Here is a 70,261-nt window from a genome sequence, read left to right as displayed (position 1 = left end):
AGATGGATGAACTGATCCAGGGAGAGAAAAGAGCAGAGGGCTGAGAAGAAATGGTCAGAAAGATACATGGAGAACTTATGGGTCAAATGGATGAAGAAGAGAATACCCAGGACCAAGCACAGTTGCCTAGACTCAGGCTACCTGTGCTCATGTGAATGGATGTAGTTTTTTGTCCACATGCTGTGAAGTCATTCCCTCTCAAGGGCGACTCTGGGTTATGCTGACCTGGCCTTGTAGCCTCACCCCATAGAGTAGGGATGTGTGGACTCCAGATGTGATCATCTGTGAAGATCCATAAAAGAGAGTTAAGCCTGCAGAATCCTGAGTGCTATTCTTCTGGGACTTGAACCTGAGGGGATATGGCTGCAGCAGAATTGGGAAGTGACATTTTCAGTACCCTGGATTCCAAAGAAGACATGAATGGGATTTGTCTAATTCAGCTAGTTTATTAGAATTTCCATTTCTTGTCTCCACATCCCCACCATCTCCCTGGTTTGGCTTCAGGTCTTGGCATACCAAGTGCCAGTATTACCAGCCTTTTCACTACTGACTAGATTTGGTGGGTAGGGGTCGATGGTTACCCAGGCATTTGGCTAACACCTTTTGGAAACCCCTGGTAAGGGAAGCCTTGAGGGTAGGGGAGGAGAGATGCTTCTCCATGTGGGCCCAAGGACAGTGCTTACAGTGGTGAGGGGTCAGGATGTCACTTGCTGTCAGACCTGCCTCTGGCTGATCCTGGGGACCCAAAGCTTTGGGGAGAAGCAGCTGGGGAAGAGCAGTGTGTTGAGAGCTCTGGCCCCTGTGTTGATACCTTTGAGGAAATGTGCTTACAGGGGCCTCTACTAGGCTTCTGGCCTGGGCGGGATGGTTCTTCCCTGTGACTGTGGATAACCCCAACCTTGCAGTCCCTCCTCTATGGTCTCCTGCTTTGGGTTTTCTAGGGTGCTCTCCTTTTTTGGCTGAGGATGAGGCTGAAGCCTTGTCCTTTCTCTTGTCTGAGACCAGAACCTTAGAGTTTGAGGGTTCTCCTGGGCCTGGAGATGGATAGTTCACACCAGCCTCCATGTGTACAAATGACCCTTGGAATGGGACCTGGCTCACCATCTTCCCCTTCATTTTCTCCCCTCTTTGAGATCCTTGTTCTGCCCTGCCAGACTCCTGTGACTGAATCTGGGAAGAGGATTGGGAGTGATGACAGTGGGAGGACTGGACAGGCTGAGGTACTGTGCCCTGAACTTTTTGAGGATGACAACTTGAAGAGTGGGGGCATGGATTAGGGGGATAAATCTGCTGTGGTGGGCAGGAAGGGAGTCCCCAGGAGTCTGGAATTGTGGAGCTCAGAATAGGGGAGCTGCAAAATGATTGACTTGGTCCAGGGGCTCTGGAGGCAGAGCTCTGCTGCAGTTTCTTCAGCCTGAGTTTCAACTCTCTACTCCACTGCCAGGCATGGATCCTAGGATGGGTGAGCACCTCTGGGACAGTCCCTCTCTGGGAGTGTGGGACCTCTGCCTTAACCCCTGGGCACGTCTGTCCCTTGGGTAGACCAGGATGAGTGCACTCAATCTTCACAGCTTCAGCTAGGGTGGGAGGCCAGGGCACTGGGTGTAGGGGATCCACTGCCGGAGGGCTGGGGCCTTGGGGAACTTCTCTTTGTCGCACATTTCTCCACACAAATTCAAGGTCAATGTGTGGCTCTGGTAGAGGAGTACAGAGTGACCTGGGGGCTGGGAGCTCAGTGGCCCAGTGGTTCTTTCTTTGCTCCACTGCTTCCCCATCAGGCTTACAGTTGCTTTGGTCTGCGATAGGCTCACTTATGTGGGACTTTGAAACAGAGTTTGAGGATGGATTGGAGCCCCCACCTGGGAACACAGGAACACAGTTTTCTTTTTGCTCCATTTCCCCTACAGTAGACTGAGAATCAGACAAGACTCCCAGAGGGCTGACTCCATGCAGGTCTTGGGGTGAGTTACAAACTGGGTGCTTAGAGGCCCAGGAGTTCTTTCTCTTTCGTATGTTTCCATATCTAGCTTCAGAATCAGACAGGACCCCCATGGATCTAACTCTGAGTGGCTCCAGTGCAAGAGCTGGGAGTGGGCTGAGGGCCAGAGATGGAGACCTGGAAACCCAGGAATTCCTGGAATGCTCAGTGTCTTTCCACGTAGCTTCTGATGTAGTGAGGCCTTCCCCAGGATTGACTCTGTGTGGCTCCATAAGGGAAGTTGGAGATGCGCTATGAACAGGGTCTCGGGAATCAGATGCCCAGAGGTTCTCTTTCTGCCCCATGGTCTCCCACGAAGTTTTGGATTCAGACAAGACTCCCTGGAGGCCCATTACTAGAGACTCCAGGAGAGGGACTGAGCGAAGGCCGGGAGGTGAAACTGGGTCTGCAGGGACCCAGGTATTTTCTCTACTCTGCATGCCCTTCCATGGTGTCTCAGATCTTGGTGGGACACATTCAGGGCTGGTTCCAGAGAGCCCTGGATTGAGGTCCAAGGCTGGAGACTCAAAAGCCCAGAGGTTTCCTGAGTTTTCTGTGCATTCCCACTGGGGCTTATATCTGGATGGATTTTCCAGGGAACTCTCTCCCTGGAGTTCTGGCAGGGAGTCCAGGGGAGGGCAAGGGACTGGCATTGAAGACTCAGAGACCTGAGGTTTCTCTTTGTATCCCATGGTTCCCAAGAAGTCCTTAGATGTAGTAAGTCCTCCGTCAGGGCTAACTTTTTTGGGTTCTGACAGAGAAGCTGGGAATTGGCAGGGGGGTGGCATCGGAGGCTCAAAAGCTTGGGGCATCTTTTTGTGTCTTGTGGTTTCCAACTGAGTCTCATATCCAGGGAGAACTTCCAGGGGGCTGGTTCCAGGGGACTGTGTGGGTGCCTCAGCGCCAGATAAAACTCCCTTGTGGTCCACAGGGAAGGACCTCAGATGGAGGGGTAGTGATGAGACAGAAGGAGAAGATGGAGGTGGAAGCAGCTGAGGATCGGGGGCCATCCCTTCTAGATCTTCCATAGTATGGGCCTCATGGGTAGAAAACTGGGCTGAGGAGTGATACTGGGGAAGCAACAGGTTGGACCTAGGTAGGAAGGCAAGCTTGTTGAAGAAGACAGAAGAACAAACAGACAACTTCAGAGGAGAGGGGCCACCTGAGCTCAGGAAGATGGCCTCCAAGGACTCGCTATGCAGAGAGGGGAGACCCCAGAAGAGCTGGCTTTTTCTCTGCTGCCGGTGGTTGCCTGATGCTATCTTGTGCCTCACAGGAAAGCTGGTCAGAATCTGGAAGATGGGGAAGGATCTTGAAGGGCTCACGGGCTGCATGACTGTTTGCTCTGGTATCCCTGTGGCCTTGAGGAGGCCCTCAGAACCACAGGATGGCTGGGCTGGGGCTGGAGTGGCTTGCTCTCCAGTGGGAGCTTCTTTGGTAGGAGAACATGGCTTCAGTGGATCCAGAGATGCCTCGTCTTCCACCTCTTCCTCTTCCTCTTCCCCTTCTTCCTCCACTTGTGATTTCTGCTTGCACAGGCGATCAAGGAAGGCCACGTGGTGCAGAAGTGGTAGGTCCTGGGAAGTAGAGAAAGATACTCTCAGGCATGAAGCCTATTTGGATACACAGGGTTTGTTACGAGGCACTCAGTCTACTCCATATCCAGAGTGGACAGTTACTCACCAATCCCACATGTGTGGTCAGTCACCTACACAGCTGCTCATCTAGTATTAATGGTCATTACCCAGTCCTCATTTGGATCAGTATTCCCTCACATAGCTGTACATCTAGAGTCCATGGTCACTCACCTGGCTTCAAATCTAATGTCAGTGATTATTCACCCAGCCTCACATCTAGGGCTTATAGTCACTCACCTGGGCCCACATTCATACCAATGACCTCACATGTGGTGTCAGCAGTCATTCATCCAGCTGTACAGTCACAGGTCACCCACCTTGCCTTGCACCATATTCCCAGAGCACCAGGGATGAAGCTGTCGCAACCTCCCAAGCTGCCACCATCTCCGAATCTGCCAAACCATGAATAAGAATAGTGTCACCAGATTTCCTGGACTCTGGAAGCAGCTGCTGCCGCAGTGTCTGCAAGCTAGGGTATGGGTCAGTTGGCCCCAGAGAAGCCCCATATCCCCCTTAGCCCCGAGCAGGTCCTCCAGCAGCCATTCCATTTCCCTTAGCCTTGTGGCAGTTTACCCTGAGGTCATCACTGCATCACAGAACAAAGAACTCCCATCCCCCACAGAGGCCTGGGCTTAACAGCCTTCTTCCTGAATTTAGAACGAAAAAAAATTTCCTCCATCAGGCAATTCCTGCTTCACTCGGTGAAATGTGGGTGATCCCCTTTTGATTGCCCAGTTCAGAATTATGCTTCAGGCATTGTGGTTAAGTACATGGATTCTAGCACCTAACTGCCTTATTCAAATCATAGCTCTGTCATTTCCTACCTGTGAAAACTCAAAACTACTTAATCTTTTACAGATATCTGTATTAGATAAGAAAAATGAGGCACTGAAAAGATTAAGTAGTTTGATAAGATATCATTATCTTTATTTTATAGATATTTATTATTACCGTTATTTTGAGACAGCATCTCACTGTGTCACCCAGACTGGAGTACAGTGGTGTGATCACAACTCACTGCAGCCTCAACCTCCTGGGCTCAAGTGCTCCTCCTGCCTCAGCCTCCTGAGTAGCTGGGACCACAGGCATGTGCCACCATGCCCAGCTAATTTTTATATTTTTTATTTTTGTAGAGACAGGATCTCTCCATATTGCCCAGGCTGGTCTCTACTCCTGAGCTCTAGGGATCCTCCTGCCTTGGCCTCCCAAAGTGGTGGGATTATAGGCGTGAGCCATCTCGCCTGGCATGTTATTTTTAGAGGCAGGGTCTCACTGTATTGCCCCAGCTGGTCTTGACCTCCTGAGTTCAAGAGAGCCTCCTATCTCAGCCTCCGAGTAGCTGGGATTACACGCATGGGCCACTGTACCCAGCACAATATTATTATTACTTACTACATAGGGTTGTTTTGAGGATGTAAAAAGTAAAGTAATGGTTCCTCTTCAAAGACTTTCCTCTCCGTCTAATTAGGAATAAATAGTAACTTCTCTTAGAAGCAAAATTGATTCAAATACCTGTGCTAACATTCTTAAATATCTGCTGGCCATAATAAAGAAATCAATGTAGTTGCCACAATTTAGCCTAAATATTTGCCCTGGCATGCTTATATTGGTCCAAGCAAGCATTAGGTCATAGCCTGTTCCTCTTCTGTATTTGAAGGTGTTTTTACCTTTCTCAGCATTCCACAAGTTAACTTCTTCCTTCCTTTGTTCTCCTCTGCCTTTGCCTCTTTTTAAAAAGTTATAAGTTGCTAGCCAGTCAGGACAAATACAGAATGTGAGGTCCCGTTCTAGCCAATGGAAACCGGACACAGCAGTAGGGTGGATGCGTCAGGCTGTAAATGACCCTGCCTCCTTTGTTCGGTATACTCTTCGTGGCAAAACAGCTGGCGAGTGTACCCTTTCTGCAGAAAGTAACAATGACCTTGCTGAGGAAATTTAATTTATATTCAAGTGCTATTTCTTTATGGCACTGGGGAACAAACATTTCTAACAAGGATTAAATGAATAAATGTGAATGCTTAGAATAATGCCTGGTACATAATGTATGCTGTATTAAATTTCTGTTTAAAGTTTCTGATTATAAGCTTCATTCTGTCTTTAATGGTTGGAATCTATCCCCTCTTTTTTATGCTTGTGTCAGCTGTGAACTGTGAAGCATTCGTGTTAAGGATGACAAATAAATGTGCTTTGCCTTTCTTATTTCCTCCATTTTCCCCTAAAACCACCACTTTGTTCCATATCGACCCTTCCTTTCAGGGCCACACTTCAATCCCTGTCCTCATTAAAAGCTGATTTGTTCTGGTGGAAAGTGTGCTGAGCTGAAAGTGACGAGACTTGGGTTCTCTAGCTCCGTCACTGATCCACCACATGATCTTGAGAAACCAAGAGAGGTTTCTCCTTTGGTACCATGAGTTCGACTAGACTGATTGATTCATTCATGCAACATTTGTTGAATGCCTATTATGAACCAGGTATTGTGCTCAGACTTGAAACTGCAGAAGTAAGATAGAGTCTCTGCACTAAACTAGGTCCCATTTCATTGGGGGATCAGTGAAGTAATAGATAATGAAAATAGAGATATGCACAGAGTATTATGGGGCCAGAGAACAGATACCCACCAGTCCGAAAAAGGAGGTTGATGGTGAGGGTGCTTCCCAGAGGAGATGATTAATGCTTGATTTGAGGAACCAAGAAAGTGAGGATGTAGTGTAGGGAGTGAGAGGACAATCAGGCAGTAGGAACAGCCTATGTAAATGTGCTAGGGCAGAGAAACTATGACCCCTTATGGAAATTGAAGGTATTGCAGTGTGGCTGTAGTTTTGTTTGGGGGTTGGGGAAATGGTAGGAGATGAACCTAGAAAGACAAAATCACAAAGCCCCTGAACACCAGGCTAAGAAGTTAGAACTCTGTCACTTTTCAATGTGAAACCACTGAAAAGTTTTAAACAGGGAAGTGAGAAGATGAAGTTTGTGTCTTGGAAATAACATTCTAGTGAGGGTAAAGACACGAAAGGCAAGAGGTTAGGTGAGTTTTGCTTTAGTTAAAGAAAAACTAAAGTGAGGCTGGAACCATTGCAGTGATGGTGGGCATGGGGAATATGGATTCAAGTAGAATTCCAGAGAGAAAATTGATTAGACTTGTTTACCAATAGGATGGGTTGGGGGAGAGAGTAAATTGAGGGTGACTCCAAGATTTCTGACTTGGGAAACCGGATGTTTGTTGGTGCAATTTCACTGAGATAAGAAACAAAGACCTGGGAACCAAGTTAGGGTGGTTGGGGGGTGGTGATGGGTTCCATTTTAGATATTTGAATTTGAGGTTCTGATGTCACCTCAAGGTAAAGCTAGGCAAGGGACAGATACATGGATCTGAAGCTTGGGAGAACAGTCTATGGGGAGGGGTGGCTGTAGATTTGACATCTAGCAGCATATATGTAGCAGCTGAAACCATTGAAGGGCATCAAGATGAGCTATTTACGTGTAACATTTGGCCCAGACAGTGCTTTTTAACTGTGACCAACGGTGTTTTTTTAAGAAAAACCTGAATGAGTAGCCACTATTGTAAATCAGTAGATTGTATATAATATTATTTCCAACTTAAAATCTGGCAACACTGGACTTATGTTCCCACAAAGTAAAGGCTATTTGGAGCTAAGTAGCAATTGCTCCCTTTGGAATGAACTTGTGCTCTCCAGTTCACTGCAGTTCTCACCCTGTTCTTAGAGTAAATGCCAAGACTGGGTATGGTGACTACTCACACCTGTAATCCCAGCACTTTGGAAGACCAAGGCAAGAGGATTGCTTGAGACCAGGAGTTCAAGGCTACAGTGAGCTATGATCATGCCACTGCACTCCAGTCAGGGCAACAGAGTGAGATCATGTCTCAAAAAAAAAAAAAAAGTTTAATGCCAAGACTAAGGGCTAGTTACTGTTGATTATTGTGCCTATGATTTTGTTTTCTTCCACTTGTCTATTTTTACTAATTTATATTATCTGTGTGGTATTTGAATTTGCAACCACTAGATGAAGAAGGTAAATTGAGTCCTGATGGAAGACAGAGAAGGTAATACTCAACACTTATTCTGTGCTTGTTAATTTACATTATGGCAAGATAATTTACCAGTTTCTGTCTCCTGCTCCTTGCCAGATGGGATGACTAGTAGGATAAAAAGATAACTTTGCTCAGTTTTCTTCCAGGAATACTGGATTTCTTGTCTCATATGATTGTTTTTTTGGGACGGGGTCTCACTGTCACCCAGGCTGGAATGCGGTGGCATGATCTCAGCTCACTGCACCCTTGATCTTCCAGGCTCAAGGGATCCTCCCATCTCAGCCTCTCGAGTAGCTAGGACTACAGGCACACACACCACCACACCTGGCTAATGTTTGTATTTTTTTGTAGGTAGTGTTTTGCATTGTTGCCCAGGCTGGTCTCGAACTCCTGGGCTTAAGTGATCCACCTGCCTGGGCCTCCCAGTGTTGGGATTACAAGCATGAGCCACCACACCTGTCCTGTCTCATGGGATTGTTGGTGGATTTTGTGTTTCCAAACCAAAAAAAAAAAACCACCTAGCTAAACTAAATTCCCCTTCACACAGAATCTGGATAAAGTTGTATAACAGTGGAGCAATCTCAGCTCACTGCAAACTTCGCCTACCGGGTTCAAGTGATTCTTCTGCTTCAGCCTCCCAAGTATCTGGGATTACAGGTGCCTGCCAACATGCTTGGCTAATTTTTGTATATTTATTAGAGATAGCATTTCACCATGTTGTCCAAGCTGGTCTTGAACTCCTGACCTCAGGTGATCTGCCCACCTCAGCCTCCCAAAGTGCTGGGATTACAGGCGTGAGGACACCACGCCTGGCCATGACTTCTGATAGGGAGTGCAGATTTAATGGCTTTGGGACTAAGCATCTAGCACTTTGTCTTGGGAACTACAGAGATCTAGTGTGCATACTTGGCAGAGATGCTATGAATCTGCCTGCCTTTGAATGGACCAGCATATGGATTTAGACAATGGTCATCCCAGGAACGACCATGACAGACTGAAGACCAGAAAGCTCTTTTTTTTTTTTTTTCCTTCCCTCCCTCCCTCCCTCCTTCCTTCTCTCTCTTTCTTTTCTTTTCTTTTCTTCTTTTTTTTTTTTTTTTAAGATGCAGTCTTTCTGTGTTGCCCAGGCTGGTCTCCAACTCCTGGGCTCAAGTGATCCTCCCGCCTCAGCCTCCCAAAGTTCAGGGATTACAGGCCTGAGCCACTACACCTGGCCCAGAGGCTGTTTTCTAAGTGTTTTTTTTTTTTTTTGTCATTGTACAACATGCTAAAGAGGGAAATGGGGCCCAATAAGTGGTTGATATTGGTTGTCTTTCCACCCTAGTAAATGGGGTTGTGAGCCAGATCTAACTTAATTTAGAAAAAATAAATAATGCATTTTTTTTTGCTTCTCCGTGATGTGGAACACATTTATACTCTAACATTTATTATCTGATTTAACCTTTTTTTCTTTTCTTTTTTTTTTTGGCTTAAACAACAAGCATTTATTTCTCATAATTCTGGAGGCTGGGAAGTCCAAGATCAAGGCCCCCTCAACTTCTTTTCCCCTCCACCCCCAGCAGCCAGCAGGTCTCAGAGGAACCAGAAGACGTCAGATGGTAACTTCTCATCATCAAAAACCATCGCATCCGTTCTACTTCTGTCCTGCTACTGTGGCTGGTGCCCCTCTGGAGACCTCCCTTGACTCTCCCAAGCCGCAATGAGTGCGCTTATCACTGCTTCCCCAACCCCCACACACAGCGCTTTCCACAGTAGGTTGTAACTTGTGGCTTAAATACGTCTTTTCAGACGGAAGGAACCTGGTACCCAGTTCACTGCCCCAACGTCAGTAACTTGCGCTTAGTTTCTGGTTAGGACTCAGCACCCTCTGGGTGAATGAACAAACTATGAGCGTGGTTTCTGGGAGAGGCCCCGCCCAGTCTGCCCAGGCACGGAGCCTATCTTGGGACAGGGCCGCCAGTGGGCGCTCTCAGGCTTCCTAACAGCGGCCTCCCCTGGTATCTCCTCAGGAGGCTGAAGGTGCCTTCGCTTCCTTGATATGAGAGCTGGGCATTTAAGCTCACAACTGAGATTCGGGCGGAGCGCCCAAGAGGCCTTTCCGCTGCAGGACCCGCCCCCACCTCCCAGGCCCTCGGGCTTCTGGTACCCGCGCCGGATCTCCAGCGTCCTGGTCGAGCATCGACGCGCAGCCACAGCCTCCATCGGAACTCGCGGTTTCTTCCTCTCCACCCCCCCGCCCCCCACCCCCTCTGCCTTTCCCTTCTGCTACTCCTCTCTCCTGTTCCGCCCTCTCCGTAGGGATGCAGTGTTAAGGGCCCGGCCAACAACCCAGCTCCAGTTGCCACCTGGGCTTGGACCGGTCTCATAGAGTGTCTGAGAGGCCCAGGGTCCTGGCGGTGGCAGGACTGGTCAGGACAGTGAGATCACACGGAGCCGTCCCTCAGTGAGGGGTCAGTTTCTTAAACTCTGCTTGTGGGGCCGACGTCCACTGGAGGGATAATGCCCACGGTCCTGGGGGAATTGTTTCCCAGGGGATGAGGGAGTTGTGAGGCCGCAGTGCCCCTGGTGGTCCGGTGGGAATGGGGAGTAGGAGCCCCAAAAAGGCCCATGGGGGCAGAGTGTCAGCGGCCAGAGGTGAAATGGAGTCCCAAGGGGCAGAAGCTGAACCTGCCCTGCCGGCCCAGGATGGCATCTCGGAGGCCGAGCCATGGTGAGGCCTCTGGCAGACAGGAGAGACTTCAGGCTTCTAGAAGGGAGGAGCCTCTACAGCAGCTGCCTTCACATCTAGGTATTGGCACATGACTGCGTTTTGTGAGGGGCTCCTGTGTGTCAGGTCCTGTGTTTGATAGGAGCTCTAGCTATGTCCCGCTAGAGGTGGTAGGAAATGTTGTTTCTTTTAAAATTTTCTCCATTATGATAACATTATATAGTGAATTTGGAAGATGTGAGAAGGTAGAAGGAAGAATTTCATCAATCTCAAGTTTCTGTATTTGTCGTTTGTCGTTTCTATAGCAATTTGATGTATTTATTTCCAGACTTTGTTACTCTCTTTTTTTTTTTTTTAAAGATGGAGTCTCCCTCTATTGCCCAGGATGGAGAACAATGGCGCAGTCTCGACTCACTGCAACCTCCGCCTCCCGGGTTCAAGTGATTCTCCTGCTGCAGCCTCCCTAATAGCTGGGCACGCCACCATGCCCAGCTAGTTTTTTTGTATTTTTAGTAGAGATGGGGTTTCACCATATTGGCCAGGCTGGTCTCAAACTCCTGACCTTATGATCTGCCAGCCTCAGCCTCCCAAAGTGTTGGAATTACAGACGTGAGCCTCTGCGCCCGGACTTTGTTACTCTTATTTTTATATTGTTTAAATCCTATGTAGTGTTTATTTTATTTTATTTTATTTTATTTTTGAGACAGAGTCTTGCTCTATCGCCCAGGCTGGAGTGCAGTGACTCGATCTTGACTCACTGCAACCTCCATCTCCAGGGTTCAAGCAATTCTCCTGCATCAGCCTCCCAAGTAGCTGGGATTACAGGCGTCCCCAACCACGCCTGGCTACATTTTTTTTTTTTTGAGATGGAGTCTTGCTCTGTTACCCAGGCTGGAGTGCAGTAGCACGATCTTGGCTCACTGCAACCTCTGCCTCCCTGGTTCAAGCGATTCTCCTGCCTCAGCCTCCTGAGTAGCTGGGATTACAGGTGCACATCACCACGCCAGGCTAATTTTTGTAGTTTTAGTAGAGACGTGGTTTCATCATGTTGGCCAGTCTGGTCTTGAACTCCTGACCTCGTGATCTGCCCGCCTTGGCCTCCCAAAGTGCTGGGATTACAGGCATGAGCCACCGCGCCCAGCAATGCCTGGCTAATTTTTGTATTTTTAGTAGAGACGAGGTTTCACCATCTTGGCCAGGCTGGTCTCAAACTCCTGACCTCGTGATCCACCTGCCTTGGCCTCCCAAAGTGTTGGGATTACAGGCGTGAGCCACTGCGCCCAGCCCGTAGTGTTTTTTAAAGGTAGGAAAGCAGTTAACATTTTATTATAAACCTTTTCTACACTCTGTAAACTTCCTAAACTTTTTTTTTTTTTTTTTTTTTTTTTTTGAGACAAAGTCTTGCTCTGTTGCCCAGGCTGGAGTGCAATGGTGCAATCTTGGCTCACTGCAACCTTCGCCTCCCAGGTTCAAGCAATTCTCCTGCCTCAGGCTCCTGAGTAGCTGGGATTACAGGCATGCACCACCAAACCTGGCTAATTTTTGTTTGTTTGTTTTTTTAGACAGAGTTTTGCTCTTGTCGCCCAGGCTGGAGTGCAGTGGGACGATCTCAGCTCACTGCAACCTCTGCCTCCTGGGTTCAAGCAACTTTCCTGCCTCTGCCTCCCAAGTAGCTGGAATTACAGGTGTCCACCACCATACCCAGCTAATTTTTGTGTTTTTAGTAGAGACAGGGTTTTGCCATATGTGCAGGCTGGTCTCAAACTCCTGATCTCAGGTGATCCACCTGCTTCGGCCTTCCAAGGTGCTAGGATTACAGGCTTGAGCCACCATACCTGGCCTAATTTTTATATTTTTAGTAGAGATGGGGTTTTCCATGTTGGCCAGGCTGGTCTCAAACTCCTGGGCTCAAGCTATCAGCACGCCTCGGCCTCCCAAAGTGCTGGGATTACAGGTGTGAGCCACTGGTGCCTGGCCTAAACATCATTTTTAATGACTACAATATTTTTCCAAAGGGATATACTGTAATAATTAACCATTCTATTTTATTTTATTTTTTTTTACTTTTAGATGGTTTCCAACTTTTGATACTGTAAGACTTGCTTAATATCTATACATAATTTATATTTTGCTTATGAGCATTTTTTAAAAACTTATAAAATTTGTCATGAACTTCAGATTATTTCCTAATCTTGAATTCCACACTTGGATCACTGTGCTTCCGTCTCTCCTTAGGTGAATTAGCCACTTTTGTAGTTAATTATTTCAGCATTGACTTCTCATATGAGCTTCAATCTCATAAATCCAGTTGCTTAATAAACATCTCCAAGCTTGATTCCCCATAAGTACTCAGACCTAACATCTTCATTATTTAGGGCATTATCATCTGTCCCAACCTGCTCTTCCTGTTGTATTCCCCAGATCAATTAATATCACCTAGTCACCCAAGCAAGAAACACAGGAACCATTCTATGCTGCTTCCCCTTCATCCTTCCCAAAAGTAGTCACCAGATTTTGCTAATTTTAGCTGCAGTTTCTCAAATCTGCCTCTCCTCCCACCCTTACAGTCACTCTGGTAGTTCAGACCCTCATCATTTCTCCTGTAACCTGTGCAGCAGTTGATCTGTAGCTAATCCTAGCTGATCTCTGTTCCTCCAGCTTTGCCCATCACTACTAGCAAATCCTTTTCCCTCACTACTAACAAAGCAGTCTACCAAAAACAAAACTGACCATGTTATTCCTCTCCTTAAAATCCTTCAGTGAGGCCATACTTCCTACGTATGTTATACAAAACCATCTACCTCCTGATATCCTACTTCTTCAGCTTCTCTTGCTCTTTCCTGCTCTGCATTTATTACTCTAGTAACAGAGGATGCTTGAAGTTTTCCCTGAGTCCCCCATGCTGTTCAGTGTGTCCATGTCTTTGCTTATGATTTTGATTTCTTGGTATGGAATGCCCCACCACTTTTTTCCACCTAATTCTTTTTTTTTTTTTTTTTTTTAATATCCTGATCGCATTATATCTTGACTAATTCTTTTTTTTTTTTTTTTTTTTTTTGAGACGGAGTCTCGCTCTGTCACCCAGGCTGGAGGGCAGTGGCCGGATCTTGGCTCACTGCAAGCTCTGCCTCCTGGGTTTACGCCATTCTCCTGCCTCAGCCTCCTGAGTAGCTGGGACTACAGGCGCCCACCACCTCGCCTGGCTAGTTTTTTGTATTTTTTAGTAGAGACGGGGTTTCACTGTGTTAGTCAGGATGGTCTCGATCTCCTGACCTCGTGATCTGCCCGTCTCGGCCTCCCAAAGTGCTGGGATTACAGGTGTGAGCCACGGCGCCCGGCCTATCTTGACTAATTCTTAATTGTCCTTCTAGCTTAACTCAAGCATCATATCCTCAGGGAACTTACCCTGAAGGTCCAGGTTGACCTAAATGTCCCTTCTTTCTGCTTTACATTCTGCTTATCTCTGCCTTTCAGTTAAAACACTTTAAACATATTTACTTCGTATACTATTTTTTATCATTTTAATATCTGCAGTCTGCGTATGTCTTACTTTTCACTTTGTAGTCTCTCTTGACTACTCGTGGTTGTCTGTTTCCTTGTATGTTTGATATTTTATTAGGAATTGATGTTTGGTTAAACTTTAATTTTGGGAATCCTGAGAGGTCTGGGTTGAGATGATTTGTCTTGGTTTCTTCTGTGCGCTAGGGAACACTATCTTTTATTTATTTATTTTTATTTTTATTTTTATTTTTTGAAACAGAGTCTTGCTCTGCCACCCAGGTTACAGTGCGGTGGCGCTATCTCGGCTCACTGCAGCCTCTGCCTCCTGAGTTCAAGCAGTTCTCCTGCCTCAGCCTCCTGAGTTGCTGGGATTACAGGCATCTGCCACCACATCCAGCTAATTTTTGTATTTTTAGTAAAGACGGGATTTCACTCTGTCGTCCAGGCTGGTCTCGAATTCCTGACCTCAAGTGATCTTCCTACCTCGGCCTCCCAAAGTATAGAGATTACCATGCCCAGCTGGGAGCACTATCAACCTAGGACTATATTTCTACTTATTTCTTGAATTGGGGTTTATCAGACTCTGAGTATGGTGTACATTGAAATACTGGAACTGCGTGAGACTAGGGCTATGATTATAAATGGTTAGGGAAAATGATTAATGTTATTAGTCCTTTCCACCCAGTTTTGCCATTTTTGTCTATTTCTCAAATGTGTCTCTCCTCCCCACTCTTACTATTACCAGAGACAGACTGGTTTTCTTGTTGGTTCGTTGCCAGTATACAAATTTTTCTCTTCACCTCATCAACAGATGATAAAGCCCATTTGGGTGCCTGGCTTTCTGTACAGTTCTTAGATTCAGCTCCTCTACTTTATTAAGTCTAAATGCTATTCCTCAGTGATGCTGATACCCAGCAAAGTTTTAGTTTCTATGTTGGGCATGTTTTTAGGGCAGCCCTGTAAGGATGTGCTCCATGGTACAATGACTTCATGAGTGCAAATCTTAAGTGGATCCTAAGATAGGATCTTGGATCCTGAAGATAGTTCAGAATATTTGCAGGAAAGCAGAGTCCCTCAACACCCATTCCTCAGTCACCTTCCCTTCTGAGGTGTCTGTGGGTCAAATGTTTCCTTTGTAGTTGAGCTAATCTGGAGAGCAATGCTAAAATGTTAGAGTTTAAGTAAGCTCTGTACCCAGGGGATAAAATCTTACTGGACAGAGCATACATGTATCTGTTGGAGTGAGATTCTTTGCTCTTTTCAGTAAAGGACTACTGACTGAAAATCAATTGAAGATCACATACTGGAAAACTTTGAGGTTTTTTTTCTTTTTTCTTCCTCAAATCATGGGAGAGATTTTCAAAGAAGAAAAAATATAAAATATTTCAATGCACTTTAAAAATAAATTTCAGGTTTGTCTGCACCATCTATCAGGTTAAAAAAATGAATTTTGAGGAAAGAGCACAGATGTTTATTAATTCAATGTAGAAGTTATATTACCAGCTGGGCTGGGTGCAGTGGCTCACGTCTGTAATCCCAGCACTTTGGGAGGTCGAGGCAGATGGATCACAAGGTCATGAGTTCAAGACCAGCCTGGCTAGGATGGTGAAACCCCATCTCTACTAAAAATACAAAAATTAGCCAGGTGCAGTGGCGGCATCTGTAATCCCAGCTACTCTGGAGGCTGAGGCAGAAGAATCGCTTGAACCTGGGAAGTGAAGGTTGCAGTGAGCCAAGACCACACCATTGCACTCCAGCCTGAGTGAGAGAGTGAGACTCCATCTCAAAAAAAAAAAAAAAAAAAAGAAAGAAATTATATTACTGGCTGGGAGCAGTGGCTTACACTTATAATCCCAGCACTCTGAGAGGCTCAGGCAGAGGATTGCTTGAGGCCAGGAGTTTGTTACCAGCCTGGGCAACATAGTGAGGCCCTGTCTCTACAAAAAAAAAAAAAATTAAAAGATTATCCAGGTGTGGTAGTGTGTGCCTGTAGTTCAGCTACTCAGGAGGCTGAGGTGGGAGGTGACATAGCAAGATCCTGTCAAAGAAAGAAAGAGAGAGAGAGAAAAGGAATGAAAGAAGGAAGGAAGGAAGGAAGGAAGATATTAATTTATTTATAATGAATGTCTGCCTTAGTTTATTTAGTGTTGCTATAAGGAATACCTGAGGCTGGGTATTTATAAGGAAAAGAGGTTTACTTGGCTCATGGTTCTGCAGCATCTGCTTCTGGTGAAAACCTCAGGCTGCTTCCACTGTGGTGGAAGGTGAAGTGGAGTTGGCATGTGCAGAGATCACATGGTGAGAGAGGAAGAGAACGGGGGAAGTGAGGTGCCAAGCTCTTTTTAATAACCAGCTTTCACTGAACTAATAGAGTAAGTTCTCTTACTTCAAGGGTGGCACCAAGCCATTGGTAAGGGATCTGCCTCCATGATCCAAACAGCTCCCATTAAGCCCCACCTCCAACACTGGGGATCAAATTTCAACATGAGATTTGGGTAAAGGATGTTCCAGTAAAGGACTACTGACTAAAAATCAATTGAGGATCACAAGCAGCGACAGATTTGGATGTTTGGGACAAACAAGCATGCTGCCCCTGGCCTTCCAAATCTCATGTCCTTCCATACAAAATACAATCATTCCATCCCAATAGTCTCCAAAAGTCTTAACTTGTTCTAGCATCAACTTATAAGTCCAAAGTCTCACCTGAGACTTAAGGCAAGTTTCTCAAAGCTATGAGCCTTTAAAATAAAAATCAAGTTATTTACATACAAGATATAATGGTTGTACAGTCACTGGGTAAACGTTCCCATTCCAAAAGGGAGAAATTGGCCCAAGAAAGGGGTAACAGGCCCAGGCATAGTGGGTCACACCTGTAATCCCAACACTTTGGAAGGTTGAGGTGGGAGGATCGCTTGATGCCAGGAGTTGGAGACAGGCCTGGACAACATAATGAGACAGGTCTCTACAAACATTTTAAAAATTAACTGGGTGTGGTGGCGTGTGCCTGTAGTCTCAGCTACTTGGGAGGATGAGGTGGGAGGATTGCTTGAGCTCAGGAGTTTGATGATGTAGTAAGCTATAATGGTGCCACTGGACTCCAGCCTGGGAGACAGAATGAACTATGATCGTGCTACTGCACCAATATATATAGGGGTGTGTGTGTAATGGACCTTATGCAAATCCAAAACCCAGCAGAGCAGACATTAAATCTTAAAGTTCCAAAACAATCTCCTTTGACTTCATGATCTGCATCCTAGGCACACTGGTGTGAGGGATGGACCTCAAAGGCCTCAGACAGCCCCACCCCCATGGTTTTGCTCAGTCCATGTGGCTGCTCTCATGGGTTAGCTTGAATGCCTGCAGCTTTTCCAGGCTGAGGTTGCACACTGCCAGTGGCTGTATAATTCCGGGGTCTGGAGCACAATGGCCCTGCTTCCACAGCTCCACTGGGCATTGCCCTAATACCGGTCTCTATGGGGGCTGCAATCTCACATTCCTGATTGTCATTACCTTAGTAGAGGCTCTTTGTGGTAGCTCTGCCCCTTCAGCAGGCTTCTGCCTGGACACCTAGGCTTTCTGATGCATCCTCTGAAATCTAGGTGGAAGCCACCACGACTTCTCCACCACTCTTGCATTCTGGGTGCCTGCAGACTTAACCATGTGATAGCTGATAAGACTTATGGCTTGTGCACTCCAGAGCAGCATCCTGAGCAGTACCTGAGGTTCTTTGAGCTGTGAGTGGAGCCAGAGTGGCTGGGATGTGGGAGCAGCATCCCTAGGCAGTACAGGGCACAGAGCCCTGAGCCTGTCATCCAAAAAGCATTCTGTCCTCCTGAACCTCTCAGCTTGTGATGGGAGACGCTGCCTATTTTCTGAAGTGCCTTTGGGGACTTTTCCCCATTGCCTTAACTATCAGCATAATTAACTTTTAGTCATGCTCTCTTGCAAGTCATTTCTCTTGCAAATGGTTGCTCCACAGCACCCTTGGATTCCTCTCCTGAAAATGCTTTTTCCTTTTGTATTACATGGCCAGACTACAAATATTTCAAATTTTTATACTCTGCGTCCCTTTTAATTATAAATTCCACCTTTACATCTGTGATCTCAGACCTCAAAATCACAAATCCAAGGGGAAAGTCAAGCTGGGAACTATGTCAGGAAAACCTGCCTCTCATTTTATTTGTAAAGAAGATAGCTACAAAGATTTAAAAATAAAATAAAATAAATAAATAAATAAATAAATAAAGCTACATACCTCCCTCACAATGTGCCCACAGCAATTTCTTGTGGGCCTCAAGATCTTTAAAACAGTTTTGTTGAATTTCACCCTGGCAATGTAAACTGATAGCTTATTTTCACAGGTGTGACACAGGAAGTCATTCCTCTGAGACAAATGCATATCTGATTGCTTCCTTTGTCCTACTGTTTATATAAAAATGCAGATTCACTGAGCCAGACTAAATTGTGTATTCAGTGAAAGGCTGATCAAGGACTCAAAATAATGAAATCTTTTGTTTCTTATCTACCTACGACCTGGAAGCCCCCACTCCCCCAACTTCGAGTTGTCCTGGCTTTCCAGACTGAACCCATGTACATCTTATACATTTGATTGATGCCTCATGTCTCCCTAAAATGTATAAAATCAAGCTGTACCCCAACTGCCTTGGGTACCTGTCTTCAAGGCTTCCTGAGGCTGTGTTATGGGTGTGTCCTTAACTTTGGCAAAATAAACTAGAAAAATTGATTGAGACCTGACTCAGATATTTTGGGAACCACGAAGGGATTCTGAGTGGAGGTTCTCCTGATCTTTGATGAATCTCCTTTTGGTGCTTGGTACTAGCTTGAGCTATTCTTATGACTCAAACCAACAGAACAATTTGCTGATGCCTGGGAGCTCCCTTCCTCCAGAGAATCCCTGGTCTCTCCAAATTTGGTTGAGATACAATGTTTGTTTTGCTGTACAACTTTTCTGGAGTTTTACTTGCTTCCAACAAGGAGGGCAAGTTTTCCTGCTTCCATGCTGATGGCAGCAGGTAACTTCTTTCTAGAGTTTCAGCTCTCTTCTAAGAGGGAGGGTGAGTTTGAGCTTTTTCTCGTTTCTAGGATGGTAGAGAGCAGTCTTCAGTTTGAGCCCCATTCCTTGGTAAGTAGCTGAATTGAGTTTTTGTCTTGGCTAAAGTTAGGATTAACAACCAGCTAGTCTTAATTTCCCCTTATTATTAGAGTGCTCAGTAATTGTATAAATTGTGCAATCATTTGTTTGTTTTGCTTAACTGTTTTTTGTTTTGATTTTTTTTGTTTCTGTTTTTGTTGTTGTTTGGTCTCTTTTTGCGGAGTCCTAATTAGGGAAAAGGAGTCAAGCTGGCAAGATCAGAGGAAAGCAAAGAGATAAAGCAGATAAGCTGTAATAGGTCTGCCTTTCTTTGTGGCCCAGGACATAGAGCCCTCCTTTGCAGATAATGTACAACTCACAGTCTTCCTGCTTATCATCAAATGGTTCCATTTATCATCAAACACCTTGGCTGACAGAAAAATTGCAAATTAGCTCCTCTGCAACCTTGTCATTATCAGTACTGCATGTAGCACTCTGCAGCCCAAGAATCAGCTTATAAAATCTCCAGCAATCCTTTATTTCCTTGCAGTCAGCTCCTCTCTTGCTGATTCTGTTACTGGAAAGGGGTCCCAATCCAAACCCCAAGAGAGGGTTATTGGATCTCACGCAAGAAAGAATTCAGGGCGAGTCCATAAAGTGAAAGTAAGTTTATTAGCAAAGTAGAGGAAGAAAGAATGGCTACTCCACAGGCAGAGCAAGCCCTGAGGGCTGCTGGTTGCCCATTTTTATGGCTATTTCTTGATTATATGCTAAACAAGGGGTGGATTTTTCATGCCTCCCCCTTTTAGACCATATAGGGTAACTTCTTGATGTCACTATGTCATTTTTAAACTGCCATGGCCCTGGTGGTAGTATAGCAGTGAGGATGACCAAAGGTCACTCTCGTGGCCATCTTGGTTTTAGTGGGTTTTTGCCAGCTTCGGCTTCTTTACACAACCTGTTTTATCAGCAAGGTCTTTATGACCTGTATCTTGTGCTGACCTCCTATCTCATCCTGTGACTAATGCCTTAGTCATCTGGGAATGCAGCCCAGTAGGTCTCAGCCTCATTTTACCCAGCCCCTACTCAAGATGGAGTTGCTCTGATTCACACGCCTCTGATAATTCTGCCCATTGCTTTTTTGAAATGTATTTTAATACTTTCTCTAATAAATATGCCTTTCTTTACCTACAACTGTCTTGGTAAATTTTTTGTTTTGTTTTGTTTTTCGAGACAGAGTCTCACTCCGTCACCTAGGCTGGAGTGCAGTGGCGTGATCCTGACTCACTGCAACCTCTGCCTCCTGGGTTCAAGTGATTCTCTTGCCTCAGCCTCCTGAGTAGCTAGAATTACAGGCATGTGCCACCATGCCCAACTAATTTTTGTATGTTTAGTAGAGACAGGGTTTCACCATGTTGGCCATGCTGGTCTCAAACTCCTCAAGTGATCCACTGGCCTCAGCCTCCCAAAGTGCTGGGATTACAGGCATGAGCCACCACGCCCAGTCAATTTTTTTTTTAAAGGAGCTCAATGTTTAAAAGTCAGCTTAATTAAAAGCTAGTATTCCAGGTGTGTGTGTGTGTGTGTGTGTGTGTGTGTATTTAAAAGGCCTTTGTGGTTTTCTTTTCTCTCCTAGGACCTTGTTTTTTTTTTCTTTCTTTCTTTTTTTTTTTTTATTTGAGAAAAGGGTTTTTTTTTCCTTCTTCTTAGTCAACTGAATTCTGTTTTCTTCATTTACTTCTGCTGTCTGTCCTTTCTCTTGCCACCCTCTGCTGCATGAGGAAACTAAAATAGTTTCTAACAGCCTGGGATTCCTTAAAGAAAACAGAGAAGGTGTCAGACTCCCTTTTGGGAAGAAGTTTCTGTTTTTCCTTATGGAACCCCAAGAGTGTAAACAGACAAGTTCATCTCAGATCTTTTTTTTTTTTTTTTTTTTTTTTTGAGGCAGAGTCTTGCTCTGTCGCCCAGGCTGGAATGCAGTGGCGCGATCTCGGCTCACTGCAAGCTCCGATTCCTGGGTTCACGCCGTTCTCCTGCCTTAGCCTCCTGAGTAGCTGGGACTACAGGTGCCCGCCACCACTTTTTTTGTATTTTTAGTAGAGATGGAGTTTCACCGTGTTAGCCAGGATGGCCTTGATCTCCTGACCTCATGATCCGCCCACCTCAGCCTCCCAAAGTGCTGGGATTACAGGCGTGAGCTACCACGCCCGGCCTCATCTCAGATCTTAAACTGCTTGCTTTTGTATTGTGTTACCTAATTTTTTTTTGACTAAAATAGTTGTTACAACAGAGGTTATGTTATGCCCAGACCGTTTATTCCCCGAAGAAGACCACCAGAGTCCAGAGTCAAAGCTAAGCAGCAAGGATCTTTATTACAGGTTCGAACCCGGAACTCCCACTCACTCTCGGCATGAGAGGGTCCAGAGAGAGAGAGAGTTCCCTCCCAGAGTTTTACACAGTATTATATAGTCTAAGAAAAGTGGTCATTGAATCACTATACAGATCAGATGTATGATTGGCTGGTATGTAAACAAGGCGATTTGGCTAGTTATGATTGGTTCCCGCCATTTTGGGTATTTCAGTTCAACATTTGAGATGGAAGAGCAGTTTCTACACAAAGGCAGTTAATCATATTGCGTCAGGTTGCACAACCAGTTTATGGCAGCAGGGGTTTATCTTACTTAAACATGTCTTGTGACTTAACCCCCAGGAAAAAAAACAGGTACTTACAGAACTTTCGAAACCTCTGGTACGTGCAGAGATAAGAAAGCAGAAGCAGAACAAAGGGTGTAACCATAGGGAGCAAGGGGGTAGGTAAGTCTTTGTGTTTTTGTGTCCTTTCATTTCCCCCTCTCATAAGTAACTGGATGTCCAATCTTGGATTTTCAGAGTTTTATAACGTAGTCTCACCTTCTGGGTGCAGGAGAGGCTGGTGATGGCTACGGAGGACCATTAGTTGGATGGTAAATTGGAGTATTGCACCCGGACGGGGGGGCAGTCTGCACTAGCTAGCAGTTTACCCGCCTGGGGAGTTTCCCCAGGGTGAGTTTTGTTCTCATAGAGCCAGAACCTCCAGACATAGGGATTAGACGGCACAGTAGTGAGGAGAGTCAGGTGCATAAGGCATAAAAGCATAGGTAAGCTAGACATGGTTACGGCTATGGGGATGAAGGCGCAGGGTTAGCTTTAAGGGATTGTTCTTAGCTTTGTCTACAGTCCATGTAACCGGTGCTCCAGATGGCCTGAGAAGGTTGGATGTTGGGTCTACTGGTTTGACGTGTGTGTAGTGGATCCACGAAGCGATGCCTTCTACCTTGAGAGTGGTGGGAGTAGTCAGGAGTACTTGCAGTGGTCCTTTCCACCTGGGTTGAAGAGTTTCTTGCTGGTGGCGCTTGACTAGGACCCAGTCTCCCGGCTGGTACAGATGGGGCGTCGGCGGAGGTCCTGCTTCGTACAGTTCTCGTAGTCTGGGCCAAATTTCCTGGTGAATTTTCTGTAAGGCTTGTAAGGAGAACAAGAGCTCAGAGACATTTTCAGTTTCAGGTTTGAGTAAGTCATCTTTTAGACTGGGGACCAGGGGTGGGGGTCTGCCATACATGATTTCATATGGTGTGAGGCCCAGTCTGTAAGGGGTATTTCAGGCCCAAAACAGAGCGTAGGGGAGAAGTACTACCCAATTAGTGCCAGTCTCCATGGTCAATTTAGTTAAGGTCTCCTTTAGAGTCCGATTCATCCTTTTTACCTGTCCTCAGCTTTGGGACCTATAAGTACAATGTAATTTCCAATTTGCCCCAAGAATGGAAGCCAAATCCTGACTTACCTTAGCAATGAAGGCTGGTCCATTGTCTGACCCTATCTGGACGGGAAAGCCATACCTGGGGAGGATTTCTTCCAAAATTTTCTTTGCTACAACCTGAGCAGTTTCTCTCTTAGTTGGGAACGCTTCTGTCCATCCTGAAAAAGTATCTACAAAGACAAGTAAGTACTGATACCCATATTTTCCAGGCTTTATTTCAGTAAAGTCTATTTCCCAATAGACGCCAGGCCTAGTTCCTCTACACCTAATTCCTGCGGCGGTCTGGGTTTGGGGGCAAGCGTTGTTCAGTTGGCAGGCTTTGCAATTTGTTGTGACATCGCTGGCCAGTTCAGCTATGCGCCTGATTCTGAACTTGGCGTGCCTGATTAAGTCTATCATTTGCCGGGCACCCAGGTGGGTTGTCCGGTGGATATGTTCCAACACCTGCCGTCCTAATTTTTTTGGTAGGATGGTTTGGTCATTTACATCAGTCCACCACCCATTTTGAACTTGTTTTAGGGGAAGCGTGTCCATCCATTCGCAATCCTGTTTGGTATAGTCGGGAAAACATGGCAAATTTCGCGGGCCAGGATCAGGGAGCTGGAGCGCGAGGAGCTGACTGGGAGCTTTTGCTCTGCTCCTTGCAGTTTGGTCGGCTAAGAAATTGCCTGGAGCAATTGGCGTAGTTGGTTTCTGATGCCCAGGGCAATGTACGATAGCCAATTTCTTTGGTTTCCACAAAGCAGTTAATAGAGCTAGGATCTCCTGCTTGTATTTTATTTCTTTGCCTTTAGCTGTTAATAGTCCCCTCTCTCTGTAGATGGCCCCATGTATGTGCGCAGTAGCGAAAGCATAGCGGCTATCCGTGTATACTGTTAGTTTTTTCTCTGCCCCTAGGGTGAGGGCCTGTGTGAGTGTTATCAGTTCGGCTCTTTGGGCCGATGTCCCTGGAGGCAAGGGTTCCGCCCAGATTACCTCAGTCTCTGACGTTACAGCCGCTCCTGCATACCGCTGGCCTTGGTGGACGTAGCTGCTGCCATCAGTGAACCAGATGAGTTCTGTGTCAGGGAGTGGACGATCTTGCAGGTCCTCTCACACCCCATGCACCTGAGCCAGTATCTCAGTGCACTCATGGGACGGGGCGTCCAAGTCTGGATTTGGCAGCAGTGAAGCAGGGTTTAAAGAGGTTGAGGGCAGAAAAGTTATTCTGAGGGGGTTTAACAGCAGTCCTTGATAGTGGGTGAGCCGGGCGTTACTCATCCATTGGTCCGGCGGCTGCTGGAGGACGCCTTTAATGGCATGTGGGGTTATAACGCACAACTCTTGCCCCATGATAAGTTTATTAGCGTCTCGGACCATTAGGGCGGTCGCCGCAATTATCCGGAGGCAGGGTGGCCAGCCAGCAGCCACTGAATCTAATTTTTTGACAAATAGGCAACTGGCCTCTGCCAGGGGCCTAGGTACGTGTTAACACGGCTTTTGCAACACCCTTACTTTCATCCACGTATAAGTGGAAGGGCTTGGAGACATCAGGGAGCCCCAGCGCGGGGGCTGATAACAAGGCAGTTTTGATTTGTTGAAAGGCCAGCTCAGCCTCCTCCGTCCAATTGAAGGGCTGCCGTTCCTTTGTTGCCTGGTATAGGGGCTTGGCTAACTCAGCAAATCCGGGTATCCATAACCTACAGAACCCTGCCGACCCCAGGAATTCTCTCACTTGCTGTGTCGACTGGGGTCTAGGGACGCGTAGGACTGTTTCCTTTCGGGCTTTGGTTAGCCAGCGTTGCCCCCCTTTTAATAGGTACCCTAGATAAGTTACCTCCGACTTGCAGATCTGAGCCTTTGTTGCTGAGGCTCGGTAGCCTAGCTCCCCCAGAGTCTTCAAGAGGTCCTCAGTCCCTTGAACACAAGTTTCCGGGGACCTGGCCACTATTAAGAGATCATCAACATATTGCAAAAGAGTTATTTCAGGGTGTTGCCACCGGTACTCACCCAGATCTTCATGAAGGGCTTCATCGAACAGGGTTGGCGAGTTCTTGAACCCTTGTGGCAGCCTGGTCCATGTTAGCTGACCGTTGATGCCCCTCTCAGGATCCGTCCATTGAAATGCAAAGAGCTCTTGACTTTTGGGAGCCAGAGGAAGGCTGAAGAAAGCATCTTTTAGATCAAGAACGGTATACCACTGTTTTTCGGGATGTAAGGCACTCAGAAGGGTGTATGGATTGGGCACAGTGGGATGTATGTCTATGACCCTTTTATTAACTTCTCTTAAATCCTGTACTGGCCTGTAGTCCGTACTGTTGGGTTTATGGACAGGTAACAGTGGAGTATTCCAGGATGAGTGGCAAACCCGTAGGACTCCCTGGTCTAGGAGTCTGCGGATATGGGGCGCAATTCCTTCTGTTGCCTCCAGGGGCATAGGATATTGCCGAACCCGAACCGGGTCCGTCCCTGGCTTAACTTCCACAAATATGGCAGGTCGATGTTTAGCTAGCCCCAAGCCCCCAGTTTCTGCCCACGCTTCAGGGAAACGCTGGAGCCAAGAGTCAATTTCCTGATCGGGGGGCTTCTGCTCTTGATGGAGTCTGTACTCATCTTCTAAGGTGACAGTCAGGATAGATATTGGCCTATTTTGGGAATCAGTTATCTTGGGCCCTTCTGGCTCAAAGTGGATTTGGGCCCCCATCTTTGTCAGCAAGTCCCTCCCTAGTAGAGGGCAGGGGCTCTCTGGGATGACTAGGAAGGAATGGGAAACTTTTCCCGTTCCTAAGTCTATAGTCCTCTGGGTTGTCCAGGGGTATTTTTTGATGCCTGTGGCCCCGTGCACCCAGGATGTTTTCTTAGACATTTTTCCAATTGGTTTGGTTAGGACTGAGCGTTCCGCCCCAGTATCGACCAAGAAGCGAACTGGGTCCCCTCCACTTGCAAAGTTACCCTGGGTTCGGGGAGGGGGTCTGAACCCCATCCTCCCTAGTCAGAGTCCTGGGTAATGAGTACGGAGGTAGGGTTAGCTGGTCCCCATTTCTTTGGGCAGTCTTTAATCCAGTGACCACGTTCCTTGCAATAAGCACACTGATCCTTTTCTAATCCTTGCCTAGAGCCTTGCTTTTTCTGCTTCCTGCTTTGGCCATTCCCTGCCTGGGGGAAAGCTGCTACTAAGACTTTAGTCATTTCTTTGGTTGCCTTGAACTGTTTTTCTTCTGGAGTATCCCTATTATTATAAACTCACTGGGCTATCTGAAGGAGGTCCTGAATCTGCTTTCCCTCTAAACCCTCTAATTTCTGGAGTTTTCTTTTAATATCTGGTGCTGCCTGGTTTACAAAGGACATTACTACCGCTGCCTGATTTTCCGGTGCTTCCGGGTCCATAGGGGTAAACTGTCTGAAGGCTTCCATTAACCTCTCTAAATACACAGTGGGGCTTTCTGTCTTACCTTGTAACACAGAATATACTTTAGCCAAATTGGTGGGCTTGCGAGCTGCAGCCCAGAGACCCGCCATTAGAGTCTGGCGATAAATGAGCAGTCGTCCCCTACCTTCTGCCGTGTTGTAGTCCCATCTGGGTCGGGTCAAGGGAAAAGCCACGTTAATGAGGTCAGGATTCGCAGTTGGCTGGCCGTCATCTCCTGGAACCAACTTTCTGGCCTCAACTTGGATTCTTTCCCACTCCTCCATTGTGAACAGGATTCGGAGGAACTGTTGACAGTCATCCCAGGTCGGCTGGTGAGTAAACATGACACTGTCCAACAACGAGGTTAGATCTTTGGGATTATCTGAGAACCGAGCATTTTGGGACTTCCAATTGTATAGATCACTAGTGGAAAAAGGCCAATATGTCAGACGGGAGAGTCCGGTATCATCGAGCAATCCTATTTCTCTGAGAGGCAGGGCTACAGTAGAGTCAGGGAGTCGGGAAGCTTGATTCCGCTGTACGCGGCCTCGCGTTCGGCCGGCCGGCCCCCCCGGGTTACTTTCACTCTCGGCTGCCTCCGCTTCTTGGTTCCCCTCTACAGAAGCGCCACCCTGGGGGACTGGGTCCTGTGGGACTAGGTGCGGATACGGTGGGGGGAGAGTGGGTTCTAATGTTAGGGGATCCTGGCTGTCCGGCAGCACAGGGGCTGGGGGAGCAGAGGGAGTCCTTTGTCTTGTAGGTCGTGTTACTAGGACCTTGCAGGGCTCAGGGATGAATGGAGTTATCCAGGGCGGTGGGTTTTCCACGAGATCTTGCCACACTATAATATAAGGAATTTGATGAGGATGTCCTGACTGCCCTGGCAGGAAAATCTTAGTTTTTACCTTAGTAATAATAGAGAGATAGAAAGTTCCTTCGGAGGGCCACCCGACGCCGAAAGAGGGCCACTCCGAATGGCAGAAAGTAACTAGCTTTCCTTTCTTTAGTTCTACACTTAAGTTATGCCCCCGAGCCTTCACATCTTTGAAATTGGCGACAAGGAGTGAGAGCGGCGTGCTCTGGTTGTTACCCATTTTTTGTTTGGACTGTTCCTACAAAGAGAAGGAGGGACGAAAATGAGTGTGAAGCAGAGGGGAGTATCCGACAGGTCCGGTCCTGGAAGGGGAAGAAAAGGTTTTATATTTCATTTTGGACTTACACTTAACACTTAACAATAACGGACAGACAGTGATAAATGATGAGCCTTCGCGAGCGCGTGTTGGACTTCCGACCTGAGTCAGACGGGGCAACCAAGGATGGAGGCCCCCAGATGGGCACTGGGGGACGTCTCCCACCAGTCCCGAGTGGCTGTCTTTTAGCGCGTCCGCCAAGACCGTGCCACTTACAGAACAGACCAATACAGATTACAGATTACGGATTTCGCGAAATTTCAGGGAGACAGACAGAGACAAAGACAGAGACAGTGACAAAGCCGGCTTACCTACAGATTAAGATCCATTGACTTGGGGGTCTGGTGGGCTTGGGGGAAATCCCGGACGAGCCCCCATTTGTTATGCCCAGACCGTTTATTCCCTGAAGAGGACCACCAGAGTCCAGAGTCAAAGCTAAGCAGCAAGGATCTTTATTACAGGTTCGAACCCGGAACTCCCACTCACTCTCAGCATGAGAGGGTCCAGAGAGAGAGAGAGAGTTCCCTCCCAGAGTTTTACACAGTATTATATAGTCTAAGAAAAGTGGTCATTGAATCACTATACAGATCAGATGTATGATTGGCTGGTATGTAAACAAGGCGATTTGGCTAGTTATGATTGGTTCCCGCCATTTTGGGTATTTCAGTTCAACATTTGAGACGGAAGAGCAGTTTCTACACAAAGGCAGTTAATCATATTGCGTCAGGTTGCACAACCAGTTTATGGCAGCAGGGGTTTATCTTACTTAAACATGTCTTGTGACTTAACCCCCGGGAAAAAAAACAGGTACTTACAGAACTTTCGAAACCTCTGGTACGTGCAGAGATAAGAAAGCAAAAGCAGAACAAAGGGTGTAACCATAGGGAGCAAGGGGGTAGGTAAGTCTTTGTGTTTTTGTGTCCTTTCAGTTACTCTTGGGTGTTTAAATCAAGGAAGAGTGTAGTTTAGACACTTAGATAAATGTCTTTGTTAAAAAAAAAAAAGTGCACAGTAAAAGCATCACATGGTCTAGCCTCATAATAATTGTCAGGCCTCTGAGCCCAAGCTAAGCCATCATACCCCCTGTGACCTGCACGTATACATCCAGATGGCCTGAAGCAATTGAAGATCCACAAAATAAGTGAAAATAGCCTTAACTGATGACATTCTACCATTGTGATTTGTTTCTGCCCCACCCTAACTGATCAATGTACTTTGTAATCTCCCCCACCCTTAAGTAGGTTATTTGTAATCTCCCCCACCCTCAAGAAGGTTCTTTGTAGTTTCCCCACCCTTGAGAATGTACTTTGTGAGATCCACCCACTGCCGGCAAAACATTGCTCCTAACTCCACTGCCTATCCCAAAACCTGTAAGTACTAATGATAATCCCACCACCCTTTGCTGACTCTCTTTTCGGACTCAGCCCGCCTGCACCCAGGTGAAATAGCCTTGTTGCTCACACAAAGCCTGTTTGGTGGTCTCTTCACATGGACACAAGAGACATTTAGTGCCGAAGACCCAGGTCAGAGGGACTCCTTCAGGAGACCAGTCCCCTGTCCTCACCCTCACTCCGTGAAGAGATCCACCTACAACCTTGGGTCCTCAGACCAGCCAGCCTAAGGAACATCTCACCAATTTCAAATTGTGTAAGCGAACTTTTCACTCTCTTCTCCAGCCTCTCTCACTACCCTTCAATCTCCCTATCTTTCCAATTCCAGTTCTTTTTCCTCTCTAGTAGACACAAAGGAGACACATTTTATCCGTGGACCCAAAACTCCGGCGCTGGTCACGGACTCGGGAAGACAGACTTACCTTGGTGTTTAATCATTACGGGGACGCCTGCCTGATTATTCACCCACACTCCATTGGTGTCTGATCACTGTGGGGATGCCTGCCTTGGTCATTCACCCACATTCCCCTGGTGGCAAGTCAATTGCGGGGATGCCTGCTTTGGCTGCTCACCCACATTGCAGCCCAGGGCTGCTCCCCACCCCCCTTCTCCATGTCTCTACCTTTCTCTTTAAACTTACCTCCTTCACTATGGGCAACCTTCCGCCCTCCATTCCCCCTTCTTCTCCCTTAGCCTGTGTTCTCAAGAACTTAAAACCTTTTCAACTCACACCTGACCTAAAACTTAACGCCTTATTTTCTTCTGCAATACCGCTTGGCCCCAGTACAAACTTGACAGTAGTTCCAAGTGGCCAGAGAATGGCACTTTTGATTTGTCTATCCTACAAGATCTAGATAATTTTTGTCGAAAAATGGGCAAATGGTCTGAGGTGCCTGATGTCCAGGCATTCTTTTACACATTGGTCCCTCCCTAGTCTCTGCTCCCAATGAAACTCATCCCAAATCTTTCTTCTTTCTCTCCTGTCTGTTTCTTCAGTCTCCACCCCAAGCTCTGAGTCCTTTGAATCCTCCTTTTCTACAGACCCATCTGACCTTTCCCCTCCTCCCCAGGCTGCTCCTCACCAGGCTGAGCCAGGTCCCAATTCTTCCTCAGCTTCTGCTCCCCCACCCTATAATCCTTTTATCACCCCCTCTCCTCACACCGGGTCCATTTTACAGTTTCGTTCTGCGACTAGCTCTCCCCCACCTGGCCGACAGTTTCCTCTTAGAGAGGTGGCTGGAGCTGAAGGCATAGTTTGGGTACATGTGCCTTTTTCTCTATCAGACCTTTCCCAAATCAGCCAGCGTTTAGGCTCTTTCTCATCAGACCCCAGTAAATATATACAGGAATTCCGATATCTAACTCTGTCCTACAATTTAACCTGGAGTGACTTAAATGTCACCTAACTTCTACCCTCTCCCCAGGTGAATGGGAAAGAGGTTTTTCTCTAGCCCAATCTCACGCTGATAACCACTGGCTTCATACCCAGATCTCCAGGAAGGCATTAGAGCAGTTCCCTGAGAATATCCCCAATGGGACTATCAGGCAGATTCCCCAGGTATAGCTAGGTGAGATTACATGGTTTCCTGCCTAGTTGAAGGGCTTAAAAAGGCAGCTTACAGAGCTGTTAATTATGACAAACTTAAAGAAACTACCCAAGGTAAAGATGAAAACCCAGCCCAGTTCATGACCCAGTTAGCAGCAACCCTTAGATGCTTTACTGCCTTAGACCCAGAGGGGCCAGAAGGCCATCTTATTCTCAATATGCATTTTATTACCCAATCCACTCCTGACATTAGAAAAAGCTCCAAAAAGTAGATTCCGGCCTTCAAACCTAATTAACCTTGCCTTCAACGTGTACAATATTAAAGAGCTGTAACTACTTGCCTCATCTGTGAGAGAAACCCCAGCCATTTCTCCAGCACACAAATACTTCAAAACCCCTATGCCACAGTGGTCAGGCATTCCTTCAGGACTTCCTCCCCCAGGATCTTGCTTCAAGTGCTGGAAATCTGGCCACTGGGGCAAGGAATGCCCACAGCCCAGGATTTCTCCTAAGCTGTATCCCATCTGTGCAGGACCCCACTGGAAACTGGACTATCCAACTGGTCCAAGGCTCTGACTGATGGCTTCCCAGATCTTCTTGGCTTACTGACTGAAGACTGATGCTGCCCGATGGCCTTGGAAGCCTCCTGGACCATCACAGACACTTTGGGTAACTCGTACAGTGGAGGGTAAGTCCGTCCCCTTCTTAATCAATGCAGAAGCTACCCACTCCACATTACCTTCTTTTCAAGGGCCTGTTTCCCTTGCCTCCATAACCATTGTTCATATTGATGGCCAGGCTGCTAAACCTCTTAAATCTCCCCAAATCTGGTGCCAACTTGGACAACATTCTTTAATGCACTGCTTTTTAGTTATCCCCACCTGCCCAGCTCCCTTATTAGGCTGAGATATTTTAACTAAATTATTTGCTTCCCTGACTATTCCGGGGCTACAGCCACGCTGCACTGCTGCCTTTTCCCCCAGTTCAAAGCCTCTTTTGCATCCTTTCCTCGTGTCTCCCCACCTTAATCCACAAGTATAGGACACCTCTACTCCCTCCTTGGTGACGGATGATGCACCCCTTACCATCCCATTAAAACCTAATCACTCTTACCCTGCTCAACGCTGCTATCCCATCCCACAGCACACTTTAAAAGGATTAAAGCCTGTAACCACTTGCCTGTTACAGCATGGCCTTTTAAAGCCTATGAACTCTCCTTACAATTCCCCCATTTTACCTGTCCAAAAACTGGACAAGTCTTACAGGTTAGTTCAGGCTCTGCACCTTATCAACCAAATTGTTTTGCCTATCCACCCCATGATGCCAAACCCATAGACTCTCCTATCCTCAATACCTTCCTCCACAGCCCATTCTGTTCTAGATAAACCTAGCTGACCCTATAAATCCTAAATCCTTTCCCCACTCCCCTTTTCATTCCTTAAAAAACAGCCCTAAAAGCTGCTCCCACACTAGCTCTCCCTAAGTCATCCCAACCTTTTTCATTACACACAACTGAAGTTCAGGGCTATGCGGTCGAAATTCTTACACAAGGACCAGGACTGCACCCTGTGGCCTTTTTATCCAAACAACTTGTCCTTACTGTTTTAGCCTAGCCCTCATGTCTGTGTGCAGTGGCTGCTGCTGCCTTAATACTTTTAGAGGCCCTCAAAATCACAAACTGTGCTTAACTCACTCTCTACAGTTCTCATAACTTCCAAAATCTATTTTCTTCCTCACACCTGATGCATATACTTTCTGCCCCCCTCCACTACCTCTCAGCAAGCCAAACTCATTGCCTTAACTCGAGCCCTCACCCTTGCAAAGGGACTACGTGTCAATATTTATACTGACTCTAAATATGCCTTCCATATCCTGCACCACCATGCTGTTATATGGGCAGAAAGAGGTTTCCTCACTATGCAAGCGTCCTCCATCATTAATGCCTCCTTAATAAAAACTCTTCTCAAGGCCACTTTACTTCCAAAAGAAGCTAGAGTCTCCAAGAGCCATCAAAATGCATCAGATCCCATCGCTCAGGGCAATGCTTATGCTGATGAGGTAGCTAAAAAAGCAGCTAGCGTTCCAACTTCTGTCCCTCATGGCCAGTTTTTCTCCTTCTCATTGGTCACTCCCACCTACTCCCCCACTGAAACTTCCACCTATCAATCTCTTCCAACACAAGGCAAATGGTTCTTAGACCAAGGAAAATATCTCCTTCCAGCCTCACAGGCCCATTCTATTCCGTTGTCATTTCATAGCTTCTTCCATGTAGGTTACAAGCCGCTAGCCTGCCTCTTAGAACTTCTCATTTCTTTTCCATCGTGAAAATCTATCCTCAAGGAAATCACTTCTCAGTGTTCCGTCAGCTATTCTATTCCTCCTCAGGGATTGTTCAGGTCCCCTTCCTTCCCTACACATCAAGCTCAGGGAATTGCCCCTGCCAAGGACTGGCAAATTGACTACTTACATGCCCCAAGTCAGAAAACTAAAATACCTCTTGGTCTAGGTAGACACTTTCACTGGATGTGTAGAGGCCTTTCCCACAGGGTCTGAGAAGGCCACCACAGTCATTTCTTCCCTTCTGTCAGACATAATTCCTTGGTTTGGGCTTCCCACCTCTATATAGTCTGATAATGGACCGGCCTTTACTAGTGAAATCACCCAAGCAGTTTCTCAGGCTCTTGGTATTCAGTGAAACCTTCATACCCCTTACCATCCTTAATCTTCAGGAAAGGTAGAATGGACTAACAGTCTTTTAAAAAAACATCCACCAATCTCAGCCTCCAACTTAAAAAGGAGGACTCTGTCAAGGATAGAGCTCCAATAACTCACCAACCAAGCCAGTAATTATGCTGAACCCCCTTGAGCGCTCTCTAATTGGATATCCTGGGTCCTCCCAATTCTTAGTCATTTAATACCTGTTTTGCTCCTTCTCTTAATCCGGACCTTGTGTCGTCCATTTAGTTTCTCAATTCATACAAAACTGCATCCAGGCCCTCACCAGTCATTCTATATGAGAAATGCTCTTTTTAACAACCCCACAATATCACCCCTTAACACAAAATCTTCCTTTAGCTTAATCTATCCCACTCCAGGTTCCCACGGCACCCCTAATCTCGTTCAGAGCAGCCCTGAGAAACATCGACCATTATCTCTCCATACCACCCCACCAAAATTTTTGCTGCCCCAACACTTCAGCCCTATTTTATGTTATTTTTCTTATTAATATAAGAAGACAGGAATATCAGGCCTCTGAGCCCAAACTAAGCCATCATATCCCCTGTGACCTGCATGTATACATCCAGAGGGCCGGAAGCAGCTGAAGATCCACAAAAGAAATGAAAATAGCCTTAACTGATGACATTCCAATATTGTGATTTGTTTCTGCCCCACCCTAACTGATCAATGTACTTTGTAATCTCCCCCACTCTTAAGAAGGTTCTTTGTAATTCTTCCCACCCTTGAGAATGTACTTTGTGAGATCCACCTCCTGCCGGCAAAACCTTGCTCCTAACTCCACCACCTATCCCCAAACCTATAAGAACTAATGATAATCCCGCCACCCTTTGCTGACTCTCTTTGCGTACTCAGCCCACCTGCACCCAGGTGAAATAAACAACCTTGTTGCTCACACAAAGCCTGTTTGGTGGTCTCTTCATATGGACACATGTGACAAAGACCATGTGTGATCCAGTTGTTCTGGTACACTAGGGTAAGAACCCCTGGGAATGCAGAAAGCCCTCTGTCCTTGTGATAAAGCTGAGGGTCTAATTGGGCTGATTAACACAAGTCGGCCTGTGGACAGCTAAGCTGAAAGAGCACGCTGTAACACATGCCCACTGGGGCTTTGGGAGCTGTAAACACTCAACCCTAGACACTGTCATAGGGTTGGAGCCCATGCTCCCCACAGCCTGCCTGTCTGCATGCTCCCCCTGGGTGTTTGAGCATGGAGGCACTGAAGAAGCAAGCCACAACCACATTGCATACCCTGCAAGGGGGATAAAGGAAAAGTCCTCCCATTTCACTACCACTTGGCTAGCCCTGTGATTATTAAACTCTTTCTTTGCTGCCAAAAAAAAAAAATAAAAATAAAAAAGAGGAAAAAAAAAGAAAGGAATTTGGAAGTCTAAAGTAGGAAAAAAGAGGTCTTATAAATCTGTAAGATCTACTTCTACCTGCATGTCTAATACATCTACATATTTATGTGTCATGTATATGATGTTTCATTACTAAAAATATATAAAAGAGCTTTAATTAATTGAGGAGCACTTAAATCAAATACTTTACTAGAAAAAAATCAAGACTTTAAACCAAGTGCTTTTTCAAGTTCATGTGACTTAAGTAAATTTTTTTTTTTGAGATGGAGTCTCGCTCTGTCCCCCAGGCTGGAGTACAGTGGCGCAATCTTGGCTTACTGCAAGCTCCACCTCCCAGGTTCACGTCATTCTCCTGCCTCAGCCTCCTGAGTAGCTGGGACTACAGGTGCTCACCACCATGCCCGGCTAATTTTTTTTGTATTTTTAGTAGAGACAGGGTTTCACTGTGTTAGCCAGGATGGTCTCGATCTCCTGACCTCGTGATCTGCCTGCCTCGGCCTCCCAAAGTGCTGGGATTACAGGCGTGAGCCACCATGCCCAGCCTCGACTTAAGTAAATCTTTAATAAATAAGCTGTTTTTAAAAATACTGGTGAAGTAGAATTAGAAATGGCTTCAGAATTGTCAACATACATTATTGTTTAGATTTATTTGTCAAGTGGTTTTATATTTATCTCTGCTAGATGTCAACATTTGGCATGAAGATTGTACAGCTATGAACGTAGCCCAAAAGAGAATTGTTTATGTAAAACTTGACATATAAGGCATTTAATATTGTTTAGTTAATGAAAACAGCTAAATTCTGAATTATTGGTAAACAAAACAAAACACCATTTATCTAATCTTAAGTTTCTTACCTAGGAAAATCTGAAATTCACAGATTATAAAAATGGTTAACCATATGAAAAAAAGGTCAACATCACGGATCATTAGAGAAATGCAAATCAAAACCACAATGAGGCCAGGAGCAGTGGCTTATGCCTGTAATCCCAGTACCTTGGGGGCCGATGTGGGCAGATCACTGGAGGTCAGGAATTTGAGACCAGCCTGGCCAACATGGTGAAACCTCATCTCTACCAAAAATACAAAAATTAGCTGGGCATGGTAGCGCGTGCCTGAAATCCCAGCTACTCAGGAGGCTGAGGCAGGAGAATTGCTTGAACCCAGTAGGTGGAGGTTGCTGTGAGTCAAAATCGCGTCACTGCACTCCAGCCTGGACAACAAAGTGAGACTCTGCCTCAAAACAAACAAAACCCCTAGAAAACCCACAGTGAGATACCATCTCATGCCAGTCAGAATGGCGATTGCTAAAAAGTCCAGAAACAACAGATGCTGTCAAGGTTGCAGAGAAAAAGGAACGCTTTTATGCTGTTGGTGGGAGAGTAAATTGTGGAAGACAGTGTGGCAATTCCTCAAAGATCTAGAGGCAGAAATACCATTTGACCCAGAAATCCCATTACTGGGTATATACCCTAAGGAATATAAATCATTCTGTTATAAAGATACGTGCATGTGTATGTTCATTGCAGCACTACTCACAATACCAAAGACATGGAATCAACTCAAATGCCCATAAGTGATAGACTGGATAAAGAAAACATGGTACATACACACCATGGAATACCATGAAGCCGTAAGAAGAAATGAGATCATGTCCTTTGTAGGGACATGGATGGAGCTGGAAGCTGGTGTCCTCAGCAAACTAATGCAGGAACAGAAAACCAAACACTACACATTCTCACTTGTAAGTGGGAGCTGAACAATGGAAACACATGGACACATGAGAGGAACAACATACACTTGGACTTCTCAGTGGGAGGGAGAGCATCAGGAAGAACAGCTAATGGATGCTGGACTTAGTACCAAGGCGATGGGTTGATCTGTGCAGCAAACCACCATGGCACACGTTTACTTACATAATAAACCTGCACATCCTGCACATGTACCCCGGAACTTAAAAGTTGAAGGAAAACAAAAACAAAAACAAATGGTTAGCAAGAATATAAGTTTATTTTTGTTGCTTTTTGTTTGTTTGTTTCTTTGTTTGTGATAGAGTCTTGCTCTCTCACCCAGGTGGGAGTGCAGTGGCATGATCACAGCTCACTGCAAACTGCAACCTCTGCCTCCCAGGTTCAAGTGATTCTTGTGCCTCAGGCTCCCAAGTAGCTGGGATTACAGGCATGCACCACTATGGCCTAGCTCATTTTTGTGTTTTTAGTAGAGGTGGTGTTTTGCCATGTTGACCAGGCTGGTCTCGAACTCCTGGCCTCAAGCAATCCTCTCACCTCAGCCTCCCAAAGTGCTGGGATTACAGGCATGAGCCACTGGGCTGGTCATCAAGGAAATAACTTTAAATGATAGCTATCACAGTTTTCATAAGTAATCTGGTTAAACTATTTTAAAAAATTAATTAGGTAAATGTAATGGAATAAATGCTTATAAATAATCTTACCATATAATTTAAAATCTAAAGTTATATTAAGTTAAGTAATAAATATTCATTAAATGTCTGGGTCATTTCCTTTTAAAAAATTATAGGAAAACATTTTTCTAAAAAAAGAAATGTGTTCTTATTTAAAGGAACATAGTTTTTGTCTAATTCCAAGGTTATTTAAAAGTTATTTATGAAACAAAATAAAGGTAATCAGTAAATATGAGCAACGTAAAGAAAGTTACAGATATAAAGAGTTGTTTTTGGCAAGAAAGGTTAAAAGGAAAGTAATTTTATGTAAGAAAGAATCTTGTGTGATAAAATTTTGTCCTGAAATTAAATGACTAGTTATTTAACAAAGAGGGATATCTAAGACAAAACAGGAATTCCAAGCATGTTTTAAATGATTTGTATCAAGTTGTCTATAATTAAAGAGAAACTATTTATATAGTTTTTCTAGAGACTGGGTTTTGATTTAAAAAAAGAAACACTAAAGAATTGGTTAGAATAGCAACATTTTCTTGAGGTATTGATTTACTCTTAGTAAAATTACAAGAGATTTTAATATTTTTAACCCAAAGTTCAACTTTTATTACATTTTGCTGTTTTCAGCTTTCTCTCCCCCTTTAAAAGGCCTGAAATAATAACTCTCCTTCAATTCATTTTCAGCTCCTATAAGTTTTTTTCCCCTGAGGTTGTAGTTATTTGTTGTGGCCTGATTGCTAAAAATGTTTTACCTTAAAGATCTAAAGGAAATGTTTTCTTCTAACATAGTATCCTGTGCTCTTGTCTTTAAATTGTTCTATGAATCTGAAAAATTTTACTTGTGACCCAGGAAACATTCTTCCTATATCTAATTCAAGTACTATTTTCATTGAGTTTTGACTTGCAGATTATCTAAATGGATTCCTCATAGTGAACAGAAATTGCACTGCAGAAGCTCTTTGCTTTTGCCTTTTGGTAACTGGCCTAACTAACAGATTTTATGTTTTATTGAAATAGTTCCTATATCATTAAGTTTTGGTTTGCTTAGAAAAAACTGAAATTAAAAAACATTCTAAAGTAAGGTTATTGCATCTGTGTAACTTTCTGTATGTGCTTTTCATGTTTTTGTGCCATTCAGTTATGGGGTTTGACTCTCGGGTCTAAAAAGGACACCAAGTCCTGCTCGATCTTAAATACTGACAGCAGTTAAAGCCTCATCTTCAGACCTGGTAGAAGATGCCAATAAAAATAAACTACTTTCATGAGACACAGGGCCAGAAGTTAAAAATATTCGACCTCCCAAGGCTCAGGGATTATTGTGGAAGAGGTGGGTGCATGAGATTGTAAGGGCTGATGTTGAGAGACTAAATTAGTTCAGTTTTTCTTTTCTTTTTTTTTTTTTTTTTTTTTTTTGAGACGGAGTCTTGCTCTGTCGCCCGGGCTGGAGTGCAGTGGCCGGATCTCAGCTCACTGCAGGCTCCGCCTCCCGGGTTTACGCCATTCTCCTGCCTCAGCCTCCCGAGTAGCGGGGACTACAGGCGCCCGCCACCTCGCCCGGCTAGTTTTTTTTTTGTGTTTTTAGTAGAGACGGGGTTTCACTGTGTTAGCCAGGATGGTCTCGATCTCCTGACCTCGTGATCCGCCCGTCTCGGCCTCCCAAAGTGCTGGGATTACAGGCTTGAGCCACCGCGCCCGGCCTTAGTTCAGTTTTTCTATAAACCTAACCATTAATGTCAAAGGCACATTGATGCAAAACCAGCATATGGCTGGTCTTTGAGCATTTTCTTAGAGCATTAACACACTCCTTAATAAAAGGTTATACAGGTTATAGAAAGGTTTATGGAAATTATATCTTATGGTCAACATGACTAAAATTTAATAGATTTTGTTTATAATTGTTTTTGAGATAGAGTCTTGCTCTGTTGCCCAGGTTGGAGTGCAGTGGCATGATCTCAACTCACTGCAACATCCACCTCCTGGGTTCAAGCAATTCTCCTGCCTCAGCCTCCCAAGTAGCTGGGACTACAGGCACATGCCACCATGCCTGGGTAATTTTTGTATTTTTAGTAGGGACAGTGTTTCACCATGTTAGCCAGGCTGGTCTCGAACTCCTGACCTCAAGTGATCCACCCGCCTTGGCATCCCAAAGTGCTGGGATTACAGTCATGAGCCACCATGCCTGGCCTGTTTATAAAATGTTGAGAGATTAATTGTTCTTATGCTATCTTTATTAGGACTTACTGTTTGGGAAAGTAAGTCTCTTTTCTCAAAGAATAAAAGTTTTTTCCTTTTTGAAATATTTGAGTTATCATTTTGGCTAAATTAATGAATTATTTTACAATATTTTACAATGATCCCATTTTGTGATATCAAGTGTTATATTTGACAAACTTTCCAAAATCAAATTCTAACTTTGCTTCTCATTAATTTTTTTGATATTAGGTCCCCTGAAGTGCAAAAAAAGACATATTTGGCTTATTTGATATAATAAAATCATACAAGAAGTTTTGTCAAATATGAAATGGTATTTGCCATTCTTCAGATTTCTGTGATTCGGATGAGTCTTAGTATATGTTGTCAGTAGTAATTATGCTTATCATGTAAAATTGTTGCATGCCACAGAAGTAACCAAATTTCCTTGTCAATTGTGTCTAACTATGACTGTTCTAAGAGTTTTGTCATCCACAGTTGTTTTGCTTTTATCCTTTTTTTTTTTCTGAGAAAGGGTCTCACTCTGTCACCCAGGCTGGAGTGCAGTGGTGCAATCTTGACTCAATGCAACCTCCACCTCCTAAATTCAAGCAATTCTCCCACCTCAGCCTCTCAAGTAGCTGGGATTACAGGTGCATGCTACCATGTCCAGCTAATTTTTGTATTTTTAGTAAAGACGGGGTTTTGCATGTTGGCCAGGCTAATCTCAAACTCTTGACCTCAAGTGATCCACCCACCTCAGCTTCCCAAAGTGCTGGGATTACAGACATGAGCCACTGCGCCCAGCCTACTTTTATCCTTTTCAAAAGGTGATTTTATAAATAGCTATATGACTCTGATAGGTGCTTTTGAATGCAGGTTTCTGATAACTTTGGAGATTGTGACACTAGAATAGAGGAGAAACGTCTAAGACTCCCATAGACAGCTAATGTGTTCATAAACATTGAGTAGAACTGGAGTTAATTACACAGACTAAACTAATGGAAAACTGAAATAATCTTTTTATGACTTTGTTTGAAACATTGGTAATTCTTTTGTTTCTGAGTCCAGAAAACCCTTTTTCTTTGAGCTATTTACAGCTTTTAACAACTGAGTAAACGAAATTCCCATGAGCAAAATCTGAAGCATATTCCTCTACCTGATTTCTCCAGAATTTGAAAACTATTTGCAAGTATACTTAATTTATGGCAGTCTAGTTATTTGCATAAGTTCAATAATAATCTGTTTTCTTTTGTAACAGGATACAATTGGACACTGGTTATTTTACCAAGGCTTTGATTGGAATGGCATACTTTCAGATATAAATCAACTGCTTTAAGGAATCAAAGTTGACTTATAGAGCCATAAAAGCCCCTTGGGAAAGCTGGCCTCATGCCTTGTCCACACAGTTCCTGTACAGTTTCCTGACCTGTGGTAAGTAAAGCATGTCACTTTCTGGGCCAGGTGTGGTGCCTTATGCCTGTAATCCGAGCACTTTGGGAGGCAAAGGTGGGTGGATCACCTAAGGTCAGAAGTTTGAGACCAGTTGGCCAACAGGCCAACATAGCAAAACCCCATCTCTACTAAAAATAAAAAAATTAGCTGTGCATGGTGGCATGTGTCTGTAATTCCAGCTATTTGGGAGGTGAGGCACGAGAATCACTTGAACCTGGGAGGCAGAGGTCGCAGTGAGCCAATATTGCACCATTTCACTCCAGCCTGGGTGACAGAGTGAGACTTTGTCTCAAAAAAAAAAAAAAAAGTCATTTTCTGATAGACCCAGGAGCCTCAAATTATCTTGGGAATTCACCCAATTAATACAGGTATCTGCAGGCACAGGCTAGGCTCGAGGCATTGAAGTCTAATCTGAAATTTCTTATGGAATAAAGGTCCAGCAAAGCCAGTTTGAAAAAAAAAGAGCCTATATGGCAAATTTTTTCTTTTTTGAGACAGAATCTTGCTCTGTTGCCCAGACTGGAGTACAGTGGCACGATCTGGGCTCACTGCAACCTCTGCCTCTGAGATTCAAGTGATTCTCATGCCTCAGCCTCCTGAATAGTTGGACTACAGGCACGTGCCACCATGCCTGGCTAGTTTTTGTATTTTTAGTAGAGATGGGGTTTCTCTCTGTTGCCCAGTCTGGTCTTGAACTTGTGGCCTCAAGTGAGCCAGATGTTTCAGCCTCCCAAAGTGCTGGGATTACAGGTGTGAGCCACCGCACCTGGCCAGCACATAATTATTCTTGCTGACTTCATGCAAATACTCAGGCCAAGTATATAAGACTAATACTTATTTTATGCATAAATTTGTCCTGTGGTTTGTGTTTAGTGAAAATGGGGACTGGAGAGAGAAAAAATTATTTTTCAAAGTGAACTATAGTGCACCTGTCATTAGATTCTAGTCTTGCCTAATATTTTTCAATTTTTATTATTTTCTAGTTTGGACTGAATTTTAAATTTTTTGGGAGGTACAGGTATTCAAAATAATATTTTCAATTTTTTTCCTCTTTCCTTTCTTTTTTTTTTTTTCCCATTTTTCCTGATTTGAAATCACTAAAAGTTATGCTGTGCTTTCTTAAAACCCTGTGAACTGAAGCTACACAACTTAAGCTTCAGAAGAAAATAACAGCAACCTATATGCCTGCCTACTGATGTATGGACTTCGGAGAAAAATGGCTCTATCTTTTCATTTGTTTGTTGTTTTCTTTCTCTTTCTTTCCCTATTTTCTCTTCTTAGAACATGATATTTTACAACCTGCTAAAAATGAGCTTTTCTAATAATGCGAAACCTACCTGTCTAGAATAAATCATCCTAGCTATGAGAGATCAGAAAGACCTGAGACTGGAGACTCATTTTCTTCTAAAATGCTCTTTCTGAAATATTTTTAAAAGAAATGGAAGAAATGTGAAAGGAAAATAAAACTCGGATTCCAAAATCACTAAGCCAAGGGAAAAGTCAAGCTGGGAACTATGTCAGGCAAACCTGCCTCCCATTTTATTCCTAAATAAGATAGCTACAAAGATTAAAAAAAAAAAAAAAAATACCTCCCTCACAATTTGCCCACAAGGAAATTTCTTGTGGGCCTCAAGATCTTTACCCTAAAACAGTTCTGTTGAATTTCACCCTGGCAATGTAAACTGATAGCTTATTTTCACAGATGTGGGACAGGAAGTCATCCCTCTGCTCACCTGAGACAATTGCATATCCGATTGCTTCCTGTGCCCTACTATGTATGTAAAAATGCAGATTCCCTGAGACAGACTACTTTTTTTTTTTCTTTTTTTTTTTTTGTGTCAGAGTCTCGCCCTGTCACCCAGGCTGGAGTGCAGTGGTGCAATCTCAGCTCACTGCAACCTCTGCCTCCCAGGTTTAAGTGATTCTCCTGCCTCAGCCTCCCATGTAGCTGGGACTACAGGCACATGCCATCATGCCCGGCTAATTGCTGTATTTTTAGCAGAGACGGGGTTTCTTTATGTTGGCCAAGGCTGGTCTCAAACTCCTGAGAGTGAGAGGTCCTGAGAGACCTTGAGTGATTCACCCGCCTCAGCCTCCCAATGTGTTGGAACTATAGGTGTGAGCTACCATGCCTGGCTCAGATTAAATTGTGTATTCAGTGAAATGCTGATCAAGGACTCAAAATAATGCAACCTTCTGTCTTTTATCTACCCATAAGCTGGAAGCCCACTCCCACCCCCATTCCACCTTTGAGGTGTCCCACCTTTCCTGACTGAACCAATGTACATCTTACACATATTAATTTATGTCTCATGTCTCCCTAAAATGTATAAAACCAAGCTGTACCCCAACCACCTTGGGCACATGTCATCAGGACCTCTTGAGGCTGTGTCATGGGTGTGTCCTTACCTTGGCAAATTAAACTTTCTAAATTGTTTGAGACCTGTCTCAGATATTTTGGGTTCATAGGTCTTTCTTTTCCTGCTGGAACTGATTATAAGCTGGTAAAAGCAGCCACTGCACTTCTTGAAGGCTTTGCTGCTTAGAAGTTTCTTCCACCAGATGCCCTAGGTCATTACTCTTAAGTTTGACCTTCTACAGAGTCCTAGAGCATGGAGACAATGCAGCCAGTTCTTTGTTTCTGCTAACAAGGTTTGGTCCAGTTCCCAATAAGTTCTTAATTTGTATTGAGACATTGTAAGCGTGGCCTTTACTGTCTATATTTCTATTAACGTTCTGATCACAACCACTTAATCAATCTCTAAGAAGTTCCAAACTTTTCCTCAGGAAAAGTTTGCCCTGGCTGGTTTTGAATTCCTGGCTTCAAGTAATCCTCCCACCTTGGCCTCTCAAAGTGCTGGTATGACAGGCATGAGCCACCATTCTCAGCTGATGCCTTCTATTACTTGTTCTTGTTGAATAGCTCTGGTTAGAACTTCCATTACAATATTAAATAACAAGGCATCCTTTTCTTGTTCCTGATCTTAGGGGGAAAACTTTCACTATTTCATCATTGATATCCTGCTAGCTGTGGGTTTCTCATAAATACTTTATATCATGTTGGGAAATGGTCTCTTTATTCTTAGTTTTCTTAATTTTTATCATTAAAACGTTGGATTTTGTTAAATACTTTTTCTGTGTCAACTGAAATGATCATTTGGTTTTTCCCCTTCATTCTATTAATATGATGTATTACATGGATTGATTTTCTTATGTTTAATCACCCCTGCATTCTTGGAACAAATTCCACTTGGTTATGGTAAATGATCCTTTTAATTTGCTGTTGAGTTCAACCTGCCAATATTTTGTTGAGGATTTTATCATCTATATTTATAAAGGATATTGGTCTGTAATTTTCTTTTCTAGTGATGTCTTTATTTGCCTTTGGTATCAGGGTAATGCTAACCTCATAGAATTAGTTAGAAAGTTTTTCTCTGCTTCATTTTTTTTGTAAGAGTTTAAGAAGGATTGGTGTTAATTCTTTAAATGTTTAGTAGTTGATATCTGCATCATAATCCTAAGGGTGTCTCCAGCTATATTCGTCTCATTTTTCAATTTGCTTTTCTGTCCTATCAATTTCCTCTGTGGAAGGCACATATGTTCCATGAAGAAGGCTGTTGGATGTTGTGTAGAACTCCTCTCCATATTTGTCTCTTAGTTTTTGATATCTTTCTATGTCAGGTTTGATCTGCTTGGTCAACCAATGATACTAGTGTAACCCGGAAGTGGCATAATGTAAAAATCTCAGATTGGAGTTTTTCCTCTTCTTTTTCCTCTCCCATCTTTCTGTATCTTTTCTCATAGTCTTTGTCTGAACATTCTTTTTTTTTTTTCTCCTTCCTGCAATTCCCATTTGAAATGAGCCTTATTAGCTTCCCAGTTTGCGGTAGTTTTAAGTCTTTTGTCGTCCTCCACAACTTCTTGGTGATTTAATTTTCAAGCTTCAGTCTACTTCAGGTGCAGCTCCCAGAATTTGTGCAGTCTTGGTTCATGCTTCTAAGTGGCCAGCTCCTTAGCTGCTGTGAGAGCCTACCTCTCCATGCTGTCCACTGACACCTTCTCAGCCATAGTCTCAGCTGTCCTATGGCAGTGCTTTTCTCCATACTCTTCCTCCAACTCCCCATTTTGATACACAGTTTTGCTAGGCAGACTTTTTTCTCTTGTACTCTGAGTATGCCCATCCCCTGCCTTCTCCATGGCTCCTGATGACAAATCAGCTGTTAATCTTATTGAGGATCCCTTGTATGTGACAAGTCATTTTTCTCTTCCCTCTTTCAAGATGCTCTTTTTGTCTTTGTCTTTGACAGTTTGATTATGATGTGTTTAGGTATGGATCTCTTGCTATTTATCCTGCTTGGAGCTCATCAAGCTTTTTGGGTGTGTAGATTAATATAATTTGGGAAGTTTTCAAACATTATTTCTTCAAATATTTATGCCTTCTCTTTCTCTTCTCTTTCTCAGGCTTTTGTTATTTATTTTTATGTTCTTATACTTGAGAGTGTTCCACGGGTTTTATAGGTTTTGTTCATTTTTCATCATTCTTTTTTCTTTCCATTTCTCAAATTGGATTATCTCAGTTGACCTACCTTCAAGTTTACTGATTTTTGTTCTGCTTTCTCAACTCTGCTCTTGAGCTCCTATCAAATTTTTCATTTCAGTTATTATACATTTCAACCCTAGGGTTTCTATTTGGTTATTTAAAAAAGTAATTTCTACGTCCTTATTGATAAGTTCTATTGAGTGAGCCATTATTTCCACACTTCTGTTAAGTTTTTTAGTCTTTTTTTTTTTTTTTTTTTTTTTTTTTGCAACAGGTTCTCACTTTGTCATCCAGGCTGGAGCACAGTGGTGTGAATATGGCTCATGGCTCATTGCAGTCTCGACCTTCTGGGCTCACGCCATCTTCCCATCTTAGACTCCTGTGTAGCTGGGACCACAGGCAGGTACCACCATTCCCTGCTAATTATTTCATTCTATTTGTAGAGATGGGGTCTTGCCATGTCACCCAGGCCAGTCTCGAAATCCTAGCCTCAAGCAATTCGCCTGCCTCAGCCTCCCAAAGCACCAGGATTACAGAGTGAGCCACTGCATGGCCTAGACAAAGTTTTTCTTCATTGTTTTAAAAACAAATTTTAAATAGTAGATTTAGCTAGGCACAGTGGCTTACACCTGTAATCCTAGCACTTTGGGAGCCTGAGGTGGGGGGATTGCTTGAAGCCAGGAGTTTGAGACCAACCTGGACAACATAGTGAGACCCTGCCTCTATAAATATTTTTTTCAAAGCTGACTTATAGTCTTTTTAGTAAATCTAATGTTTGGGATTCCCCAGGGTCACTTTTTGTTGATAGCTTTTTTCCCCTCGTGTGTGTATAGGCCATTCTCTTTTTTTCTTTGCATGTCTTATAGTTGTTATTGAAAACTGGACATTTAGAATAGTATAATGTGGTATTTCTGGAAATTAGATTCCCCCTTCCCTCCAAGCTTTGTTGTTGCTATTTGTCATTGTTGTTGTTGCTCATGTGATGACTTTAATAATTCTGTAAATTCTGTATTTTTGTTGTTGTATGTGGCCCCTGAAGTGTCTGCTTGACTAGCTTAGCCAAAGACTGGACAGATGTTTCATTAAATGATTTCACCCAATGAGTCTCTCAGTCTTTGCTAGAGGGGTATATATGTATATTTTTCTGGAACTATTTTAGAGCCACTTGCTGGCATACAGGACAACATAGGCTCCCAACCACTGTGGAGCACCAAAGACAAACCAGAGCAGCTGCACATCCTCAGCAGCTCCCAAATTCAAAAATCTTGGGGGATGGAGCCATCTCTCCTGGAGTCTCACCAGTGAGGCCCTGGTGGCTACTGTCCTGGTTTCTGGTGATTATTTTCCACTGGAGTCTCTCTTTGTTTTAGTCAGTATAATCTCTAATGCCCACTTTCACTTTCTGGTTTAAATACAGGCTAAAGGTTCTCCACTGCTCCCCCAGCTCCAAACTCTCTTTCATCCCAGCACCTACCTTGGGCCCACCTTCAATCCTCATTCCTGCTCCTATTACTTTCTTCTTCACCCCAGATTAAGGCTTCTGGGGTATCCTTTCCTAGGACCCAGAATGAGGTATAGTCTCTCACCCCAACTGAAGCTCAACATTTGTTGAAAATTTCTAGCTTTTACTCTCTCTAATTCAGAGATCTTAGGAAGCATTTTGTCTTCCAACTCCCAACCTTGTTCAGTACAGCCTGGCCTCCCAGGACTATGGGCCATTTTCTATTCTTCCTAGAGAATTTCCTATAAGCAATAGTATTTGGAACCAACTAGAGCACCGCTTTTTGGAAGAGCCTCATGTAGCACTAGTGGGTCCTGGCCTAGAGGATGCAAGAGCTTTTGGTGCTGATGCAGCCTCAGGGCAAATAACAGATACATCTCAGCTAAGGAACAATCATAGATTCTTACAGCCCTCGAGGTATTTATGGGTCAAGGCAGCAAGAGTCTAAGGAAGAATTGATTGGGCACCCAAGAAGCTTCCATATGAGGGGCCCCCGCCAAGTTTCAGAATGACCTAGGGAAGGGTCTGAGGCATAGCCTGAGAAAAAGTCCCAAAGGTAACCTATCAAGGCGTTCAGAAAGCTACCCAGTAGGGGTTTTGGGGGCTGATTCATCAGAGGAGACCAAAAAAAATGACTTGTTGAATCACTCAAGGAGTGGGTCAGGAAACGACTTATGAATGCATTCAAGAGAGAACCTAGACTGGAAGCAACTGGAAAACACCCTGAAAGTTCACTTGGGCAGGTGGCCTATATATGTGTATTGTTCATGGCTTGCTGACAGTGATATATCACTCCCTTCTGGGAAGTCCTATAGCTACTTGAAAACTGGAAATTTGGCACTCTTAGTGCAGGAACACTGCCTAAATACCTCTTGGAAGCTTTCCTTTCTTGATGCAGGTGCTACGCAGGCACTAGAAGCCTAAGTGGTATGGTTTTGAGCATGGCAGAGATAGAGTTTACCTCTTTAAAGTCTCTGAATTCATAAAACTTAAGGTGATAGAGACCAAATCATGGCTCCTTTCCCAAGTCCACCTTTATCCCTCAGCCACCCATGTTTCAGGGATGGCTAAATTGAGGTTGCTTAGCTCCTTGAAAGAAACAGACAGGTCAGGAGAAAAGCTAATCACAAGGAATTCAGCCCCCACCCTGGAGAGTCCTTGCCTCCTCCACTGTAAGCAAGGAAGTCCAGAGGACCCTAGTTCAAGGACAGCAAACAAACTTTTTAGCTCCTTTTGCCCTCTCCATGGACAAGTCATGTCAGAGTGGGACTTTGAGGGCCAAGAGAGGCAATCCAGAGTCACTTCAAGTCAGACAAAGGCAGGATATACCCAACGGATGACAGTGGAGTTGTATCCCAACAGACTCTGGCCATGGAGGAGCAGTGCCTGGAGGCAGAAGGGGCTCACCACAGAGCATAGCATCTTTTTGGAGTTTTTTCTTTAGGAAAAGGATATCGGAGATTAGGAATTTCTTTAAGAGCCAAAGAGGCCAGGGAGGCAGGAATTCCAAAGAGACTTCAGTTCCTAAGCCACAACGGGAAGATGTCCAGGAGATAAATGCCCATCTGAGTAGTCAAGGGGCTCCAGTGACTAAGGAATACTCCCCAGCCAGGAATGTTGGTTGCCCAAGATCCAGGATGGCCAAGCCTTAAAGAGGATATTACTGTCATACAAGATGAGCAAATGATTGTCATAGTACTATCATTACAAAATCACACACACACATACACACACACATCTGTTTTGTTTAATTTAATTTAATTTAATTTAGGAGAGCTAAATAATTAAACATGAGGCCAAAGTACGTAAGAAAGTGGCAATCTTTTATTGCAAATATGCACACACTCTCGGGCGAGGTTCTCTGGTCCTCAGGTGTGGGGGGCCAGGGAAGTCGCGCCAGCGTTCTCGGGTGATGTTCTCTGGTCCACAAATGCGGGGGCCGAAGAAGTCACACCGGCGCTTACCAGCAGAGGACTTTTATGCCTCGGAGCTGGAAGGGGAGGAGTTTGGGGCGTGTGTGTAGGAGTGGCTTCTTGAATTTCGGTGTCCCCGGCTTGACGTCACTCTGCTCATGCTCAGTTGATTTGGTTCTTTTCCCGGGCATGGGAAAATCTGTGATGAAGAACCCGGAAACAACAGGGACTGCTCCATCTTGTTCTTCTTCCTCCATCTTGTCCCTTCTTCCTCACCCAAACAGTCCAACCTCTTACTGATTATAAGAATTTAGGGCACCATGGTCTGTCTGGCTGCTTCCTGCTGTTAAGGGGCGTAGTTAGGGTCTGAGGTTGGCAGTTGGGTGTAGGGATGCAGGAGCATTTGGTTGAAGGTGACTCGGGTGATCTCTTGGACCCTGGCTCGGAGAAATTTTATTAGAATGGGAGCAAGACATAACATAAGGCAGAGGATTAGTATGGGAATTAGGAAATCACAAAGGGCACCTTGCCAAGCTAGGTCTTCTATGAGAGTAAAAAGTTGGGAAACCTACTGGTTGGGGGATGGGTCGGGAAGGAGGGTGTCTATGGGGTTTATGAAGGAAAAGTCAGTTAAGTTAAGATGAAGAATGGTGAGGAAGCGGGAAAATTTGAGGAGGGTGTTGATCCTTAAGTAGAACCTGGTCACCTGGAGAAAGGGAAGGGGAATAGATGTTTTCAGTTAGGTTAAAGAGGGGGGTAGGACAAGAGGGCATGATGAGGAAAGAGTGGGCAAAATATGCATAGTCCAGGCAACAGTTTAACATTGGGGTCTGGCGAGGGTTAGACGGTTTACCGTCTACCCCAACTACTGAGATAGTGGATGGCTGGCTAGGACCTCCATAGGTTGGCAAAACAGAAGATAATTGTAAAACAGAATAGGTAGCCTCCGTATTGACGAGAAAAGAAATTGGCTTACCCGCTATCTGTAGAGTTACTCTAGGCTCGGTGAGGGTGACCAGGGTCTCCGAGTGTGGGCACCGTCAGTCGTCGTCCAGGTGTAGGAGCTGGAAGGAGCCTTCCGGCCTTTGAGGAGAGGCCTCACGTTGAGGCGCAATGCCTGCCCTGCTGGCAGGGCAATCAGACTTCCAATGTCCTTCCTGTTGGCAGGTTGGGCACGACATGTTAGGCAGACGAGGATTTGGACAGTTTTGCCTAATGCCCAGTTATGCCACACTTAAGGCATGGACGAGACGGAGTGGCCGGCTTGGCCTGGGGACACTGGTTTGCCTAGTGTCCTGGGTCTCCGCATTTATAGCAGGAGCCCTTGGGAGACTTGCCCTGTGTCTTCCCTGCCGCCAGAGTGGGCAACGCTGGTTGGAGGTCAGCCACTAGAGCTTGCGCCTGAAGCACAGCCCTTCTTTTCTCTTTGTCTAGCTCTGCGGCCTCAGCTGCTTCTTCTCTGGAGTTAAAAACTTTAAAGGCCAATTTTCCTGTATGGGAGTCTGAGGCCCATCTTCAACCTTTTTTTTGCTTTTTTTGAATATCTGAGGCTGACTGGGAAATAAAATAGGAGGCTAGGACAGCTGCCCCGGCTGGGGAAGTGGGCTAGCTGGGTAAATTGGGCCAGTGCCTCTGTAAGGCGATTTAGGAAGGAAGCCGGGTTCTCATCTGGGTGTTGGATAATTTCCTTTAATTTATCAAAATTGACCACTTTGTTAGAGGCTGTCTGCGTACCGGCTAAGAGACATTGAATCATAATGACCTTCCTACGGCGGCCAGGTTGCTGCGGTTGGTAATCTCAATCTGGTTCTATGGACGGGACAGCCATCTCTCCTAACAGGATGGTGGCGTCGGTTAAATGCCATTGGTCTGCATGTTGCCTGGTGGCTGCGAGAATGCACTCTCTTTCCTCTGGGTTAAGAGTGGAAGTAAGAATGACATGTAAGTCATGCCAGGTAAGGTCATATGCCTGGCCTAGGTATCGAAACTCTTTGGAATATTAGGTGGGGTTGGCTGAGAAGTCGCCAAGTCATTCTTCAGTTTTGGAAAGGTCAGCCAGGGAAAAGGGGACGTGGACTCTAACCACGCCTTTGGCTCTGGCAACTTCTCAGAGGGAGGGGGGCCAACAAACTAGCAGGGGAGGTTGGAACAGACTGACCAGTAGGGTAGGTTAAGACAGGCTGACTGGTAGAGGGGGTTGGGGCAGGCTGACTGGTAGAGGGCTGACTAATGGGGGCCGCTACTGCGGTCTTGGAGCGAGTGTGGACGGAAATGGGAGAGGTAAGAGGAGTGGCTGAAGGAGGATGTCGGGCAGGGCGGTGGGAGCTCCATGGGGAGGGGTGAGAGGAGTGACTGAAGGAGGAGCGTCGGGAGGGGCGGTAGGAAGTCCATAGGGAGGGGGCTTGGAAAGTCGGGAGGGAGGTCGCCTGCTGTGGGCCCTATCTGAAATGGAGGTGGAGTCCTCCTCAGTTGCTGAGGTGGGGGCCAAGGGCCGGGTTTAGGGGTTTAGGCTAACAAGACCTGGGCCATTTAACACCGGGCGCACAGGTCTGGGCGAGAGCGCAAGTCCTAAAAGCCTTGAACATAGATAATTTCTGACCACTTTCCGAGCCTTTGGCAGAAATTAGAGAGATCTAATTAAAATGTTACAGTCTAAGGTGCCTTCAGGCGGCCGTTGAGACTGGTTGTCTAATTTATATTGTGGCCACGCCACAGTGGAGAGTAAAATCAGTCGCCTTCATTTAAGATCTTGCTCTAATTGTAAAGTTTTGAGATTAGTTAGAAGACACCCTAAAGGGGTGTCTCTAGGTATTTTGGATTGGGGGTTTCCCATTGCCTTTCTCTCGCGTATGGGCGGAAACCGAACTCTACCTGGCTACAAAGCGTCCTTTGGAGCCACTAGAGACTGGGAGGCTCCTGGAGCCGGAATGGAGATTACCTCCAGGTGGACGTCTCCGTCCTGGATGGGTCTCACACGGACTGGAATGGAGTTCCTTTGGGCAGACGTCTCTACCTTTGGGAACTCTCCTGTGGGTCACCTGGTGACCAAAAAACCTTGGGCCTGCGCAGGACTTCTGGCCAAGGAGTATGAGAGGGAGGCAAGAGATACTCACCCCTAGGAGACTTGGAGGTATGGAAAGCGATGTCTAGGTCCTGGTCTGTCCGCGGCGTGGAAGGAGGAGGCTCCTCGGACCTTAGGGGGCCCTAAGGAGGGGTCTCCTCCCGGGTTTTTGGCATGCCACAGTGGAGAGGAAAATTAGCCACTTTCATTGTAAATCTTGAGCTAAATGTAAGGCTTCCAAGTTTTGGAGGAGACACCCTAAAGGGGTGTTCGTAGGGATTTTCGATTGTGAGGTTCCCATTGTTTAACCACCAGAAATGGAAACTGACCTCATGCAGTGGCAAAGCGTCCTTTGCCGCTGCTGGAGACCGGGGGCTCCTGGAGCCACTAACGGAGAATTGAGGAACTTCAAGATGGACGTCTCCGAGTTGAAGACCTCACTGCGCCACAGGGTGGCTACGTCCTTGGGCGTACGTATGACTCTAGGCCAAGGACACGGAAATGGACGGCGATGGTTAACAAAGGGGAGTACTCACCATAGAAGAAATTCTCAGAGCGGCACCAGTGGAAAGCTGGAACACTTGTTCGGTGTTCGTGGCTGGTTGGGTTGGGAGCCGGTTCGCTGTGGAGGAGGTTCGTTAGACCCCTAGGGGATGTTGAGGAAGGGTCTCCTCCTGGGTCGGGTTTCGGCACCAATTGTTTTGTTTAATTTAATTTAGGAGAGCTAAATAATTAAACATGAGGCCAAAGTACGTAAGAAAGTGGCAATCTTTTGTTGCAAATATGCACACACTCTCGGGTGAGGTTCTCTGGTCCTCAGGTGTGGGGGGCCAGGGAAGTCGGGCCAGCGTTCTCGGGTGATGTTCTCCGGTCCACAAATGCAGGGGCCGAAGAAGTGACACCGGCGCTTACCGGCAGAGGACTTTTATGCCTGGGAGCTGGAAGGGGAGGAGTTTGGGGCGTGTGTGTAGGAGTGGCTTCTTGAATTTCGGTGTCCCCAGCTTGACGTCACTCTGCTCATGCTCAGTTGATTTGGTTCTTTTCCCGGGCATGGGAAAATCTGTGATGAAGAACCCGGAAACAACAGGGACTGCTCCATCTTGTTCTTCTTCCTCCATCTTGTCCCTTCTTCCTCACCCAAACAACACCTACTATAAAAACATTCAGGGGCTTATCAATGTGAGAAAAAAGACCCCAACTCCTCAGGACCAGATTGAACTTGTCTCTCCCACAGCTCTTTTACTGTCTTGACTTTTCTACAGCTCTGTGAATGCTTCAGTGTCTCTAGGGGTGGTTACACAGGCATTACAATAGCAGAAATTCCTCACGCGGCCTCTAAGAAGGGTAAGGTTCAAATTGCAGTTAAGGTTACAGTCAGCCTTAGGACTTTCCCATTGAAGTGTTCCTTGCCCCAGATAGCCTTGCTTCTAGGCTCTCAAAATCCTATCCCTGGCTGGGCGCGGTGCCTCACATCTGTAATCCCAGCACTTTGGGAGGCCAAGGCGGATCACCTGAGGTCAGGAGTTCAAGACCAGGCTGGCCAACATAGTGAAAACCCGTGCCTACTAAAAAATACAAAAATTAGCCGGGTGTGGTGGTGGGCGCCTATAATCCCAGCTACTTAGGAGGCTGAGGCCAGAGAATTGCTTGAACCCGGGAGGTGGAGGTTGCAGTGAGCCGAGATCGTGCCATTGCACTCCAGCCTGGGTGACAAGAGTGAACTCTGTCTTTAAAAAAAAAAAAAAAATCTTATCGCCAGAGTGGGCTCAGCAGGACATGATAATTTCCCAGGTCTTTTATGTCCACACAGAGGCCAAAGGGAGCAGTCTGGCCCAGCAGACCAGAATCCCAAATCTTCAGGCCCTAGGAAAAATCCCAGACAAGAATTTAGCCACAAGTCAAGAGAGAGGCTACCCTAGGAGCCCCAGAGGAGGAGAGCATTGAGTAGGGGATGTAGGGTGGGGGTGTCTCCCTGCTCAGGCCAGGGGATTAGCAGATACCCTTGTGAGCAAGACCCTCTGGTTTCTGCACATTTCCTCCTTTCGAAGGAGGTACAAAAGTACCTCAGGTGAAAGGATGAGGAGCTTTTGTTCAGTGTCTTTACTGTGGGAAAAAAGCCAGTTAGTGTCAGCTTTAGCCAGACCCAGCTGAAGGCAGTGCTATCTGGATAGTACTGGGGACACTGGCACTCAGGAGGGCATGACTGTCATGGCCTGATCCTGGAGAAGATGTGGGATTCATGCTCAGAGGAAAGTCAGCCCCAGGAGGACGTCCAGGGTTAGGCAGAGCCTGCAGATGGGCATTTCTGCAACTACAGGGCTCCTTTCTACCCAGATCGCAGGAAAGGGACAAGTGCCCCCTCATGCAGCCACCACTCAGGTCCTGAGGGCCAGTTGTCTCAGTAGACATGGGCAGGTCAGAGGGCAGGACAGACATCCCCAGATAACTGTGAGATTCAAGGATTTGCAGCTGTGTTCAATGCTTCCCAGGGAGTCTGTGTCCATAGCCAGGCCTCACCAGCATGGGCCAAGGAGGCCAGGTACCTCTGGCTACCCTCTCCAATGGCCAGGCTCTGTCTTCGGGGATGTGTCTCTTCTAGTTAGCCAGAAAGTCCTTCAGCCTCGCCAGGAGCAGTGGCTCATGTCTGTAATCCTAGCACTTTGGGAGACCAAGGCAGGCAGATCACTTGAAGTCAAGAGTTTGAGACCAGCCTGGGCAACATGGTGAAACCCCATGTCTACCAAAAATACAAAAATTAGCCGGGTGTGGTGGCGCATGCCTGTAATCCCAGCTACTCGGGAGCCTGAGGCAGGAGAACCGCTTGAACCTAGGAGATGGAGGCTGCAATGAACCAAGATCACATCACTGCACTCCAGCCTGGGCGACAGCGACTCCGTCTCAAAAAAAAAAAAAAAAAAAAAAAAGGCCTCCATCCCCTCCTAGAAGATAAATTTTCTCCTAGAAGGAAAATTTATCTGACTCAGAGAAAATTTAGACAAGAAGAGAAAATCTATTTGTTTTCATGCTAGAGCATCTAAAGACAATGGTCTCTGTCTCTCATGAGCAGGGATATTTTTCCTTCCCAAATAGATGTTTCCTCTAATAGCTGAGTGGTATTTTCTGTCTGTGCTGTGCTTGGAGCATATGTTTTAGAAATCCCAGGAGGCTTAGAGGAAGGCAGGGGTCAGCTTCAGCTTATACTGAGGGCCTGCTTGGGCTTCTCAACGGTGACCAGAGCCCGGGAGGGAGGGTGACAGCGGCCCTCCTCACCCACCCCCATCCCTGGTTTGTTGCTCCTGCTCAGACACCATATTTTTAAAATACTTTATTTTTTACATAATACTGTCATTACAAAAAAATACAAAAAAACTACTATAAAAACATTCAGGGGCTTGTCAAAGTGAGAAAACCTAAAGACCCCACCCCAGGATCTGGCTGAAGCAGTCTTCCCCCAGCTCCTTCACTATGACCTTTATACAACTGTGGGGGTGGGGCGGGATCACACAGGCATGAAAGGGCTGGAAATTCCCCACACAGCCTCCAAGGGTAAGAAATAAGTAGCTTCACATATCACAAAAGTGGGATTTGGAAGTTTGGGGGTGGCTAGGCCCTGAGTTCAGAGGTGTGGGGAAAAACCTGTGACCCTGAATCTCTTGGTGGGGAATAGCTGCCACCTGACCCCAAAGCCCTTTCCCTTCCTAATGAAGGCTGGGACATGGGCCCTGCCCCCAACCTCTTAGCCTTAATACCTCAGGCCCCATTCCCTGCCCTCCACCCTTGAACACTCCTGAGAGCAGCAGGGAGGACAGAACCTCCAGCTCTGCGGGTGTAGGCAGGGCAGCTGTTGCGGAGGCTGCTGAGGAGCTCACCACCCTGCTCCAGATGAAAAGTGTCTCGTGCTCAAGTCCCTGTTCACAGGTTGTGAACCTTCCCTTCTTATCCCCTCTCCTCTCTCCCAGAGAGGCACAGACAGCTCTAGGTGAGTGCTTCTTGTGCATGAATATGTGTGCCATAACCTTGGACACTGTGGACCTGGGGGTGGGGCTGAGAAAGCAATGTCCTTTCTATTCTCTTCTGCCCCCAACAGCAGGAAGCCAAAGGGAAGGGAGGGGACTGGTATTAGCAAAGCTGAGGGGAGAAGGACATGCTATGTACAGGCATGGATAAGGAATCTCTACATATCTTCAAGTAGCACTCAGGTCACTCTCCAGCCACTGCAGTGGAAACTGGATTCAAAGCTAGTGACATGAACATTGACCCCTGGCCTGGGCTAGCTCTCCCCACCTCCCTCCCACTCCCCCCAGGCAGCCCAGCTCTGAAAGGGGTCAGGGACAGGAACATTTTCCTGAAAACCAGTGGCTTTTTTTTGCATTTTAGAAAAAGTTGCCAGTGTCCAGTGGACATCAAGCTGGGTGCACATTGAGTGGAAGTGAGTGTTGGGGGTATTGCTGTGGTAGGCTCTGGACTGGCTGGGGCAGAGCCTAGGAACAGGGTAGGTGCTGCTTAAGGATCTGTCTTGTCTGTGGTGTTAATCTGTCTGGGAAGCGAACTTTGAACTCAACAATGAGGTCTCCCCGCTGAGTTGGCACTTTGGGGAAGGGAAGGCCCTCCCCACGGAGTCTCTTCACGGTGCCTGGTTTGATGACATCATTGCAGGGCAAAGGGATCACTCGGCCGTCGATGGTGGGAATGTTCACAGTGCAGCCACACAGCGCCTGGGGAAGACGAAGCAGAAAGTGAGGAAAAGGTGGGGCAAGGTGAGTGGGAAGGAAGGAAATAGATTGAGTGGGGAAAGAATGTGCCAGCTGGCAGGAAGAGGGGGAATGTCCCCACCATCTCCCCAGCACACACACACAGCCTGACTAGGCCCCACCTCCTTGAGGCTGATCAGGGCACTGTAGAGCACGTTGGTGCCATCTCGACGGAAGTGTGCATGGGGCTTGTCTTTGAGCACAAAGACGATGTCAGCAGGGATGTTGTCAGGTGTGGCGTCACCCTCTTTGGGGAAGGTGATCTTGGTGCCTTCCTTCCAGCCGCGCTTGATGACTATGTGCAGGATCTTGTCCTCGGTGCGCACAGTTCGCCCATCAGGGTTGAGGCGACGCCTTGTGATCTTCATGCGCTTGGTGGAGCCATGGTAGATCTCCTCCAGGGACACCCGCAGCTCGTGCACCACTGGGGGATCCTGCACCTTGCGCCGAGGGTACAGTGGTTCTGGGGCTCGCCTCGGACCCCTACTCAGCCCATTGAAGCCAAAACGGCCGAAAGCACCAAATGGGTCCTCATCTTCATCCACATCCATGTCATCTGGGTCAAAGCCACTGAAGGGCCGAGTGGAGCGGCTGCTGGCAAAGAAGATATCGAAGGGGTTGGAGCCACCAAAGAAGGAGGCAAAGGTGGCATGGGGGTCCCCATGAAAGGTGTAGTGAAAGGAGCCACTGGAGCCACCTGATGTGCCACCGCCGGTCTTCAGGCCTAGAGGGGAGGAGAAGTTAGGGGCAGTGTGGCTCATCCTGGCCCCACCCCAGTGTCTTCCCCCTGCCCTCTAGCTCCCAGTTCACAGGCCTAGAGAAAGAGGCAACATTTAAATCCCACAGAGAGGGCCAGGCTAATAGAGTAAGAAAGGCTTCTGGCAAGATTATTTTCCGTTCCTAATTATATATTTAATAACAATGCACAACTTGAGATTCAAAGAGGTTGGCTTACCCAATAGGTGGAAAAGCCAGGACTAGAGGACTTAGAAGATGTGACTTCCAGTCCTGTAATCTTTTCCACATACTCATGGTCCAAAGGTGTCTCAAAAAGCTTTGAATGACTAGCCTGGTATCACATTACAAGTCATACCTGGTTCCCAAATCTTTGCTTATCTCCAAAGATATACAGGACAAGGGGCAATCAGACAGGATGTGACCACAGAGGGGGCTGGTAAGTGAACAGTCGCAAATAGGGTAGGGATCCAACCCAGGAGGAAGACCACTTTCACTCTGCTTCTAGCAATATTTCCTCTTTCCCTGACTCCTGCTCAAATGGGAAATCAGGAGGCCTTAAAAAGTGGGAAAGCTCATTAGCTTGGAGATGAAGAGATATTTTTCTAGAAAAAATGTTCAAATGCTTTGTTCCCACACTCTGCTCGGTGTTACACAACTTTAGGGAGTGTCATTCACACATTGTACAGACATAGACTACAATGGGAATGGAGCTCCCTGGAGTTATACAACAGCGAACTCCATATCCCACACCTAATGTTGAGCAACTAAAATGCATGAATGGGCTGGCACGTGGCAGGTGGTGACCTTAGCTGCTCTCTCTGTTGGGTCCTAAGGGGCTCAGATTCCTGGAGGCAGCTTTCTTGCAGAGGAGGAGGTGCTGGCGGTAGTGGGGGATGTGGGGAGAGGGTTCACACTGAAAACTGCTCTGGAATATGGAGACTATGGGTGGGGTCTAGGCTAGGAAAGAGACCCTTCTCTTTGAGGCCATTTATCTAGAATTTCAACTGATCATGGAGATCTGAGCCTAAATTAGCCTCTTATTTCCTGGAACCACAAGGGCAGATTTGAGTTTCACTAGAGAGGACAAGTGGCAGACAGTTCAGGGACTTGTGGCAGCTGCCTCTTCACCCCTCCCCCAAGACCTAGGATCTCTTCTTTCCTTCTATCGAGGGGCTGATTATCAAGCAAGTGTAAGCAGCCTGGCAGACCTCGGTGAGAGAGGGAGGGAGGCTGGACCGATGATGATGGGAAGGGGTAATTCTCTCTATAGGGATTTCTGTTCTTCCACTGCTACCCCCTTTTCAAGCTGGGAGCAACTTGTCCCTTGCTGGAGCTGCACACGGAGTCTGTGTGTATAACTGCTCTATAATAGATGGCTGCTGGGGATTGGGAAGGGTGGACCGAAATATAACCAACATTTCTAAGCTGCTTCTCCCTCCCCAGGTCATGGAGGTCCCCTTAAGACCATGCCGCATCCTCAGGGGCCCTCCTTGGATGGGGTTCTGCATCAGAACCTGGCGTCTGGACCCCTTCACTTAGGCAGAAGGGGTGAAGTATCTCGGGGGAGCTCTCCCAGCTCCTGCCTTCTTTCTAAACAAAGGTGAGGCTGAATGGAGGAATGGGTGCAATTCCAAGACAGGTCACATGGTGGCATGGTGTCTGCACTGCTTCCCTCTTTCCCACTCCTATCCCTCCCATTGCTCCATGCCAGAGAGAAAAATGTCTTAGCTGGAAGAATACTGGGGGTGCCAGCCGGTATCTGGTGAATCTGGGAGTTGGCACGTCTAGGAGGTAGGCAGGAAGAATGGAAGGAACCGGCAGCATGGAGAATAGGAAGAGGGAGTTGGGAGGACGAGGGTGCACAGAGGGGCATGGAACACAAGGCCAGGGGGAGGGGAAGAAAATAACCTTCTTATCTACATATGATTAGCCCATTTAGTTTTGAGGATAGAATGGGGAGGGTGAAGAGGAGGAGGATGTGAAAGAAAGGTGGATTCTGTTGGGGAGGAAGGACAGTTCTTCCCAGGAAGGAGAGTCCTCAGCGTGACAATGTCTCTTAATATAGCCTGACAGGTGCCTGTGGCTGGCGGGTGGCAGGCAGCCCTGAGGGGCAGGCCCAGAATTAGCAGCTACATCATGGCCGTGGGATGTGCTGGGAGGGGCCTCCCTCTCAGAGGCTTTATTTGGGCCTTTCCTGCCTCCCACCCCGTGGCCACCAGCTACCCCAGGGAAGGGGGAAGATGCCAGCAGCAGTTCCCCTTCCACCCTTGGATCCCTGCCACTTCCTCTGGGAGGCAAAGCTCCACCTCTGTTCTGCTGGCCAGAAGCAGGCAGGACTGAGGGAGAGAAGGGGAAAACCATTTCTGCTCAGAGCTCTGGTAGTTAATTCCCAGGCTGCTTAAGGGCCAGACTTTTATGCTGATGAATGTAAATGCTCTGTCCTCAGAGAGCCACACACTCCCTCTCCCCAACCTTCCCCATCAGCCAATGAAGCAGCAGAGACTTCAGGCAGGACTAATAAGGCTGGGAAGGAAAGAAGGGCGGGGAAGGCCTCTGGCTCTTGCTTCAGACCCCTCTAAGGCCTGAACCCAAGGAGGGAGGGAGCATAGAGAGGCGGGGAGAACTAGGGTGAGCTGAGCTGGGTAGTGGGTGGGCTCCTGTCTCCTCTGGGTGGCAGTGCTGGAAACCCGTGCCGCCCTCACCCCTCCACAGCCTCCAGTTCCCTGCTACACAAACTGGTGCACCCAGGACCTCTACCAAGCAGAGGGGTCCAGGATTGGGCTAGAGTGCTGCCCTCTTACCTTCCTCCCCATACTGGTCATACAGACCCCGTTTCTTGGGGTCACTCAGCACATCATAGGCCTCTGCAATCTCCTTAAACTTCTCCTCAGCGTTGGGTTCTTTATTCTTGTCTGGGTGGTACTTCAAGGCCATCTTCCGGTAGGCTTTCTTGATCTCATCCTCATTAGCCCCCGATGGGATCCCAAGAATCTTGTAATAATCTTTTCCCATCACAGCCACTGGACCAGCGCTGGTCTCCTTGTTTCTGAAAGAAACCCAGGGCCAAGACTTGATGCCTTCTCCTCTTCTGCCCCTGCCCTGTTCCTGATGATCTTGCAATCCCTAAATGACTCCCTGGGTAACCTTCAGCAGGTCATGCCTGTTCTGTGGGCCTGTATCCCCCCCATCTGTAAAATGAAAGGTTTGGACTAGATGATCTCTTCCGGCTCTGACATTCTAGAATTCTGTGATTCCGTCCTCACCTCCTGGGTTTTCCCAGCAGGAAAATGAAGGTTGTGGCCCACTCTTGGGGCTAGGCGGAGGCCCTGGTCCTTGGGCCAGTCTGAGGACCCCTGAGAGGCCCTGCTGAGTGAGGCGGCACCATGGACTGAGCGACCCACAAACAGGAGCTGGCGAAGGTCAGTGTAACGGGTGAGGTCACCTGAGCATCGTGGTCTCCTACGCCACACCTCAGGCATGGTGCCCAGGCTGAGGGCAGCTGGGGCAGTGGCCCAGGACTGGGAACAGGCCTGGGTCTTCCGCCAGCTGTCCTGGCCAGCCAGACTGAGTCAGGGAATGGGTGTCTGGAGTCCTCTCTGCCATTGGAGACCCCAGGCCTCCCCGCCCCCACCCCCTGAAGATGCTAAGCCTCACGTGTGACTCAGATCACAGGGTGACTCACAGCCTTTGGAAACTGCTGTTTCCAACTCCCTCATTAGCAGGGGGTGCGATACTGTCCTTCCCCCAACCAGGGCAACGGTTCCCTTATTTCCCAGCGTCTACACACAAAACTGTGAGGGTTGTGCCGCCTAAGCACCAGTGTGAGTGAACAAAAGCATCCTGGGGACAGGACTTTTTAAACCCCAGCTGTTAGGAGACAATTGGGCACTAACCAACCACCATTTCCTTAATACTCTCCTAGCCCCACCCCACGCCCCAGTCCGCCCTGCAGTTTAGGATCTGGCCCAGCGTCAGACCCATATTCCTCTGAGTCCCTTTTAAGGTGGGTGCAGGAGCATTTGTTTTAAGAGAAACGCACAACCCAAGTTCTTCCATTCCAGTCTCCCTCCATCGGTGTGTCTGTGGTGGATATCAGGGGAAGGGGGACTTTCCTGTAGCTAGAGCTCTCTGGGGGAATGGCCAGAAACCATTCTCAGCCCTTCTGAGACTTGGCCAACCTCTGCCAAAGCCAGGAGAACCAGAGTCTTTCTAGCAATGTCCTAGGCTGGCAGCCACAGCTGAGACCTGCCTTTCTGCCTCTGACTGCTTCACAGAAGGGAGGTGTACAGGGTGTCCTGGCAGGAGTGAGGGCTGTAACCGGGTAAGGGGGAGGTGCCCAAGGCCCTAGGTGGGCAGGGACAATGGCCCTCACTTCTGCCCCCATAGGCTCTGCTGCAGGTGGCTGGGTTGACTCATGGTTCTGGGAGTCACCTTTCTCTGACGAAGAAAAGGCTCAACAAAGGCGGGTACTCCCCCATCACCCCCCACCAGCATGTCACGTCTGTGGGGGAGATGTAGGGAGGGGCATTGGGAGAGGCAGAGAAGAAAGAGCACCCTGGGTGGGGGGGCAGCCATTTTCAGAAATGGCAGCAAAAGCCGTCTGAGAGGGAGCTGGGGGTGGTCTGCCATTTCTGCCTCAACCCACACCTTCTTCTCCCTGGGACTGGGAAGGAACCCTAGCACACCAAGAGGGTGCCCCCAGAGAACTACAGCAGCTTCCAGGCAGAGGGCCAGTGGAACAGTTCACCAACCACCCACCTCTTTTTTCTGTCCCTGCGTTACCTCCGCACCCGGCCAGCTTCCTCCCTGGTACCCACCTGCTAGCTGCTCTAGGCCCATACATCTCTTGCCTCCACAGATACAGGGCAAGCTCTTTCAGGATCTGCCTCCTTTTTCTACTTCTGCTTTCCTCCCTCCTTCCCTTCCCCCCTACCCACAGGCCACGTGTTGGAATGACAAAGGAGCCCCATGGCATGGCACTGCCTTTGATGGAGAAGAATGAGGAGGATGTTAAGGTAGAGGCAGGAAGGAAAAATGGGGAGAAAATGGCAAGGGGGACTGTTGAGGTACAGGGAGGGGAGATGGCTGATACAGAAAATGATGTACTGATGGAGGGGGATGAGTGACAAGTGGAAATGGCTGAGGTGGAAAATGAGTTAATGATGGGTTGAAAGGGAGGAATGTAGAGAGTTGAAATATTGGAGGAAATGTCTGTGGAAAATGGATACCTGAAGGGTTTGAGATAAGAGGAATGATAAGGGGTGCAATTCATTCAAATATGTAGGTGAGGCAGGAGAGGGGTCCCTGTATGTCATGGAGGGGATGAGGATGAGGTGGAGGAAGCAGGAAGGCAATGGAAGGGATAGCCGTGTGGAGGGTTTGGCTGGGTATGGGTATGAGTGCCCTTCTCCGGAGGGACTTACCGAAACTTTACAAACCCATTCAGCGTCCACGCTCGAAGTTTTAAGGGCTCCAGCTGAATTTTAAACATCAAGCTGGCTAAGAAGTCTTCTCCCCAGGAGTGTGGGAAGCTCCGGAAAGCTCCTCGGGCCTGTAGTGGGGGTGCTGCTGGGGGTGGGCAGGAGAGCACTGTGCGCTTAAACATGCCCAGCCAAGCCCCTCACCTCTGATCGCTCCACCGGAGCCGGCCTGAAGTGCTGCAGCTCTGGAAGCCACCTCCTCGGACTCTCAGAGGCGCGTGCCCAGCAAGGCCTGTCTGGCGCAGCAGGTGCCGGACCTGATCCCCAGGTGTGGAGAGTGAAGGGAGAGGACCCGTGGCCACCTGCTCTCAGGTGCAGCAGTGTCTGGCTGGCTGTGAGCGGCTGTATGGCAGCGTGTCAGTGAGGCTGGGAGTGCAAGCGTGTGTTTGTGAGTGGCAGCGTGTGTACCTGTGACAGGTGTGATTGTGAGGGCCCCAGAGGCAGTGAGCTCCTGTCGCCTCTCCCTGGGGAGGACCCGACCCCAATCCCCAAGAACCTACTCAATGAAGTCACTGACGGGAGTCTCCTCCCTCGCGGATGGGCGGGGCAGAGCGGAGCTCGGCCGGGACAAAAGGCGCGGCGAGGAGAGGAGGGGAGGGGGCTCGGGCGGGGGAGGGTGGTCGGTGATGTCACCCGCTCTGGCTGGCTGGCCTGCTCACAGACGCCTCCGTCCCACAGAACCCAATCTGGTCCGGACCGACCCTTCCCTCCCCTCCCCTCCCATCCCCGGCTCAGACGCTGGCTGCCCCCTGTAACAGCCAAGCCCGGGTCGAGGACTCCGAGCACCCTGCAGACCCCGGGGCCCCGCACCCCCACGGCAGCAGAGCCTACGGGCCCTCAGTGTCCCAACCCCCCAACACCAGGAGCCCTGGCTTCGCGACGCCCCGCTCCCGGGACCCCCGAGTCCTGGCTCGGCGCCCTCACCGGTGAGGAGCTGCGGGCGCCGCCGTGGTCCGTGAGACAGCCGCTGTCCCCTCCCCCGGCTCCGGCTCCGCCGCCTCCACCCGGGACAGGAGTCGCCTGCCCGCCGGCCGCCGACAGCGGGACCGGGAGCCCGCCCCCACGGCTCCGCCTCCGCGCCGCCCATTGAACCGCCTTCCCGTCACTCAGTTCAGCCTCTGCTGTGATTGGGCAATTTTCAACAAGCGGCCTGGTGATAGCCGCCCATCCTCCGCCCCTGTCACCCGGCCACACGCGCACACATTCCGGGCAGTGATTGGTATGGATCTGATTGGCGCCCTCTGGGATCACTCAACCACGCCTCTTTGCCATCTTGTCGTGCCATTGGTGAAAAAGACAGAGGGCGGCAACGCCACTCGCCCTTTGATTTCATTGGTTCGTGCCTGAGACTCAGACCCGAGCCCAGGGGTAACTATATTAGTCCAATCTCCGGGTTGAGAAGGTGGGACGTACTGGCCACTGCTCGAATCCCAGGAGAACCTTCTGGAACCCTTGCGACGTCAAAGGCAGCCTTAAAGGAAAACTGTACCCACCAGTTGGCCGTGCGGCCGTGCATTCTTTTCTTTCTTCATTGGGGGGCAAGGGGGAGAGAACAGTGCACTCTGGGAGGTGTAGTCCCTGGACCGGGGCCAAAAGGTCAGCACTTCTTACTCGCCTTTCAGCCAGCGGTGTAGCCACCTCGAGCTGACCTCATTTAGCTTTACCTTACCCTGACCCCGCGGTGGCCTGACGTGACCTAACGGAATCTCTAACAGACCCCACGGATGCCGGGTTTCAGAGCCCTCCGGACCTCTTCCCTGAGGGAAACGGATGGCTCTGCCCAGGCCGGCGCCTCCAGGAGTCTCCCCCGCCCACCCTCTGTACAGCCCCTCATCCTCGCGCCCCTCCTCAGCGACCCCGCGGTGCCCATTTCAGTCCCCTTTCTAATCAGTCTCTCATCCTCCTTCCCCCTGGAGTGCCTGTGTTTTAGCCCTTTCCTTCTTGGCCCTCAATGATCTCCTGTCTTCCTTCCCGCAGTGATCCGTTTTATCCTATTCTTGGTTCTTTCTTTACAACCCTGATCTCCTATCCTAGATCTCCCCTTTAATCTTTCATCTCACTCCCCAAGATCCCCTTCCTTACCCTCAGAATCTCTAGTCTCCCCCACCCCCAATTAAGTCATTAGATCTCAGCCCCAGTGTCCCCGATGCAGGGAGCAGGCGGGGCTGCGGAGGCGGTCGCCGGCGGAAGCCGCCACTCGAGCAGACACGGTGCCTGGCGCCCACGTCACTGTCTCCCAGGCCCATCTGTGCTCGAGGGAGCGGGGGTGGGGAGGGAGTAATTTGGGGGTGAGGTGGGGGGAGAGTGCTGGGGGACTGACGATAAAGGGTCGGTCAGGCCAGAAGCTCTCCTTTACTTCTTTCTTTCCTATTTTCCAGAGACAGAGTTTGGACACCCATGAGGTCTTGCTAGAAACTGCGGCTTGAGTACCTGGGCCAAGAGCAGAGCAGGGAGGGGGCCAGGGTCCTGGGGTTAGGTCTGCAGATTCTTCACTACCTGCCTTCGTGCCAGGAGTCACTATGGGGCTCCCAAGGGTAAAGGGGCATGAGGTGTGAAGGAAGAGAGAGACTTGGGGTGAGAGGAGGATGGAGAGGAAGTGGTTGGGGGCCAGGAGGGGAGCAGAGATGGGTGATGAATGTGGGGGAATGAGGAGCATGAGGAATTTGGGGAAATGGGGTTGAGGGAGGGGAGGTAGGGAGAGGGAGTGGTGAGAGGATGGGGAGATGGGGTGAGGGGGATGAGGAGGGGAGGGGCATGGGGCAGATGAGAGATAGGGTGGGAGTAAGGAGGGCAGAGGAAAGAAAGGCTGGGGAGGGGCGGGGAGTCAGGGTGGGGGATGAGGAAAGAAGGGCTGGGGAGGGGCAGGAAGGCAGGGTGGGGGATGAGGAAAGGGGTGAGCAACGAAAGGATGAGGCACAGAGATGGGGTGAGGAGGAGTGAGGAAGGGGGAGGGTAGGGAGGAGGGATAGACTAGTGTGACACAGAGATGGGTGAGGTGTGGTGAGGGGCCCTGCACCACTGCTGGCTCCTCAGATCTGGGGGCTCTCTCTCTCCCACCTCCAGACTTGTGGGGCCCAGGCTGTGGGTGGCTCTCCTTCTTCCTATTCCAGTTCTGTCTCTTTTGCCTCCCCCAACCTTCCCCGTGCCAACACGGAGGCAGAGAGTTTAGTCACCAGCCTTTACCTGGCCCCTGCTAATGCTAAAGTGTAGGCTCGGACCTTTGAGGGTGCGGGACTGTGCCTTTAGGTATTGGTGGCACAGACTCCACTGTTTGCCTAGTCCGCAGTTCCTGCCCTCGGTCCCATTGTCCTGGGTGTCAAGTGTGTGTGGTGCTCGGTGTGGCATGGATCGTGGCAGTGTGGTCTGGAGTCTATGCACCTTGTGAGCTTACACGCCACACTGGCACCTCATCTCCTTTGTAAATGGGGATTGGTGCCTCAGGGGGTTGTTGAGAGGGTTAATTAAGGTAACACAGGTAGTGCACTTAGTTCTGAGCTGGGCATGTAGTTTATACCCAACCAATGGTTAACTTGGTTAACTCAACCAAGTTAACCATTACTCTACATGTTCACAGATGCTGGGAGTGTGAGTGCATCTGTAAATCTGTGAGTCTGATTGGGAGTTATTTATAGTGTGGTACTGGTAATGTGATTTGTGAGTGGATCTGTGCAGTTATTTTTGTGTGGTGGTGTGCCTGATTCTGTTATATGTTGTAGGCATATGATTTTGGGTCAGTGTACATGTGTGAGTAAATGACTGTGCGGGCATGTGTCTACATGACAAAGAGTGGATGAGGTATGTGGCCGCTGACACATTGACACCATGTCTGCCAGCGTATGCACGCATCTGCGATCATGCCAGTGCCAAACGCCCCCACTCACCCTCCCTCCCCTTGGAGACGTCATAACCCTAGGTGTCCCTCATTTCCTCACCCTGAGGGAACCGGAACCCGTGGGCAGGGGTGGGGGTGGGTGCCAGTGAGGAGGTGTTTTAGACAGAGGCACATGTTCCCTCCCAGACTGTATAGGGAAGGGAGCCCCTATCCTGCTCACATCCCAAAGGCTGTAGAGGAAGTGCCCCCAGCCTGTTTTCAGTTCCCTGTCTTGTCACCATGGTAGCGGTTGCCAGGGGTTCCCATGGTTGCTAAGATCTGGGTGTGGGAGGCTGCCAGGCCCTGTTGCCAGTAGAAACAGAGAATCCTGTGGGGAAGGAAGACTACCCTCACAACTGCCAGCTCTCTGCAGTGACAGAACTGGCCCTTGGGCCACTTCTCTCCCCCAGTTGTACCTATGATATGTATGTGATAGTACTAGTGTGTGTGTGGGAGCAGAAGCGGGGGCTTTACAGGAAACCAAGACTAGAATACTGGGATACTAGAATACTGAGGAAAAGGGGGCTCCTTGGCCTAGCCATCACCATCCTTAAAGTTGGGAGGGCCTTACGAATTAGTGACTACCCCCCATCTCTACTAAAATACCAAAAAAAAAAAAAAAAAAAAAAAAAGCCAGGTGTTGTGGCACGTACCTGTAATCTCAGCTACTCAAGAGGCTGAGGCAAGAGAATCGCTTGTACCCAGGAGGCAGAGGTTGCAGTGATCTGAGATCGCGCCACTGCACTCCAGCCTGGTTGACAGAGTGAGACGAGACTCCCTCTCAAAAAAAAAAAAAAGAGTGACTATCTCTTTCTGTCCCCTGTCCCTCATACCTCTCCCCTGGGCAGTCTCCCTGTTTGTTCTTGAGTTCTCCAGTGACTGGGTACTCATTACCTGATGCTTTCTCCTGGGCGTAGGACTGCCACATTGACCCATCACCTTGGCTGCAGACGGCCTCTCTCTTGTGATCAGATTCTGAGCGTCTCACCTGATACATGCTTCATGCTGACACCCAGGGCCAGACTTTGGTCCCACGCTGAATCCCAACTTTCACCTCAGCCTGAGACACAACCTGGTTATTGTCCTGGTAGAAACAGTTCCCCAAATCCAGCCTCTGCCCAAACCCTCCTCCTAGACATGGCTGAGCCCTAATTTTGATTAAAAATACTTGAATTCATCTTCAGATTCAGTTCTGATCCTATACTGAACTAACTGAACACTCCGGGATCTAACTCCGTGATATTCGCTGGTGTCTCCCTGCGTGTTCTGAACCTATGGCTGACCAGCACCAAAAGGGTTCAGAGGGGTGATTTCCTGCCTTGGGATGAGAGTGCAATGTTAGGGATAACCAGCAGAGGGCGTGCAACATCAGGTTCTAGAGGCAAGCATCCAAGAGCCTACCTGTGAACTAAAAAAATTAAAGTTCTAGATTTTGATGCCAAAACTTTGGGTTTATGTGGGTTCTTACAGTCATGAATCTTCTCCTTCTGGCTCACCTGGGCTTAGCACCGGGTATGCACAGAATGTGCTTAACTGGTTATTGGCATCTCAGGTCTCAAGAGGACTGAAATCACCCCACCCCGAAATCACATGCTTAATACAGCTCCACTGCCTTTCCTGGTAACCAGTTATGTTTGGTCCTATTGAGCAGAAATCTGCCTCTCCATAGTGTTCACATTTCATCTTAGCCCTGTCCTTGAGACCACACTGACCTCATTGGCCCATCTGCCAAACGTCACCATCTGCATCCTTCAAATCTGCTTCTCTCCAGGACCCATTCCTTCATGGGTTCATCCCCTGCCTTTCTCAGTTCTACCCACTAAGATCATGTTTGCCTGAGTGGGTTTCGCCTGAGTGGTGCCCAGTTATGATTAGCTTTTTCCAGGAGAGCTGGTGCAGGGTACAAATGAGCCAACCTGCCTCCCTCCTCTGACTCTGAACTTCTTTCCACATAGGCTCAGATTACGTCAGTTTGTGTGTGTGTGTGTGTGTGTGTTTGTTGTTTTGTTTTTCTTGTGAGACAGAGTCTCGCCCTGTTGCCTAGGCTGGAGTGCAATGGCGTGATCTTGGCTCACTGCAACCTTTGCCTCCTGGGTTCGAGCAATTCTTCTGCCTCAGCCTCCTGAGTAGCTGGAACTACAGGTGTGCACCACCACACCTGGCTAATTTTTGCATTTTTAGTAGAGACAGGGTTTCACCATGTTGGCCAAGCTTGTCTTGAACTCCTGACCTCAGGAGATTCACCTGCTTCGGCCTCCCTAAGTGCTGGGATTATAGGCGTGAGCCACCACACCTGGCCCACCAGTTTATTTTTTGGCAGCCACCTCATACTGTTCACCCATACCGAGTTAAGGCTCTTTTCTCACTGAGCTGCTAAATCACCTCTTGTTCATTTGTACTTGTTATAATTTTGAATGGAGAGCTGTATTCATTTTAAACAAAGATACTTGAAATAAAATAAAAAAATTTGTTTGCAATACATTCTCAATTTTAGGACACTCTTTGGGCTTGGAAATCTCTGTACTTGAAGTTCACTCAAAGGTGGGACAAAGAGGGACTGAAGGTCCTCAGCTGGCTTGGCTGTGACTTCAGCACTTTGGACAGAGGCAATCACGGTACCCACCACCCCACCACCCAGCTATGCCTGGGACTGTGGGAGGGTGGAGATGATACACTCACAGCTTTCAGCTGGAGCAGAAATCCTTTCTACTTACCCAGTGCCTTACAGTTGGTAAAGCTCTCTCCTCTTACAAAACTCTTTCCTCAATTAACCAGCCCAGGAGGCTGACAAGACAGGGACTGTCCTACAGATTTTACAGTTGAGGAAACTGAGGTTCAGCAAAGTCAACCTCCAAGAAACCCTTAGACAGGGTGGGGTGGGAGAGAGCACTACTCCATGTTTAGCAAATTTAGCAGCCATTGATTCTTTTAGGAATGACTCTCCCCAGGGAGAAAGAGGAAATGCATTTGAACCAGAGCAGGACAGGATGGGTGGAGGTTTGTGTAGAATTAAGACCCTGGCCAGTCCTGAGAGCAAGTGGCAGTTGGTGGGAGGAACAGTCCTCAGAGGGTCTAAAGTTCCAGCCAGGACTGCTGAACTGAGGGCAGGGAAACCTTATTCATTCGGGCCCACAGATACCCAGCCTTTATGCCTCTTTTTCTGTCCCAATGCTTAGCTTTACTGAGCCTGGAGACAAGGACAAAGGGCTGGTGGGATGTCATTAATTTGCTCTCAGTCTGGTGGACCCCATGGGAAGACTTCAGGGAGGAGAGGTGTGGGAGCCGCATGAGTGGGTGGGGTGAATTGTGCAGTGGTAAGAAATCCGTGCCATGGATACAAGCCTGGTTACCTGTCTGTGTCTATTCCCAGGGTGGAGAGGGGAGATGCTGGCTTACACAGCAGTGGTTCCTTTGAGGTAAGCTTTGACAGGAAGCACAACAAAGTGGGTAAGAACATGTCCTCTGAAGGCAAACTGCCTGGTTCCCCTACTTCCTGTGTGGTTGTGTAACCTTGGGAAACATGGGCTCTCTGTTCCTCATTTTTCTCACCTGCAATACAAATCTCACAGGGTTATTGTGAAGATTAGTGACTCTATGCAAAGCACTGCCAAGTGCATAGTAAGTGCTCAAAAAATGTTAGAGATGACTTGTACTTGGGATCCTCTCTGGTTTTGGAGGTAGAGTATTGGCCTCTGATCCATAGCCTAGAAATGCTTTCTCACCTATAGGTACTGGCTCTGTTCTCACCAGATAAAAAGGATGAATGAGGATCCCATAGTCCTCCAAATGGCATCTCCAATCTTAACTTTCCCAACCCTATCATATTACATTAAAGCAATTTGTCAAAATGGGGAGGAAACACTCAGACCAGGAGAAAATAGCCTACGAGTTTCCTTACTTTTAGCTCAGGAGGAACTTGGAAGTGTCTAAAACTAGCCCTAGGGCATGGCACAGGGCAGAGACAACACATAGC

The 70,261-nt window shown here is 47.3% G+C and overlaps 2 protein-coding genes and 1 pseudogene across 5 annotated transcripts; all 3 read right to left on the bottom strand.

The window, feature by feature from the left end:
• Nucleotides 1-426: 426 nt before the first annotated feature.
• Nucleotides 427-4,163, bottom strand: SPATA31G1 (SPATA31 subfamily G member 1). The gene is made up of 2 exons (XM_007968873.3): nucleotides 3,933-4,163; nucleotides 427-3,555 (listed from the first exon to the last, which is right to left on the bottom strand). Exons 1-2 carry the CDS (start codon nucleotides 4,161-4,163, stop codon nucleotides 544-546), a joined length of 3,243 nt encoding a protein of 1,080 aa, XP_007967064.1. The 3' UTR covers nucleotides 427-543.
• Nucleotides 4,164-43,923: 39,760 nt separating this feature from the next.
• On the bottom strand, nucleotides 43,924-45,253 carry LOC103219237 (pre-mRNA-splicing factor SYF2 pseudogene; annotated as a pseudogene).
• A 9,505-nt stretch (nucleotides 45,254-54,758) lies between these two features.
• On the bottom strand, nucleotides 54,759-63,479 carry DNAJB5 (DnaJ heat shock protein family (Hsp40) member B5). Of its 4 annotated transcripts, none has more exons than XM_007968875.3 (5): nucleotides 63,342-63,479; nucleotides 62,361-62,502; nucleotides 59,739-59,983; nucleotides 56,322-56,923; nucleotides 54,759-56,163 (listed from the first exon to the last, which is right to left on the bottom strand). In XM_007968875.3, the coding sequence occupies exons 2-5, from the start codon at nucleotides 62,426-62,428 to the stop codon at nucleotides 55,930-55,932; spliced, it is 1,149 nt and encodes a 382-aa protein (XP_007967066.2). In that variant the 5' UTR covers nucleotides 62,429-62,502; nucleotides 63,342-63,479; the 3' UTR covers nucleotides 54,759-55,929. The 4 variants fall into 4 exon arrangements, with proteins under 4 accessions (XP_007967066.2, XP_007967068.1, XP_007967070.1 ...); XM_007968877.3 differs by having other exon boundaries at nucleotides 62,361-62,674; nucleotides 63,342-63,433; XM_007968879.3 differs by lacking the exon at nucleotides 62,361-62,502 and adding an exon at nucleotides 62,562-62,674 and having other exon boundaries at nucleotides 63,342-63,429.
• Between the last annotated feature and the right edge of the window lie 6,782 nt (nucleotides 63,480-70,261).

The sequence above is a fragment of the Chlorocebus sabaeus genome, chromosome 12 (genome assembly GCF_047675955.1).
Source record: "Chlorocebus sabaeus isolate Y175 chromosome 12, mChlSab1.0.hap1, whole genome shotgun sequence".
In the NCBI taxonomy this organism is placed as follows: domain Eukaryota; kingdom Metazoa; phylum Chordata; class Mammalia; order Primates; family Cercopithecidae; genus Chlorocebus; species Chlorocebus sabaeus.
This window is presented reverse-complemented; position numbering and strand designations above follow the sequence as displayed.

Bases quoted from the DNA above. Each gene is read 5' to 3' on its own strand.
- SPATA31G1 (XM_007968873.3), bottom strand. From the start codon at position 4,163: ATGGAATGGCTGCTGGAGGACCTGCTCGGGGCTAAGGGGGATATGGGG. The intron at 3,556-3,932 runs GTGGGTGACCTG...TCTACTTCCCAG, and splicing joins GGAATATGGTGCAAGGCAAG to GACCTACCACTTCTGCACCA.
- DNAJB5 (XM_007968877.3), bottom strand. From the start codon at position 62,542: ATGTTTAAGCGCACAGTGCTCTCCTGCCCACCCCCAGCAGCACCCCCA. The intron at 56,924-59,738 runs GTAAGAGGGCAG...CCTCCCCTCTAG, and splicing joins TGACCAGTATGGGGAGGAAG to GCCTGAAGACCGGCGGTGGC. The intron at 56,164-56,321 runs GTGGGGCCTAGT...CGTCTTCCCCAG, and splicing joins CCCTGATCAGCCTCAAGGAG to GCGCTGTGTGGCTGCACTGT.